The following is a 72,089-nucleotide window of genomic DNA, read 5'->3' on the forward strand; positions in this document are numbered from 1 at the left end:
ACGCTGAGACTAGAGGTGTCTGATTGACCCATCATCGCTGCTGGAAGCCTCTACTCTTCTGCTAGCCTTGACTCATATGACCTCAAAATAAAGTGCTGATATTTTACAATTCATGACACAAAAGAAAAGGAAAAATGAAAGTGGAATATATGATTAGGAATATAATTTTCAACCACTGCTGTCTCCTGAATGCCTTAACTCTGTGGCACCAGCGGTTTTAATGTATCCGCTATCAGCTATGGGCATTTTGCTAGGAAAAACTTGTTCCTTGTAAGAAAGATTAATGAGGACTTGGATAGCAGCCTTTCTCCCTTCAAATGGCATGGAAAATGGAATGCTAAAATGCCTTTTAAATGTCAACCCTGGGTGCTGGTCCTCATAACCTAATTATAATCTAATAATATATATATATCATATTGGACAGATCCCCAGAAGATGTAACTTGACATAGGTCCATAGACATCAATATAGGTACACCGGCTCACACCAGCAGAAGAATCCAGCCTAGAGTATATAAACACATGTACAAAACATAGGGAACCAATATGTGAATGTAGGAATTTAGATATGTTTTTTCATGAGTTATAAATAAATAAAAATGGTCTCTACAGGGCAGAATGGACTGGATTAATTAATTTGCTGTGGTTGTTTTCCCCTAATTCACAAAACTAATTTACTTCTCTGTTGTCTCTCTATGAATGATTTTATTTATAACATTTGTGTGCATTTTGTTTTGGTCTGTGAGGATGCTCTATTTCTAGAGGAGTAAGAACAAAGCTCTGTAAGAGTAAATGAGTAAGTGGATTTTCCCAAACAACTGACAGCATGAAAGGGTTATGGCATGTGTGTGTGTATATGTGTGTGTGAAGTTACTTTGCACTTTGACATATTCATCTCTAATATATTTTCTTTTTTTTTTTCCTGGATGTTGACTCCTGCTTAGGTACTTTAAATGCTTCCACTGATGCTTTTTCTTTTATTTAGCCTTAGCTCATTCTGTTCTTCCTTTCTGGATATTTTCCACATTACTTTCTCCTCAATTTAAGATGATGAACCTTCCCTTTTTTGATATTGTCCTATTATTCTTGATATCCTGCTCCTTCAAATGATGCATTAAACTATATTGGTTTAAATCCTGAGCTGTCATGGCTCAGGATTGGCTTAAGGCTCTAGTGGCATAAATGCAACAATAAACTAAGTATATGGTCATCCATCTAGAGAGTCCCCATGTGAGTCAGCTATTCCATGAACATTCAGACTTCCTGTTTCCTCTTATCTTTCCATATATATGCACCACACATTGGGAGCAGGTTTCAGTGCCACCAGATTGAACTCCAGATTCTTATTTTATCCATTTGCTATTTAGAAGATTGTTAACTGGCACAAAGCAGCACTGACTTATATACAGCTACACCAATCTGTATGAGCTGAGTATTTCTCCCAGTCTTTAGATATTTGTGTATAAAATAGCTGACTTCAGATGGTTTATGAAATGACTTTATGCTTATCTCTGTTCCCCTTGAAGCCTCTGGTGATCTCCAGAGGATATTTATTAAGACTACCTGAACTGTCAACAAGGCTTCAGTTCTTTGTTGTTGGATGCGCATCTCTTCACTGAGGTAAAGCTCTGGCATCAGTCTGTCTTAAACCTTCTGGCCCCCCCATCTTGACAGGGAAATAGAGGCATGTAACATTATTACAACAAATCCATAGTCTGTTACAGTCTGTCACAACAGTGTTTAGTACAAGGGCCCCTAACGCAGTACTGTAGGTTTTGGATTTGATAACACTAGAAGCTATTAATCACAGCAGTAAGGATCACCAGGACATTCAACACTTGCCAACACTTGCCATCTAATAGTATCTTTGATGCATATTTTCCTTTTGTAATACATACTACTTAATTCCTATTTCACATGACCTAGTAAAGACAAGCTGTATGTCTCTAATGGAAAGTATTTCCTATATCCTGTGTTTATAAGTGTCTGGCTTTATAAATGATCTATCAAGTGCAGTATCCTGTCTCCTACAATGGGAAGTACCAAATGTCTTACAGGCAAGCATAAGAATATGGAATAATTTCTCCATAGAAAAAGTTTCTCCAATTTTCATAAATTTGTGCCTATTATACTTCATAATGCCTCAGGCTAAGTCCCTTATACATTTTTTCTAAGCAATGTAGCCATAAGTTTCTCATTATCTTTTGCAACCTTTCTTTGAATCCTACTCTATTTTGCCTGAAAGACATGACAGTTTTCCCACCATTATCAGGGCCGATTACCAAAGGAATCTGATCTTAAAATGATGTATACAGTATACGCTGTAAGAGTTTAGGTTATTAATTATGATGTTTCAGCAGTGTCATGCAGCTGATCAAAACTGCAAGCCTTTAGTTCTGTGAAGCATAGTTCTGTGAAGTAAATATTCCAAATGTGTTTTTTAAAAAAGCATAGTGTTTGATCACCTTTAAGTAAAAATGGAATTTTGTTTCATTGCTCATTTAACTTTTGGTTGAGGCAGACTTGATTTTGGATTTTGTAGTTAGAACAGACCCTCTATATTTTGATTGTATTTTTTCCCTTATAGTTTAATCCTTTTTTTCTCTACTTTGCAATTTTTTTTTAAAGCTATCTATTTCTCCTATTCTTCACTAGCTGACATCTCTGTTCATATCACTCTGAGGTATTTCTTTCAATAGAGATAACTTTCTAAACCACACACTTCAGTTCCTATAGTGCACACTTGCATTTAAAATGAATCTTGTTTCCTTCATATTTGTTTTGCTATGGGATAATTCACAATATCCTGATGTCTGTTTTCTCTCCTAAATAAGATGTATTTGCCATTTGAGCTCACTTACATGAATATTATATGTCAAGATGTTATAACTTTTGCTTCTTACTTAGAATCATAGAGAAGTAGGGCTGGAAGGGAGCTGGAGAGGTCATCTAGCCCAATTCTCTACCTAAGGCAAGACCATCCCTATCCAAACCATCCTGTGCAAATCCATTGCCTAACCTCTTAGTAAAACTACACAGTCAATCCTGATACAAAACCCAAGACATAAAAACCTAACCTTGCCACAGAAGACCACAGCAGCTAACATCCTGCTGCTGCAAAGTTTGTTAATCACGAGATTCCAGGAAGGCGGCCATACACCCAAAGTTTGTTAATCACGAGATTCCAGGAAGAACTACTCCCCCAACTATAAAGGAAGGCAAAGCCCCCTGTGGTGCATACCATAGGGCCAAATTCCTTCCTGAGCCCAGATATGGTAATCAGTCTGACTTTGAGCAGACCCTGCGGCCAGGAACCTCTGGATTTAAGACCCAGCAGGAGCACTGGCACAGTCAAAATCCCCAGCCTTGGCTGCAGCCAACACCCAGTGTCTGTGAAAAAGGCTTTAAAAAACACCATATATGTTTAGAAACCGGGGAAGGAGGGGAAAAGGGAGCGAGCAAAGCCCAGAAGCCTGGGAAATAGCCATAGAAGAACATAAAAATAATTACATCTACATCATCCCTGACCAGTGGCTTCTTTGACTCTACCTTTATTTTAATCTCATTATTATTATTATTATTATTTGTTTCAGTACTTTTTGCCAGTCCAGTTTTCTGCCAGGGCTGATGTTAGAATAGTGACTTATTCAGTATCTCACCTGAAAAGTTGTGAACATTTGTTAACTTTGATTATTGTTGTTTCTACTAGTGAGGACTGCCTGCTGAACTCAGGATCCATATTTTAACTTGTCTCTTTTCAAAAGAGGAAAGAGAAAATCTATTATTTTATTTTGTGTTCAACTCCTTCCAGATATTCAAATGATGCCACAAGTCTCAATCTACATTACTGTTGTAAATCTTCTGGCCTAGTGGAAAAGGTTCTTTAACCAGTTTTGTCCTGCAGCTAGTTTGCTATCTCTGAATTTCACTGATCCTTTCCAAAGTTATAGTTCTTCCCAATTAGTATGAGTGCATTCTTCCTTTTGAATTCTGCTACCACAAACACTTCAATATAATCCTTATAACTGTAGGATTAAAGATAAAACTGTGACCATTTGCCATATCCATGTGCAACAAAAAGTGCCAAAAGTGCTGTGACAAAACTGTCTCTTCAAGCCACACTGTAGAATCTAAATATTTTATATACCCTGTGCAGACAACACAAAGCAATGTAAAGTACTTTCACTTGATGGCTGTGAATTATGAAGCAGCTTCCAGTTTTCCTGAGACCCTAGGTGAGATCTAAGAATGCTTGTCAAGATGTGTCTTGTAAATAAATCAGCTCTATCTACAACACTAGCACTTTAAACAGATGGCCATTTAGAATTTGGTGTTTCACTGGGGAGGAAAAAGACGAGTAATGGGAAAGTGAAGAAAACAAACACCATATTAGAGTAAATCTTATGGTGAAAGATATTAATTGTTAAATACATTTTCTGTTTTTTTAAAACACCACTGAATTATAAGTGCCAACTAATTAAGATAAGGAAAATAGATATTCATAGTTACAGGATTTACAATTACAATAGCACTTTTTTAAGGTGACATTTGATGTATTCATAGTAAAAGAATGATTAATAGACAGTGTCAGATTCTTTATAATAAAGCATGCACATATGCAGATGCTTACCAGATGATACTATAAAATGCTTTTATATTCTGACAAACCACTAGATACTCTTACAGAAACTGCTTGCATATCCATTTGTGGGTCAGGCTTTATGTGCTACAGGATTCCTAGAATTTGAGAACTAAGCTATTTAAAATCTAAATAACTCTTTTCCATTAGGGGACCTGAGAAAAATTGTATTTTCATTTTCTTAGCATATTATATTTATTTATATGGTAATTCTCATTCAATCCCAGATTTGCACCCCACTTGTCCCATCATAATACCAATATATATAAGTGTGTGTGTGTTGTCCCATCATAGCACAAATATGTGTGTGTATGTGTGAGTATATATAGATATGTATCTATGTATGTGTGTAGATAGATAGATATGACCATTATAACTCTCAAATAATTTCACACCACTAGTGTGAAAGAATAGTGAAACACATTTTCATTAGGGTATTTTAAAGAAAAATTCTTGATATTTTGGCCCATTCTCCAGTAAACGAAAGATGCCTATTCTTAAAAGGAACTGTGTGAAGTGCTGTGAATACCCTTTCTTAAAAAGTAATCACAGTGACATTCTGTTAACTCTACCTGGCTTGATTCATCCATTTGAATTAATGGGATTATGGAGTACTCCATCGCATGCCAAGGTGCCTACACATGTACTTACTTTCTGACAGTTAAGACAACTTAATTTTTTAAAGTTGACTTAACTGTCAAACTGTATACATGTATGTGGAGCAGAGTCTACTTAAATGCAACACAACATAATATAGCACCTAGGTGTATTATCTTGAGTCACATTAGTTAAGTCAACTTAACTCACAAGATGGTTGCCACTATGTTAAGGAGCTGTATGTGTGTATGCTCTAACATGGCTGAATTTTAATTGAATTAGTATGTGTGTATGTACCACCAGTTGCTAGCCTATCTGAAAGTTAGTATCCAGTTTGTAGCCATATTGGTCTAGAGGCAAAAGGAATTTTTATTTCTTCCTAGCAGGACTTCTAAAATCTTTGCTCTCTCTTATGCCTGAAGAAGGCTGCCTGTGCCTGAAAGCTTGCAAATAAAGATTTTTTTTGCATATATGTAGTTGGTGTAATAAATAATAATAGGTATCTAACTGTAATTGAATGCTATGGGGCTAGGGGATAGCATTCAATTACAGTTAGACACCTATTATGTAGAGAGGATATTGCCTTTCATAGATTTCATAGATTTCATAGACATTAGGGCTGGAAGAGACCTCAGAAGATCATCGAGTCCATCCCCCTGCCCCAGGGAAAGGAAGTCAGCTGGGGTCATAGGATCCCAGCAAGAAAAACATCCAGGTTTCTCTTAAAGGTGTTCAAAGTAGATGCTTGAATCATCTCTGGTGGCAGGCCATTCCAGACCTTGGGGGCTCGGACAGTAAAGAAGTTCTTTTTTATGTCCAGCCTGAAACGGTCTTGCAGGATTTTATAACCATTTGACCTTGTAATCCCTTGGGGCGCTCTGGTGAGCAAATATTCCCCCAGATCCTGGTGAGCACCCCTTATAAACTTATAGGTGGCCATCAGGTCACCCCAAGCCTGCATTTTTCCAGGCTGAAGAGTCCCATAGATCTCAGCCTCTCGTCATAAGGTCTGTTTTCCTGACCTCTGATCATGCACGTGGCTCTCCTCTGGACTCTCTCAAGCTTCTCCACATCCTTTTTGAATTGTGGAGCCCAAAACTGGATGCAGTACTCCAGCTGCGGCCTCACTAAGGCCAAGTAAAATGGAAGAATGACGTCCTGGGATTTTCTTGAGAAGCATCTATGGATGCAAGCCAGTGTTTTGCTCACTTTACTGGCTGCAGCATCACATTGCAGGCTCTTGTTCATCTTGTGGTCAATCCTGACCCCCAAGTCCCTGTCGTCCATAGAGCTAGTCAGCGTAGCACTGCAGAGCCTATAGACATACTGCAGGTTTTTCCTCCCAAGGTGGAGAACCTTGCATTTTTCCGTGTTAGACACCATTAGGATATCATCTGCCCATTTACTGAGCCTGTCAAGGTCAGCCTGGATTACCCCACTGTCCTCTGGTGTGGATGCTTTACTCCAAAGTTTGGTATCATTGGCAAAATTAGCCAGTCTACTTCTGACTCCAATGTCCACATCATTATTGAAGAGGTTGAACAAAATAGGTCCAAGGGCAGAGCCTTGGGGGACCCCACTGGTCACAGGGCAGCATGACGATTGACTTCCATCAACCACCACCCTCTGGGTCCAACCACGGAGCCAATTCCCCAGCCAGCGGATCATGGTGGACCTGAGGCCGCAGTTGGCCAGTTTTGCCAAAAGGTGATCATAGGATACCAGATCAAAGGCTCTGTTAAAGTCGAAATATATGACATCAATCTCTTCCCCCTTGTCCAGGTGATAGGTTACCTGGTCGTAAAAGGAAATGAGATTGGTCAAGAAGCATGACCTACCTGCAACAAACCTGTCCTGGCTATCCCTCAGGGTGTTGCCATCAGCCAGTCCATTAAGAATGTTCTCCTTGATGATTTTTTCTAAGACCTTCCCCAGGATAGGGGTCAGGTTGGTGGGCCTGTAGTTTGCCAGATCCACTTGCCTCCCTTTCTTGAAGATAGGCACCACATTGGCCTTCTTCCAATCATCAGGCACTTCACCAGAGCACCAGGAGCTCTTGAAGATCCATGCCAGGGGCTGAGCTATGATGCTAGCCATCTCCTTGAGTACCCTGGGGTGTAGATTGTCAGGGTCGGCTGACTTGAAGGTGTCCAACCTCTCAAGCTGTTCCTTCACAAGGTCAGCATTGATGGAAAGCAAGGAACCACCCACACTTAGGTGTACCTGTCCTGTAATGGGCAGGGGAGTCCCATGGGACTTGTGAAAGACTGACACAAAGTACCCATTTAGCAAGTTGACTTTTTCCTGGGCATCAGTCATCAGTTCTCTCTTTTGGTTTAGCAGGGGTCCAATGTTGCCCTTGCTTTTCCTCTGGCTCCCCACATATCTAAACAAGGACTTTTTATTGTCCTTGATACTAGTAGCCAGTTGGAATTCCATGGCAGCTTTGACTTTCCTGGTTTGCTCCCTGCAGGTCTGGACCAGTTCAGAGTATTCCTCCTTGGAGTTGGATCCTGTCCCCCGTCCTTTGTAGGTCTGTCTTTTTAGATGTAGGAGGACCGCTAGTTCCCTGGAGAGTCAAGGGTCTGCTGTGCCCTTTTGCTGCCTTTCCTCTGAGATGGAATAGCCTCAGCTTGTGCATCTAGGATCACTCTCTTGAGCAGCAACCACTCTTCCTGGACTCCCCTCCCTTTGGGGTCATGGTCCCTTAGGGCCTCACTGACAAGTCTCCTGAACTTGTCAAAGTCAGCCCTCCTGAAGTCAAGAACCTCTGTACTGCTGACTGACTTGACAGCTTTTTGGCAGATGATGAACGTGATCAGCTCATGATTGCTGTCACCCAACTTTCCTTCAATCGTTAAGTCACTGATTAGATAATCCCCAGTTGCCAGTACCAGGTCAAGCAGCACTTTGCCTCTTGTAGGCCCATAGACTCTTTGAGTCAGATACAGCTCATCCACAAATGTGAGGAAGCTTTGCAACCGTTCAGATTTGGCCGAGCACTCTTCCCATGAGATGTCCATGTAGTTGAAGTCCCCCATGACAACCGTGGACTGGAAGCGTGCAGCCTCAGCCAATTCACTGGCAAACTCCTGGTCAATCTCTTGATTCTGGGAGAGATGTCTGTAGTAAACTCCCACCATTGTATCTCTTGTGCCATGTTCCTCACAGATTTTTAACCCAGAGGGTCTTCAGTCATCCACCCTGGGTGCCAATGTTGGCTTGTAGGGACATATAGCTCTCCTTGACATAGAGAGCTACACCTCTGCCCCTTTTGTCCACTCCATCCTTCCTGTACAGGGTCAGCCAAAATCGTCATCTATACCCGTGCTCCAGTCATGGGTGGAGTCCCACCAGGTCTCTGTTATCCCTATGACATCGTAATTAATTGTGTTGAGCAGGAGGACAAGGTCCTCCTGTTTATTCCCCAAGCTCCTGGCATTGGTGTACAGGCATGCAAGTGTCCCCTTGGAGGCCTTTGCCTTGCCCGCAGCTTGATCTAGGGCTGAGGCAGGGCTAGGCTCCCTTAAGTGCCTTGGCCTGCTGGCTTTGCAACGGTTGCTCAGTGGGCCAGCAGTGGCGGTAGTCCCCCTGTCCCCCGGCGGGCTTAGTTTAAAGCCTAGTGGAGCAGGTCAGTCAGTCTGGCTGAGAAGATCCTTCTCCCCAGCTGAGAGAGGTGGCAGCCGTCCCTTCCCAGCAGCTCACTGCCTCTCTCACCAAAGAGCGTACTGTGGTCATGGAAGCTGAAGTCTTCCTGATGACACCAGTGCCGCAGCCTTTGGTTCACTACCTGGATCCTCCTCTCCCTCCTCAGCCCGCAACCTGAAACCAGAAGGAAAACAACACCTGTGCCCCCAACCCCTTAAGTCCCGCTCCCAAATCTCTTAATGCAGAATAAGTGTGTTCACACTGGGAATGTAGAAAAGCTCTCCCACTTTTGCCCTTAGGATGTTTTTGATTTTGTTACTTTGTGCTTGTCACAGAGACTTAGTAATATTAACAGTAAATATAGGTATTATTATATCTAAGTCCCTTGGGTATTTAATTATTCTAAGAGAATCCTTTATGTAAACAGGTTAATAATGATAGCCCTCCTTTGGGGCCCACCATTGCAAGCTTTGCAAATAGTCTAGCTCTTGAATAACAAATCTGAATTAGAAATGCATGTGATAACTCTTCCTTGTTTTTTGTATTTGATATCAATGAGATAGCACCCATTGAAAGGATGCTTCTTAAAGGAAACACTGGCACCACTTAATGTAGTTTGCTCATTTTTTAAGGGACAAATTAACATTATGTATCTTTATGCCATTTTGAAACTGAAGCTGACTACAAACTGTTAATTCCATAAGGCACTTTTATCCAACAGGCTGATGCATACAATTCAGGTTTCTAAGAAATGCTGGCTCTGCTTCAAAACACAGCATAAAACATAGCTGGATACATCGGTCAAACTGTGTATATCCTGAGGCAACTGACTATTTATTTATACTATTTCTATCTGAAAACTTTCTCTTACGATAAAAGTATGAGTAACCATATACTAGAACAAACAACAACAACAAAACTTCATCTTCCCCTGAAAGAACCCAAACCCTGTTTTTTCTGAAGGTCACCAATGATATGTTTTCAGCCCCTGGTCATGAATTACTTCTTGCGTGTAAGACAAGACTTCAAGTTGGTCTGTTATCCTGTTTATCACAATGTATGTTGTGCTTTCTTATTTCAACATTTAGAGAGTGAGCATGAGAATAAGAAGGACTTAAAAAAAAAAAAAAGAATGTGTCCATTTCTTAATGTAAACTTCAGTCTTTTTGTAATGCTTAGCTATTTTATACAGTAAAATTCTCTTAATTAAGTGCCCTGGTGAGTATCAGTAGCTTTCCAAATTAAGAGAAGAGGGTGTCATAAAAATAGCTTGAAAAGATGTCAAATGAAATAAAACACTACAAGGAAAAGTGTTTTCACCATTTCTCATTTTTATTCTTTTCACTTTTAAGTTTTCATCATCTTCTATATTAAAAATACAGTTTCTTCAAACTGTCTTCTGTCTTCTGTTCACTAGCTCATCTGTTAAGACTTTGGTCACACCCATACTAGCTTTAATTAATCTAACATAGGTAATGGTAGCTGTAAAGACATGGTGGTGCACTGATGTCAGCACCCATTAACCACCTAAATGTATACTGAGGGCCCTGTGCCGTATGGTGTCACAACTTCACTAATACTGTTATTTACACTAACTAGATACTGCAATTGTACCCTACCCTTCATATGAAGATGTACATACATAGAGTTTAATTCTTTTGATTCATGCGTAGGTGGAGATACTTAAGGAAAATGTAATTAATGTAATGCATTTTATATATATATATATATATATATATATATATATATATACATGTATGTGTGTGTGTGTGTGTGTGTGTGTGTGTGTATTACACAGCATATATGTAATGGGGTGCTCGATCAGCTGCATGTGTGTAGGGTAGCTAGGATCTGAATTCCGTCTTTCAGGACCTTGTCTAGTAGCCGGTGTTTGATTTGATCTCTATGCCTCCATGCTAACCCTCTGTTCTCACCTGCCACAACTTGAATCTTATTTATTTAAATCGGGAGGCTTCTCCCAGGTGGATATCCACAGGCACAATCAATACCTGCTTTCTTGGGGCTCCTACCTCCCCTTTCACCCCGTCCATTCATCTACCATTTGTTACTCTATAAGAAGTTTGAATTCCTTTGTACAGGTTCAATGTCAATCATCAGCTTTGTCAAGTCAACTCAATAAAGTCTTATCAATATTGGAAAGGGAATTGTCTCATTGACAGACTCACACTTTGATGCTCTCAAATACCGGATCTCCACTCCCAATTGTAGATTCTTCATCAGAAGTCTCAGGCAAGATCTTACTCCAGTGTTCCCTTTTAGAGCCAGTTACCTATCCAGGTGACTGCACTTAACTGGTTGGCATCTGTCTCCCCTCTGAGGCAGACTGCCTGTGCCCGACCACTCTCTTTCTCCCGGCCAGCCACTTCCTTCTTTGTGGCTCCTGGGATCCCGCTGGTCTTCCCCAGTGTGCAGGAATGACTGCTGATGCCAGGCTTCTCTGGCAGGCTAATGTACAGGACTGTGTCAGTTCTTCCTGGCTTGCCTGCACTCAAGCCGTTGTTGTCTGGTGTGCAGGCTCTGCTGCCCATACTGGTCTTCCCCAGCCCCCTCTCCTTGATTTTCAGTTTTCTTTTAAAACCGGCGTGCTGCTTCCAGCCAAACCAGAAGCAGCTGACTGCCCCCTCCCCCCCCCCCATGCATCCAGCACACACTCTTAAAGCATGCTGGTGCCAGTGCATGATTTGCCAGCTGCTCTTCTGAAGTCACGAGGCATCCTCTGGCCAGTGAGCAGCTCCAATGGCTCTTCCTGGGTTCTGCGATTTCATTTCGGGATCCTCCCAAAGCATTGGGAGCACACATCCACAATATATAATAGTAAATAATAGTGTACTATATATGTACTATAATAGGTGTACAGGTTTCCCTCGATTTATGCTGTACGTGTGTTCCTGGAGAATGGTGCATAAATCAAATTTCCATAAATTTAACCCACTTGACAATGTAACAAATAGGTATAGGTTCCCATGGTGGTGAGGGAGGGAGGGAGGGAGGGAGGGAGTGAGGCTTGGACTAGGGAATGGGTGGGGACAGGGGTGCCGCTCCCAGGGCTGCACAAGGCAGCGAAGAGGGAACAGAGTGGCACTCACCCCAGCCCCGGCTGCAGTGACTCTCAGGCCACTCCCGGCTGCAGCACGGGAGTGGCCCGTGCTAGCTGCCTGCAGCCTCTGGGCTATACCATGCTCCACCTGTCCCCACCACCTCTGCTCCTGGGCTGTGCCATGCCATGGTGCTGGCAGCTAGTGTTGGGGTGAGTACTGTGCCCCACACCACCTGGGGCTCTGCTTGTCTGCAGTCACCCCAAGCAGTGCTGCAGCAGCCCTGGCAGCAGCCGACACCAGCTGCCTGCACCATAGCACAGTGCAGCCCAGAAGCTGGGATGAGCCCAGGTGCAGGGGGACAGGCAGAGAACAGTACAGCCCAGTGGCTGCAGGCAGCTGGCACTGGCTGCTCCTGGGGTGGCTGCAGCCAGGGCTGGGGTGAGTGGGGCCATGGCCCTTTCCTCTCCCCCCACAGACTTACCTGCTTGGGTGGCGGGGGGGCTTATCACATAAGATCTGATCACATAAGAGTGAATTTACCTTGCATGTAACAAATTATGGGTCTAAATATGCTCATCGGATAACAGCAAATTTGCATATAAAGAATCCGCATAAATTGAGGGAAACCTGTATCACTACTGCTACCTACTAATAGTAGTATATGCAGAGTAGCAATTTAATGATACATATTTTAAGTTTAGCATTGTATATTCATGATACAACTATATTATGAACAAGTGCACTAACACTGAAGGGAAATGTCACTGACCTTCAAACTTTCACTATGCTCTCCAAGTTTTACATTTCATATTCAGTTCTTTTTAGAAAGTTAACCCATGTCATTTATAGCAGTTCTATCTTTGTGGTTCATCTTTGTGCAGTCATAATGGGTTTTACTGACTTGTATAGAAAGAATTATAATGGAACTGCCTAAATCATTTTGGGGGTATGGGAGAAAGGAGGAACTTAACTTATTGCTGTTGAAAGTAACAGTATCTACTACTCAGAAACTAAGCCATGCAAAAACACTTTCAAAATAAAATAGTCAAATGTACTTTGGTAATTCAGGTGAAGTCAATTAAGAATTAAGAAATTAAGATAAAATGTAAAGGTATAAATTTAAACACATGTAATGACAAAAATTGTTTGTTTATTTCTGCTTTAAATAAAATGCAAACAAGTAGAAATTTAAAACTTAGAAAAACAAAGTTTTCTGTTAGAAAAAATACTGTAATTAAAGAGCCAGGGAGTTAATATGTATTGTAGAATCTTCTGACTTGCCATTTTTATTTTTCAACTTTTATTTAGTAATGTTTTTTCCCCACCAGAAAATGAGATGAATATGAGCCAGCAGTGTGCATTTGTTTCCAAGAAAGCTAACACCATACTGGGCTGCACTGGTAGGTGTGTTGCCACTAGGTCAAGGGAAGTGATTATTCCCCTCTATTCAGCACTGGTGAGGCTACATCTGGAGTACTGTGTTCAGTTTTGGGCCCCCACTACAGAAAGTATGTGGACAAATTGGAGAGAGTCCAGCAGAGAACAACAAAAATGGTGAGAGGGCTGGCGCACATGACTTTTGAGGAAAGACTGAGGGAACTGGGTTATTTAGATTAGAGAAGAGAAGACTGGGGGGGGGGGGTAGGGGGCGGTTAATAGCAAACTTTCAACTACCTGAAGTGAAATTCAAAAGAGGATGGAGCTAGACCGTTCTCAGTGGTGGCAGAACAAAGAGCGATGGTCTCAAGTTGCAACAAGGGAAGTTTAGGTTAGATATTAGGAAGAATTTTCTCACTAAGAGGGTAGTAAAATGCTGGAAAAGATTACCCAGAGAGGCGGTAGAAGCTCCATCCTTAGATGCTTTCAAAACCTGGCCAGACAAAGCTTTGGCTGGGATAATTTGTTGGGGATGGTCCTGCTTGGACTAGATGTCCTCCTGAGGTCCCTTCCAATCCTAGCTTTCTATGATTCTATGACTGAGCAGTACCAACTGCACAGTGGGGCACATGTGTAGACACGCTCACAGATAACATTATCACAGTTTAAGATGGTGAAATATGTACAGTTTATTGAAACATATTTAATATACATCTATTAAACTATTAATTAAGGGGATATGAAGAAATATTCTGTACATATGCATTGTACTATTTATTTCCTGAATGAGATTATATTCTATTTATTGCAAATTAAATCTAGTCTACCAGGGCAGCTATCCTTTATCCATAATCTTTATGTGTAATCCCTAGTGGGCACTCTGTTTATTTACAATTAATACTGGTAAAGATTACCTGGAAATATAATGGCTAGGGACAGAAATTACACAAAAACCGGTACAAGTGATTGAAAACCAGTTCAAATCTGTAAAACAACAGAAGTTCATTGCATATAAACCATTTTCAAAATGGCCAATGCCACTTTAAAATAATCCTGGATGGATGTAGTATCAGACTTAACTGTTTTAGATTAAATTGGGTTATTGAACTTCTGTCTCAGATCCCCTCCAGATTCAAGTCAAGTTACAGTCCCTCAGTGTCCCAGGATGCTTTGCACCTTGCCCGCAGACCCTCCTTCGCAGGGTGGGCAAGATCACCTTGATCCAAGTTGTCTGCTCCAGCTGAGCAGGGAAGCAGTGGTTCAGGGAAGTATGTGCACCCCATGAGAGTGCTGGTGTACCCCCTGACAGCAGCATTCCTGGGCAGGGGGGGCAGGTGAGAGGGTTGGTGCCCCCACTGAGAGCGCCAGCCAGGGAGTGCACCAGGAGAAGTGGTCCCCCTGTGACTGATCCCGCTGGCCCGGAGTGCTGGTGGCGCCCGCTAGCGGCATGCCGCTGCCAGTTGCAGGTTGGCAGGATTGGCTGTGGAGTACCCCACCCCCTGCAGTCACTGACTGTCCACTGGGGAGACAAGTGCCCCCCTGACTGAGGAGGCACCAAGTGCCTGTGCAGGGAAGCATGCTCTAGCAGCCCCCCTGCTTCTGGGCTGAGCCACTAAAGGCACATGGGTGCATTTCTGGCATCAAAAATTAATGTCTGTTCACCTGCTTATCAGTTTAATATACGCAGTTTAGACGAAAATGTGAAGATTTAACTGATTCAGCCTTGGGCTTTTTGACTGTGTGTACTTAGTGAATAGGACAGAAAATTAGCTAAAACCTGGATCAACTTCAATTTCAAAGAATGTCAGCTGATATGAAAGAGGAAAAATAATAATAATAACATTAGCATACCTAATCTGTAGCCATGCATTAATTATTTTTTAAGATACAGGTTTACTTTGTCTTTCATTCTCTTTTGTCCATCATCAGTAAATCAGTCTGCCTAACTGCAATGGACTTCTGTATGGTAGATAAGGAAAAGCCAAAGTAATAGGAATGTATTAATATGATTTTGGTAGTCATTTTGTAAGTAATTGTCAGGTAATTGCTCATGCTTTGGTCCTTAGCTCAAAATATGAAGGAAAAATGAAAGGGTTGTCTAGCTGGGTCAGGTTTTAATGCAACAACAGTGTGCTAAATTGTTAAACATACAAGCTTTCCTCTTTGCTTTGCAGATTTTATGGTCATAGAGACTTTATGTTATTCTCTTATTATGGTCATAGAGAAGCAGGGCTGGAAGGGACCTCCAGAGTCATCTAGTCCAACCCCCTGCCTGAGACAGGATCATCCCTAGCCAAACCATCCCATATAACCATAATCTAAACTCTACATAAGTCTACCCTCAACCCTAACACAACATAGATCTAACACCCTAACCTGCCACAGGTAAAGCAGTGGAACCATGGAACCAATGTTCTGCTTCTATAAAATGTTGTCAGTATATGCTTAAGAGGTGCCAGGTAGAGGGTAATAGATAAGATGTTATAACATTGAAAGAATTGTTGGGGGTCACTAAACATACAATTGATATAATTGTATCAGGGACATATCAGTCTTCACATTCCAAAAAAGAAGAATATCACTCTCTGTGATCTTTGGTGTACTGGATATATTTTAATTAGATCTAGTTCTATTTTGCTGTCTATGGTACAGTGCAACTAAATGTACATGGAATGTCTTCTAGCAGAGATGAAAAATCATACCCATTTCTTGTTCTTTCTCAGGAAAAAAAAAACACTTTGGTGAATGTTATTTGGACATAAGGCTTTTGAGACAACATTGGTTTTACCATTGGTTAGGAAGAGGTCAGGTCTTTTGACAGGTAGCTGATGAAGTAGATGCACATAAGCTGATATTTTTTCTAGTCACAAATCCAATTTCTTTGCAAACAGTTATGCCATATAAATTCAATGAGTTTAAGAAATGTAATAAGTGAACTTTCAGTTGGATACAAGTATTTGACAGGTTTAAGTATGAAAGGCAATTCTTACTAGATACAAATTCATCCACCTATCATATTTAGCTTGTTTTATAGTTTATATGCTTACAGTGAAAAATAATTGAGTACTAAAGATTAAACATATATATCCTAGGCAATTTGGTGTTGTAGGTATAAAGTAAATTTAGGGCTTGTAAAATTTGCCGTGTTGGTAGCACTTGAAAAAATACATTCCTAGAACAAAATACTTTATATAAATAAAAAGAACAAGGCAGAGCATGAACCCAAGAAATACAAACTTTACTAGCCTATTCTATATGTCCTAACCTTGACCTGTAGGAAACCTTTGTATAATTGAAAGAGTAGCACAGTCATAACAAAAAATTCAGTTTGTGGCTTCTCTGCTAAGACTGTTGCTATGGTTCCTATTACTTTAAGGAAAAAACAGCAGCAGAGAGATCTCCAGGTGGGGAAGGCTACCCATTATAGGATGCAGGACATGTCCACGGGGAATACCTGTGGCCAAGGGAGCAACACTGCAGCAGTATACTAAAGCCAAGCCTGATGGACAGCAGTGCCTATTGCAGTGCTAGCTGCTCAGTAATAGTAGTGCAAGGCAGAACCCAGTTTAGGAGACAAGGCAATGCTACAGCAGCTAGGCCAGCAGCAGCAGCCTACCCTTGAGATCAGTAAGCAAGCCTAATCAGGGAACACCTGCAATCTCTCCAGGGTAGTCACCTGACTGGAAAGGGGCAGGGCCTGGGAGATGCATAAACCCAGGGCTTGAGCCAGGTCAGGCAGTTTAGTCTCAGAGGCTAAAAGAGAAGGAGCTTTGCTGTGAGATGACTGGCTGAGACCTCACTAAGCTTGAGAACAGCAAGTAAGGAGCTGAGGGCTGGTAGGGGACTGAGACCCAGAAGGAAGAAAAGGTTTAGGAGACAGCCAGGAGGCTGGGAGTTTGTGTTACAGCTACAGTGCCTGTATTTTTCTACTTGAGTTTTAACTGGTGTCTTGGGTTTTGTGCTACTGGGGAGGGAGGTCCCAGCTATGCCTGCAAGGCATGAAACTGCCTTGAGGCTAGCCAGGGGATGAGGCTCAAACAGCAAGAGTAACAGAGACAAGGCCAGGGGCTTAGTGCCCAAGCAGGGCTCAAACCAGGGTCAGGGATCCATAGCCCAAGGAGGGTGAAACAAATGCTACAGAGGAGCAAGAACCAGGGTCAGGGACCTGTAGCCCAGGGGGGTGAGATCAGCCCAGAAGGGCAGAGACCAGGGGTCAGGGGCCCAGCTGCCCAGAAGGGCAAAGTCTGGGCCCAGGAAGACAAATCAAGAGAGAAAAGAGCTAGGTGTCCAGAGACATTGTCAACTGACAGGGATGAAGCTGAGAAAGCCAGACCCAAATCGATGAGCCAGCGCTAGAGGAAAGGGAGGATGACACCAGGAGAGCTGAAATCTCTGCTAGGGACGAATTGGTATAGGACCACCAATGAGACAGACACAAATTATAGGGGAGGTCAGAGGACATGGATAGCCCATAAGGCAACAGGTGGCCTCAGGGCACATACAGGCCAGGAGGGCCAACTTAGAGTGAGGATGGCATTGGGGATCAGCAAATTCTGAGAAGGATTCATTGGTAGAAAGGTGCAATGGAGCTCCTTCTAAATCTTCTGGCAGCTTCCCTTTCAACAATCAATGAAGAACACCAAGGAATGGTAGATGGGAGAGAAGGGAAGGTACTTTAGAACTAGAGCTAAACAGGAGCTGTGTTGCTGTTGGGGGGGCATCGTGGCCATGCCTGAAGCACCATATTTCTTAGCCTGTCAACATGTGGGACTAGCAACACCGCTTATCATTTTAAAACAGCAGATATATGCCTAGTAGCGAGTGGAATGAGACCATAGATTTATTATGAATAGCAGACCCTAAATAGTCATTACAAAAAACATTCAGTGTCTAGTTGTTTGAAATAAATTCCTCTCAGTGACACTTGAGACAGCGAGGATGTTGTGTGCTATACCAATAACATATCCAGTCTTATTCCCACTGTGTAGAAAGTATATGGTATACACACTTGCGTTATTTTTATGCTACATTCAGAATGTAAATTGTGCCCTAATGTGTTTTAACCAAGTTAAATAATGTGATCTAAAAGTTAGTGTAACAGAGGTAGTTTGGATTGTGTGGGAGTTTGGCACTGAGATTAAGCTGATCAGTCAATAGTGGTTTTAAGTAAAATCTCTAAAATTAAATAAGCTTTAGCTTTCATTTTAAATGTAAAACCTAGGATGACAAAAACCTAGTCATAGAATAACTATTTTTAACAGTAGAGGGAGAGAGCCTACAAATGATCAAACTAGGTAGGTACTATCCAGTTTATTTCTTGAAAAACTTAATGAATAACTACTATAACTATCTTAAGCCTGGTGGCATATTGTGCATCCAGTTTAGTAGATCCTGGCTCTTTGAGCCCAAATACAGAAACCTGAGGCCAGATTTGCTGACTAGTGCATAAGAGCAGTTAAGAGTAGACCTCCTTCAAAACTGATTGTCCAGGAGTCCTACTGAGGAAGTTATGTATTGGCTGAAACAGATGGAAAATGGACTAGAACAATTTAAAGTAGCTGCGATCCACCCTCTAATGGACATAAAGGAGGCTGATCACTTTCAGGTGCTGAAAACATTAGAAATAGTTGGAAAAAATCTTCTTTGTAAGCTTTTGGGTACAATTACCCTTGGTCAGGCAGAGGAAGCATCTGCAGATGGTCTGTTCTCTTGCTGGATGGAGTAGCAAAGCAGTCAGAGGCCAGTATGTATGCAAGAAAGCCAGTCAGAATGTAAAAATGAAAGGTGTTTTGTAAATTCCCTTTGAGGATTAGAACTGAGAGAGTGGAGAGAGAGTGGTTGTCTTGTGAGAAATGTGTCCCCACAGGTAAATGGGTATTCTTGTCTTTGTTAGATTTTTGGTGTGCATTCATTCTGGTATGCAACTGTTGTCTAGTTTACATCATGGATTACATCATGGCATAAAGAGTTTATTAGGCACTGGTAGGCCTGCAGGAAGGTAAATTAAAGTGGTTGTATTATGCAGAAACAACAAAATTAATGGGAAGCTCTAAAATCCTTTCCTTTAACATAATGAACGATGTGGTCTATTTTCCTGAATTTTAAAATGGTTCAGTATCTAAACACACAGTAGAGAAAGTTCACCAATAACTTCACACAGGAGCATGGTTTACTTGCTACGGCTAGAGCAAAATCCAGACAGGAAATGGCAAAAGAACTGCTGCGTGGGAGATGGCTGAATGATCTAAAGAGAACTGTTTTCTCAAGTACTTGAGAGAGAGAGAAAAGGTTAGGAAGAGGGCAACAGAGCATGAGGCTCAAGCTATATATATATATATATATATATATATATATATATATATATTAAATCATAGATTTTAGAGAACTAGGGAAAGAGTGTAGAAAAGAATATACAAAAATATCACTTATACAATAAAATTGCCTAAGAAAATGAATAAATAGAAATATCACATCCTCATTGACTGCTTCTTGATAAACCCTTACCAATATGGTTTTATAAGAATATTTATAATTTTAATGTAATTAGTTTAATTTACCTAAAAATAAAAAAAATCGCTGTTTTTTTTTTAAATACAATATTCTTATATGATTCCATAGTACAAATTATATAATAAAAAAGAAGGCTATAAAAAACTAAGACCAGTCTGCTTACGAAGTTATATTTAAAGGGGGGAAGTGATTTTTAGTTTTTGGACCTGGTGACAGAAAATTTCACTGGCTGTACCATACAAGCATTTAACTGGGGGCCAAGGGGATATTTTGTACCATAAGGCTTGATGTTGGCTTGAGCAAGATGTTATGCAGATTAAATTACATGGGTGTTTGTAGAAATTCCCACTGTGATGGATAAGTGGGATATTCTGCTGTTTCCCCTGTTTTCAACAAGAAATTAAGCTTTAGTTTTGGAGTGTTACTCTGAGCAGGTTTGCTAGCTGAAGTTTTGTCTTTTGAAGAAGTAAATGTTGCTACGGAATAGGCAAGGACTTTTTTTGGTGATACATTTTATTGGACCAATTGCATAACTTTCAAATGATAAGTAATTATTCAACACATCTGTAACTTCAAGTTTCATGCAGCTGCTTGTATGACATATCCAAAACATTCAATGAGCTACTTTGCATTTTTGAGTTGTATGCATAAAATGTGAGCTTAAAATATGGTGTCCATTCAGATCTTGTACAGCCTTGATTTTAAATTAATCTCTCTCTCTCTCTCTACTGTAGGTCAGGCTTCCTGCATAAAGTGCCTTTCCAGCACATCTCAGACCTGATCAAAGGTAAATCTCTTGGGTATTGGGAGTAGTTCAGCCTTTGTGATCTTTGCCTTTCAGTTGAGTCTGCCAATTAGTGTGAAGTGCAGCAGTGAGTCTATAATATTGGAATTGAAACTGAGATCCAATAAACTAATGTCATGTAGGAGCCACCAAATACCCATTAAATAGGTGCCAGTTTTAAGCCCAGCTGAACTGAACTGGATTCACACTAGTGACCTACAAGCAAAAGTCTTGAAGCTCATTAGTAATGCCCTGAGGTATCAAGTCCCTTAGGAAGCATGGAGTGTCTTCAAGAATGGTGATTTTTTTTTTTTTTTTTTCTGGGACCATTAGTTTATTAAATCAAGTTGTAACCTTTTGTTTTTCCTGTTCTGTGTTCTTAAACAAACCTCATTATATAGTTGTAACTGTATAACATAGCAGTTACAAGCCACATCATAGCAGACTAACTTCTCCATGTTGAATGAAACCTTTTTTGTCTTTTAAGAATCTCCAGATCACTGTCTATACACATTTTATGCTAGAATAACTGTTTGGTCCAGGAATATATTTATTTTTTACTAAAATAGTAATTCTACTAGAAGTCAAAGTGTGTATGTAGTTAAACTGAATCAAAAGTATTTCACATTCTGTAACGGTATATAGCTGCTTTATACCAAAATAACATTGCCCAAAAAGAGAGTGGGTTGTTCATTCCACTTTAATTATAACAATAGAATTCACGCTATAGATTTTGTTATGTATAAATAAGGCCTAAGAGTAACCTGAATGCAATTAATTTTCCACCCTGTATTTTGTCATTCTTCTAGCTAGTTTATTGGAAAAGCATGAAATCCTTTTAAATTGTTAGCTGTAATTTAATATATTGAATGGCTAAAGTCCAGTGACTCCTTGCTACTTTGGGATAAGTATAACTTCTAAAAATGTATTAAAAGTTATTGTATCATGCCAGCAACATTCAGCAAGTGAAATCATCTGAGAGTGTGTGGGTGGGTGAGTGATGTGTCTCCACTAATGTCTATTTGACATTCTCTGCAAACGCAGAGAATGACTGTGTAATTTTTTCAGGCTTCTATATAAAATTGATTTAAAAGTTGCATTTGCATAAAGCCTGACAGTCTCCAAAATCAAAATATTTATTTAAACTTTTTCACACAGCTATAGCATATTAAGGATGCTTATTCAGTTCTTTTCTTACTTCAACTTCTCAGTGAGTGTTAATTTCTTATATTTAACTTGCATTTAATTCCTTTGAGCAATCATTTATTGTATCATTCAGTAAAATAAGGATTTATGTTTGCTTTCATCACTATAGAAAAGAGAGATCAATACAAGTAATAAATCTTTAAGTGCTTTTTAACCTTACATGCACTTTATAGGTTGAAAGATAATCAATAGTCATGACAGAAAAACTGCATATGATTCATCTTTCAAGTTGGCTCACTTCTTATGACATGATGCCAATAGCCGAGAATGTAAATGCCAGGATCAATTTTCCTAATAAAAATACCCTAACTTGAAGTGCTATATTATGAGGGTTGCCTTCCAAGATAAAATTAACACTTGATAGATCTTTCATGTTCACTAGGCTACACATGCTGTCAAATTGGCTCTTCCAATTATTTAGTTAGTCCTCACTATTTCATATCAAAATAGTTTTGACTGCAAATTTATCTGGCAATAGTATCCTTGTTCAAATGATTCATTAATGTAAGTGAGTGTCAATGAGGGTTATCACACCAACAGAAATTCAGTAATCTGTTGGGTCTTTTTTGTGGGGGGGGGGGGTGTTGTTTGTTTATCTTTAATATACACTTTTCAGGTTCTCATAATAATGTCTTAATTCATCAGGTTGAGCTCAGTGAATCAATATGCTAGGACTCAGGCATCTAATGAGAAGTATAGCTGCTGCTCTTGTCCCAGTAATTGTCTTTTTAATACCATTTCAAGTAGTCTGTATAATCAGAAGTTTATGCAGAAAATTGCATTTTCAGACTGGATTCTCAGAATTGTGGAGATTTTTATGTTTCCATTTTTTAATTGTTTTAATTCTGTGTTTTAAAATGTTTTAAAAATTGAGTTATTTCTCTGCTTATACATTTTCTTGGCCCATGTTTCAGTTTAACAGCTTTTTAACATGCTGTTGGTGGAAACATGAACATGCTGATATTGACTCAGACTTTTCACATAATACAAAATGCTACCTGAGGTTTTCCTGGGACTCTGAGAACAGAACAGGGGTTTGGTGAGATGTTTTAAAACTCAAATTGTCTGAAGTATGAAACTTTCAGCTTGATCCTGCAACTTTGGTGGCTAAATTGTGATACAGTTACTTAAATTGAGTAAGATCTTGGTTTCACTGAAGTTAGGCCATTGACTCTAATGAGGATAGAATTTCATCAGATGAGAAGTTAGTAATCTGGTACAACAAAGCACTTAAAGTGCTGATTCCCAAAGGGTGTGCAGTGCAGTACATTAGTGTGCTGTGAAACCAATGGAAATGTGTTGCAGACTTCCTCTGTGCAAGGAGGCAACTACAAAGGTAAATGCAGGAGGGACTCTTTGGTGCTGGGCAGGGGGAATGGTCCCCACGATGCCCTGACTGGGATCAAGATGGGTGGGAGGCAGACTCCAGACAGGAGGAGTGGGGTAAGGGACCTGGTGACCCATGGTTTGTAGAAGCAGAAAGGTGGTGTTAGGTGAAGGGAGCAGGGCTGGGGTACCTGGGGCCTGAGGGTAGGGCTATCCATGACACCATCTTCCTCCCTGAACCAACCCATGCCCCTCCAGCTGTGGCAGTCATCCCATTGTAGGAAGGACCCCCAAGCAGTTCCAGGACAGTCCTAATGGGGTGCAGGATCACTGGGAACCAGGGAAAGAGTACAGCCTGCCATGCTAGGCTGTTTCTAGGACAGTGATTGACATCAGAGCCCACCTGCCTCCACTTGCCCACCTGGCAGGTGTGGGGCCTGGATGGAGTGTTTCTATCTCCTGTGACACCTTTCATGGACTACGTCCCACTGCAGGGGAGCGCTCCAGCCACTGTGGGGAAGGGCAGCCCACAGGCTTGGTCTTGCTGTGTGAGGTAGGCCCCACTCATGGCCAAGGTTTGAGGGGTTCAGTCCCTGCAAAGGAAGACTGAGCCTCTGGGGAAGAGATTGAGGGGGTGGGGATCCTGCAAGGGAGCACCGCAAGTCCATGGCCCCTTGAGTGACCATGCCTTCTTCACGGCCACTTCCCCACTCCTCACTGTCCTCTCAGGCAGACAGTGGGTCCAGAATCACCCATTTGTCCAGCTCCTACATGGAGAAGTGTCTGGTCTTCAGTCTCTAGTTTGGGAATTAGTTTTTCAGGTCTAAAATCCCCTTCCCTGTGCCTCCCTATGAGTTTCTGTGTTGAGTTTTGCCCCTGCAGCCTTCTCCCTGACCCCAACCCCCTTCCTGTTCCCTGTCCTTTCTGCCCCTCCAGGTTATTTTGCCCCTTTCACAAACTTCCCCTGCCCCTGCCCCACTCCAAAGTTTTTATTGTTTGCATGAACGGGAAGAGGGACCAAGTTTGGTAGCACTGCCCAGGATGCAGGGTCAGAGGACTGTGGGGCAGGAGATCCATTACCCAGTGCCAGGTTGTAGACATTCAGGGACTTGAAGCCTTGTGACTGTACTCATCCAGGGAGTGCTACCGGCCCCCATGAGCCAGGATGTGGGTGGCCAGGACTTCCTGGACTCCCTGCTGGTACACAGAGCTGGTGCTTCCAACATCAGTGGGTGGCTCTCTCTCAGGGTTCCCTGCACCAGGCGTGCTCAGCACACCAAGTCTGGTCTACACACTATGCCCCTTCTTCCCAGATTTCATGGAATACCTCCCCCCTGGTCTCACAGATGTTGTGGAGGATGTATGTAGTAGCAGTGAGGTGCAGTAGGTTCTCCTCCACCTCGAGGCATGTGCTTCATGGCTTGAGGTGGCCAAAGGCACACTGCATAGTCATGCAGCACCTGTTCAGGCAGTAGTTGAAGTGTTCCTTGCTGTGGTCCAGCTGCCCCATGTAGGACTTCATAAGCCCGGGCAGGAGGGAATAAGTTGGTCCCCTAATGAAGAGGGGAAGGAAGAGGACAGTGTCAATGACAAAACTGGAAATTCCTAGTGAAAAGTGAGGTGTGTTCTCAATTTTAATCCAGATACCAAAAATTTGGGAAACAGTTACTTAAACCCATACTTAATTTTAACTAAACAAGTAGTTATGTTGATATCCAAGGTTCCGTTTAATTAAAATGTACACACAAAAAAGAATACCACACCAACATGAGAGAGGGTGTCAGAATTTGGCTTTAAAAATGGTGGGTGGGATATGCAGTCAGATTCATTGAATGGTAGAGTAGAATAAAAAATATAAATACTTTTCAAGCAAAAACCTATCTGCCTTTGGAATGAAATGTTTTTTCTCGTGAAGTTTCCCATTCCTCTCTGAAAAACACAACATGCATTTTAACCTATTTATGAATATGTATTACTTTAATATTGATTAATTTTTTTCAGTGAAATATGCATTTAATATATTTCATCTATTTATTTCTCTGTGTGTATACATGTATGTATGTATAATACATACATGTGTGTGTATTTTTCTTTGTAGATGCACGTGTGTGTGTGTGTATTTCTATGTATATAATATACACCCATAGACAGAGAAAAAGATGGAATGAAATATTGGAAAATATATAATTTTAGCAGATGAAGCTAATTCAGTACTTTAATACATATTTATAAATTGTTTAAACATTCATGCTGTGTACTTCAGAGACTGGTTTGGCTCATGTATATAGATATATAATCCCAGGACTATATTTTGTTATATATGACTATAATATTAACATACAATATATCAAAAATTATGTTTAGAGGGAGAAGAGTTGAGGGGGAAAAGGAAGTGAAACAGTATAGGAAAAATTCAGTATTGACTATATGTATACCTGGGAGTCTGTAAACATCCCTTGTTGGATCATATCTTTTAGGGACAATACATAACATTGTGTTTGAAAAGTTCCAAATAAATACAGCTAAAAAAGGAGCCTAGTATAAATTGGGTTGTATCTCTAAAATATCTTATATACCTTAATATAAAATATCTTAAAAATATCTGTAATTAAGAGTGAAACACAAGTTTCTACCCAGAAGTACATTTTAGATCACCTAAGAATCCAAGCTCTCTGGGGAAATGGGTTTTGGCTGAGTATCATTTACAAAGCAGGTGACTGAATGAGAGGGACAAGAAACCATTTCACAGCCTGATGGGAACTTGCATGTGGCTATTAGAGAAGCCTAAAGAGTGAAGCTTTAGATAGGGGAATTTCATTGAAAGAGCTTTTGAGCTGTGAGCAGTTAAACAACCTTTGGGTTGTTATTCCTCCAGTGTTCAGGAAACCAGGACTTTGTATATTGTTGTAAGTATACAGAATTGTATCAAAGATATCTGAATCTGTCAGTTCCTCCTCCTAACTCATAAGCTACAAAACCATAAGTTTCTTTCAGCTTTCAGGTCAAAAGGGCTAATAAACCTAATGTTAAAGATAGGATTTTCAAAGGAGTCCTAAAGGAACATTTCCCAAGTACCACTGAAGTTCTGGAACATTTGGGTACGGAATGGCATATCTATACTTCTACAAACCCTACCATGTCACATGTAGCAGAAACTTGGGGGGGGGGGGGGGGCGGAGATGCAGAAATCTCTCATATACTCAGTTCCATGATAAAACATTCATTGTCCTTACATATATGTTAGAACTAATAGTAATAAAATACTTGGCATATATGGGACTAGCCTCTGTGCTTCATTGAGGCCGCTATATATACTGCACTAGCAGAGAATTGTCTTAGACCTAAGATTTCTGCAGGATTTCCCTTGCAGAGAGGAATCATTTAAGTGCTATAGGGTGGTGTAACAGGTGCCTCTTTGGGGTCAGTCTACTGGTGGCCCCGCCCACCTGTTATGGGCCAACCGCCCATGTTCTCATCTGCCATGCTTTGTTGTTAATTGATTAATAGATGTAATTAAATGGGAGGCTGCTCATTTCCTGCCCCGATGCCAGGGGGTGCTATCTGCAGCTCCTTTCCTTTCCTACACCATAGCCCAAGCCTTGCAGATGGAACTGACATTGTTCGGTCTGGGCCTTGTTTTAATGTGGCTCCTGGTCCTCCCTGGGCTCTCCGCGGCCCCGTCTCGCACCGCGCCTTCATTGGCGCTCGGGCTCTCCGCAGTCCCTGTCTCGCACTGCGCCTCACTGGTGCTCGGGCTCTCCGCAGCCCCTGTCTTCCACTCGGCCTCCACTGGTGCAGTGCTGTACCCTCTCTGGTGCTGGGGTTGGTGCACCCCAAAATGCTGCGTCCTCTCTGGCACCAGGGTCCCCATGCTGCTGTGGGTCCCCTATGAGGCCTCCTCCATCCCCTAATAGCCTCACCCAAGTCACCGGTGTTATATAGCAAACAAAGCACAAGCCCCTGGGCTATAACATAAATTCTAGCCGCCCAGCTATAACTTCATTCAAGCTGCACCAGGGGTGCTCTGTCCCTCACTAATCTCAGAAGCTGTACCTGCAATCAGATTTTTCCCCTTGTGGTTGCTCTGGGGGAGCTCCTTCCCCCTTGGCTGCTGGCAGGGAACTGCCATCCTAGCCTCAGCCCTGGGGTTTATGTGGGCCAGGCCCTGCCCCTTCTGGTCAGTTGACCGCTGGCAGGTGTGGACCAGTAGCTCACTCTGGTTGCCCCGGTAACCAGCAGCTGGGGCTCCCCGCTCACTGCTAGGGCTCTTTCCATAGCAGTTTCCACTCTAAGGAGCAGGGCACTTAAGTGCTCTGTGACACCCCTCCCCGCTTAAGACCCTAACTCACCCGAGTGGGTCTTCACATTTTCGGGTACTTCTCTCGGCCTTTCTTCAGTCATCTGGCAACTCAGGAACAGGAGGCGGAGGTTTTCAGGTGCCCCCTACTCGCCTTTTCCCCAAGGGTGCACTGTGTGGGATTTTCTGGGAGTTACCCCACCACAGGTAGTCCCCCAACATTAGCCAGCCTTGGTAGGGTGTAACTTAGGCCTGTCTTTTCTCCTCTTCTACAGCCCCTTCAACACAAAGAGAGAACCTTCTCCTGGGAGAGCTACCTCCTACTACTTGGGGTACCTTTTCCCCTTTTCTCCTCAAGTACCTCAGACCTCCTCTTCTTTCTTGTCCAGGGTCCTTCTGTTTCTCCTAGCCCCTCCTCTTCCTCGTATTGTCTCAAAGAAATCGGCCCTCATATTCTGGGTTCCAGGGCGATGCTTTACCTCAAAACAATATGGTTGCAAACTAAGGGCCCATCTCATCAGTCTAGCATTGTCCATCTTCATGCTCTGTAACCAGTGTAGGGGCGCATGATCAGTGATCAGCGTGAACCGTTGCCCTAACAGATGTCAAACCAGCCCTTGTCAAGTCTTGCATTACTGCTTTCAGCATGGTGAGGTGTTCAGCCCAGTCTTCAGTGTATATAATAATATTGTCTATGTAAGCCGCGGCGTAACCCCCATGGGGAGCCAAAACTCTGTCCATTGGATGCTGAAATTTAGCTACGGTTCCATGTAATCCAAACGGCATGTGCTGGAACTGGAAGAGACCCCAAGGGGTGGCGAATGCTGTTTTTTCTTGATCTTTGGGTGCTACTGGGACCTGCCAGTAACCTTTTGTCATGTCTAAAGTGGAAATGTAGTGAGCTTGCCCAATGTTTTCCACCAATTCATCCACTCTCGGCATCGGATAGGCATCAAATTTAGCTACTGCGTTTACCTTCCAGAAATTGATACGGAGACAAATTTTTCTATCAGGCTCAGGTACTACTACAATGGGGCTCTGCCAGTCGCTGTGGGACTTGCATATGATGCCTTTCTCCAGCATCATTTCAATCTCTGATTTTTTTCTGTCTCTGCAGTCACTGTGGAATCCGTCTCCAGTTCTCATGGATCACCTAGGCAGGGGACTTTTATCCAGTGTACCACACCCTGAGCTTCCCCAGGAGTTTCCTAGAACACATCTCCATACTCCCTGACTAGCTTGGTAGCCTGTCTTCTCTGCTCTTCAGATATTCGCGGGGCCAGTTCTATGTCACCCGGTCCACTTCCCTCTGTCAAGGAGGGTCCCAATTCTAATTCCTCAGGATGAAGGGCTAGGTACATACACTCACAGTCTTCCCACTTCTTCAACATATTGACATGGTATACTTGCTTCTTTTTTTGTTTATCTGTCTGATACACCTCATAGTCTAAAGACTCCACTTGACGTGTAATTTCATAGGGTCCCTGCCACTGGGCAAGTAACTTACTCTCATGGTCAGGCAATAGAACCAACAGGCAGTCCCCCAAGTCAAACTTCCTTTCCCGTGTGCCTCGGTTATAATGCCTCACTTGTCATTGCTGGGCCTCTCAGATTTCCTAAAACTTTGCTCCGAGCTGCTTCAAGGTGTTCCTGCAGTTGTATTACATATTAGATCAAGTTCTGATCTTTACTATTCTGTTCTTCCCAAATTTCTTTAATCAGATCCAGGATTCCCCTTGGTTGCCGGCTGTACAATTGTTCAAAGGGTGAAAACCCAGTTGAGGCCTGGGGTGCCTCTTACAGCAAACAACAAAGGTGGCTTTATCCCAATTCTGAGGACTCTTGACCACAAATTTCTTTAACATCTTTTTCAATGTCTGGTTAAAACGCTCCACGAGCCTATCCATTTGGGGATGATACACTGCTGTCTTCAGGTGTTTAATCCGCAAAGCTTTACTCACTCCCTTGAACATGCGTGATGTAAAATTCATTCTCTGGTCTGTCAGCAGTTCTCTACGGAGCCATACTCTTGAGAATATCTTCAATAGCTCATTCGCCACCTTTGGAGCAGACACTGTCTGCATAGGCACAACTTCTGGGTACCCTGTTGCATAATTCAGTAAAACTAAAATATACTGGTTTCCAGTGCTACTTCTGGGAAGTGACCCCATGATGTCCACCACCACCCAGTCAAAGGGAACCTCTACACCAAGGGCATCGGAATTAAAGGAGCTTTTGGACGGTGCCTTGGGTTCACTTTTTGGCACATGGGACGTGAAGCACAATACCTTGCTACTTCCTGCAACAGTCTTGGCCAAAAAAATCTTGCCTGAATGTGGGCTTCTGTTTTATCTCTGCCGAAACGTCCACCCATAAGGAGCTCATGAGCCACCTTCAATAAAGCCCGTTGATATCACCAAGGTATTAGCAATTGTATGACCTCCCCTCCTTCAGGCTCCCCTTGCTCATTTCAGTACAAGAATGCTGCTGTGGGTCCCCTATGAGGCCTCCTCCATCCCCTAATAGCCTCACCCAAGTCACCGGTGTTATATAGCAAACAAAACACAAGCCCCTGGGCTATAACATAAATTCTAGCTGCCCGGCTATAACTCCATTCAAGCTGCACCAGGGGTGCTCTGTCCTTCACCAATCTCAGAGGCTTTACCTGCAGTCAGGCCTCTCCCCTTTTGGTTGCTCTGGGACAGCTCCTTGGCTGCTGGCAGGGAACTGCCATTCTGGCCTCAGCCCTGGGGTTTATGTGGGCAAGGCCCTGCCCCTTCCGGTCAGCTGACCACTGGCAGGTTTGGGCCACTAGGTCACTCCAGTTGCCCTGGTAACCAGCAGCTGGGGTTCCCAGCTCAGTGCTGGGGCTCTTTCCCTAGCAGTTTCCACTCTAAGGAGCAGGGCACCTAAGTGCTCTGCAACAGGCGGGTGTACAAGAAAAGGGGGCCATGTCTATCAGTTCTGACCAAGACTGACCTTACACCCAAATTACCACAACTAAGAAATTGCAAGAGTGGCTTAAAGCCTACTCTGCACCCTTCCTTCTTCAGGTGCACCAGTGATACTCATCTGCAGCTAGGGATTAGGCCTGAAAAGCTTAATAATACCAAGACACTAGGCCTGTGCGAATAGGCAGCCGATCCAGCCAGTTCAGATGCCAGTGATCCAATTTGGAGCTCTGGATCGGTTTCCCGCTTTGATTTGGCCGAATCGGCTCCCAAGCTTTGGACCTGCTTCGGAGATAAGGCCACGGGGTATAATGGGGAATCAATGAAATATCTATAACTTTGTTGTTGTTTGTCTGATTTGCATTAAACTTGCAGGGGTGGTAGCCTCTGCTAGGAGCATGAAGGCTGACAAGGTTAAAGGAGATAGGTGCAGGGGTTTGGGAGAAACTGCCCCCCCAAAGTCTTGAAAGCAAAACTCATGTCACATGTATGTGTTATGCCAGAGTGGGGTGAAAACTGCAGGGGTGGTCACCCCTGCTGAGGTCACAAAGTATGACAAGTTTCAAGGTGATATGTACAGGAGGAGTCTGGCTTCTGGGGCCCTGCACCTCTGGCTGCTAACAGGCAGAACTCGTGACATGGGTGACACTGTGTGTTAAGGCGCAGCGGGGTGAAAACTGCACACCTGCTAGCCCCTGGTGAGGCCACAAAGCCTGCCGGCTGTCAAGGAGATAGGTGCAGGGGTTCTGAGGCCCTGCACCCCTAGCTGTTGACGGACAAAACTCATGACATGGGTTCTTGTGCAACTGACTGCCTTGGTCTTGGGGCAGTTGATTGTCTGAATTGATTTTTTCTTCTCCTTAGTCTGTGGTTTTGTAGGTGTGGTTTTGTAGGTGTTAAGCCTTTGCCCCACACCTAGGCAAATTCATAGGTTCATTGATTGTTAGGGCCTGGATGGGACCTTGTAGATTATTGGGTCCAGTCCCCCTGCACTAGGCAGGAAAAGACAACTGGGGTCAAGTGACCCCAGTGAAGTTACTGTCCAGTCTCCTTTTGAAGATTTCCAGGGTAGGTGACTGTACCACCACTGGAGGGAGTCTATTCCACAGTCTGGACACCTGGACTGTCAAGGATTTTTTCCTGGAATTAAGATTGAAGTGGCCTTCCATGAGTTTGTATCCATTGCTTCTGGTCTTACCCAGGGGTACCTTGATTCACAGAGTTCTTGATGTACTTCCCTGATGTAGCGGTAAGCCGCTACCAAGTCTCCTCTCAGCCTCTCCTCGTATGGCTTGTCTTGCAAGTCCCTGACCATATGGGTGGCTCTTCTCTAGACCCTCTCAAGTTTTTTCCACATCCTTGTGGAAGTGCAGTGCCCAGAACTGGACACAGTACTCCAGCTGCAATCTCTCCAGTGTGGAGTACAATGGGAATATCACTTCCTTAGTTTTGCATGAGATACAACGATTAAACTAAGGAAGATCTCCCCTAGCCAGGAGAATTTGGGGGCAGGAGAGAACATGACTTCCATCCCCAGCTTTCTACTTCCTGAGGGGGGAAGGAGGAAAAGGGCTCCTAGTGCTGTGCACGTTTCCCAGAAACCATGCTCTTGCTGTGCTCGGTGCCCAAGGCTCTGCTCCCAGAGGAGGGATAGAATCCTGGCTCCTGGCCATGTTCCTCTTCCTCAGATCCTCTGTTGGCAAGCCACAGGGTGCATCTACACATTCACTAATGTACCATAATTACAGCGTATTAAATGTAGTGCCTGTAATAACACGTGTTAATGCACCATAATAGCCACTACTCCGCAGTAACACTGGTGCATACTTTTTAAGTGATGCTAATGCACAATAGATTAATTCTGTTGTGCATAAGTGCATTAGCATGTTTTTTTCGTGCTGTGCTAAATCACAGTAGACTTAATCTGCTGTGCCATTAGTGTCCCATGTAGATGTGCCCACAGTTTTGCAGGTTGGAAACAGCATTTAGCTTTAACCTGCAACTGCTCTGAAACTATTCTGACTTTAACAGCACAGATTTAGAATGGTTTTAAGTGAATCCAGCAATAAGTGATTATAGCTTTTTTGTTTTGTTTTTCTTTTTTTAATGCCTTATTCAGTATATTCTAGAATTGACTACTTTTTAATTTCTTAAAGCATAATTGATGGTGATCAATGCCTATTTTGGCTCTATAGCTGTCTTGGACCATCCTGAGCTGAAGCTTCAGGTCTTCCTTACAGATAGCCCTGTTTCAAAGCATTCATTCTAGAGGAGTTAAAACATATTTTGAAGTTTAATCAATTTACTGCCTCCTCTGCTTTGATATTATGGGAAACTATTACAGCCTTCTTACAAGGGCATATACTATAATACATGTCTATAAAAAAAGAAAACAATGGGATGAAGAAATTAATATTTTAATAGGAAAACATTAAGTCTTTAGGTGAAGATTGTCACAAATCCTTTGCTGGATAAACTACCCATTATTACAAATATGAGATATGAATTGAATAAATTACAGTCCCAGAAGATAGAATATATTTTATACAGATTACACCAAAATGACTAGGAATTAGGAGAACATGCAGGAAGGTTACTACAGATTAAATCCAACCATAATAAAATATCAGCTATAAGAGACTCTCTTGGAAATAAGGTTGTTGGTTCTCTTGGGAATATGCAGATGACACAGAGATAAATCAATTAACAGTTCAGGCAATTCTGTTTGAATTTGCGCAACAAGAATCTGTGTGTCAGTAGTGAGGAAATGCATAGGTTTCAGGACTTTATTTCCATACAACAACTTCAGATACAGAAAAATAACATTTTAGAGACTCCTTTGTCATTAGATGTACTAACTTTGACCTTAAAAGACATGAACAATAATAAATCCCTAGGCAGTGATTGATTTACAGTGGAGTTTTATTTTTTTTTAAAATGTAAACTTATATTACTATGTCAATTATTGAATGTCAATTGAATAGTGATAGTCAAAACCCAGGTACACCACCATCCACTTTACATGAAGCAATTATTTCTGTAATTCATAGAATCATTGCCTAGTTTAGGAATTGTTTTAACTACAGAACAATTGCTTGAATTAATGTAGACACTAAAATCCTAGCCAAAACGTTATTACACAGATCTAAACAGATCCTCCCGAAGTAAATTTGCAAAAATCAAGTTGGATTTATCGAAAAAGCCATGTTTCAGATAATGTATGTCAGGTTATTGATATAGTAGGAGCAGTACAAAATTCCAAAGCCATTATGGCTCTTTTAGGACCTAATGCAGAGAAGACCTTTGATTGTGTTTCTTGGAAATACCTTTTTGTGTGTTACCAAAGATGGGATTTGAATTCACAAGATGGGAATGAATTCACAAGGTGGATGCAGCTGTTATATACAAATCCCACTTCAAGAATTGTGACCAATAATATGTTATCTGATCTATTTCCCTTGCAAAGGGGGACTCAGCAAGGTTGGCCATTATTCTCCCTTCTATTTGATTAAGCATTGGAACCATTGGCTACAGCTATAAGGAATAAGGATGACATAAAAGGCATTAAGTTAGGTGATAGTGTATTGTCTGCATTCAACAGGTTCACTAATACTTATGTCAGAGCCTGACAGAACAAATCCTACCCTCTTATTATAATCAACATTTTTAGCAATCTGGCTGGTTATAAAATTCAGTGAAGTAAATCTAAATTACTTGGATTAAATAAGTACATATAGCAAATGACATTTTCATTGCCAATCAGAACACTTAATTTATTTGGGTAATAAAATATCCAAGAATGTTAATGTTGTTGTCTGCCAAAACTCTCAAAAGCTTATTGATGTTATATCACAGGATCTGAACAAATGGAGCAGTTTGGCAATACCCTTGTGGGAGTATGTTAATATTTAAAAAATGAATGTCTTACCTCACCAAATTTACTTATTTTAGAGCCTACCCATTGTAATTCCCTAATCCTATTTTGTTAAAATCAATTAAATGTTCAACAGGTGTTTGAGGGGAGAAGATAAATGTGATACTTTGCATCATCAGAAGAGATGCAACTATCAGTTGAAATGGGTGTCATTCATCTTCCAAACTTTCAAAAATATCACAACACCTCCTGAGCAAGTCAAGCTATGTACCTGATAACCAGTGTAACTGATAACTCTCTCGTATTGGTGGAAATTAAACAGGTATTTATGTTTCCCCTTCTAATTGTTATTTATCACCATCTCTCTAACTCTCTGATCCCTACAATTTTTGCAGCCTACTAAGCTTGGGAAAATGTGGCAGACTTACTGAAGTTTGATATCTCTGTTCAGACCTCTTTGGTCATGTCCACATGAGCAGGGGCGTGAGTTTGCAGCAGCACAAATAGAAGCAGCCCATGTTTGTACTGCTACTTTATGCTACAGTGCATGCACCTGCTCATGCAGTTTGCAGCAGGACACTGTCCCGCTGCTCCATGTGCTATAGGGAGGGATGGCTGGGGCACAGGGTGCCTCAGTGCAGGGCCAGAAAGCAACCCCCACCCTGTGCCCCAGCCAGCCGGAGAGTGGCACGTGGAGATGGGGGAGCAGGCAGCCTTGGGACACATTGTAAAGCCCTAGCATTGAGGCATCCTGTGCCCCAGCCAACCAGGGAGCAGCTGGCTGGGGCGCAGTATGCCTCAAGATGGGGGAGCATCTGGCTAGTACACAGGGTGCCTCAGCATGGGACTCCATAGCGCATGGAGACAGGAGCACGCAGCCCTAGGCTGCCTGCTCCCGCATCTCTGCATTTGTCCCAGCACATGGCATTTTGGTGTGCTTTGTGCTGCTTTATTCTGGAGTGGGGGGCGGGGGGGAGGAGGGGGGAGGGGCGTTGCTACCAGGAAATCACAGTAGCAAATATTGCCCCAGCACACTGATCATTAGCAATGCTGTGCATGGGTGCAACATGTGCGGTTTGTGGTGCCACAAAGAGGGATGCAGTACCGCAAACCGCACATACCCACACATCTGGATCCAGCCTTTAGGGGCAATCCCTTTTTGAATGTGTGTCCCACAAAGGGATATGGAGAAAGTGGATGAACAAGGATATTGTGCATATAGAATGGCTTCTAGTAGGAAAGTATATAAAATCCATTTCTGAATTATGTGAAAAGCAGTTAAACAGTTGAGAGGCAATATATGGAGTTGCATCAAGTATTAGAAAATCAGTTGGGAACTAATAGTCCTAGTATATTATTTTTTTGCCTTGAAATCTGCTTCTCTTCCCTATTCTGTGACATCACCCTATGAATTTATAATGTCACATTACAAATCTAATACAGGCTGTTTAAGACTGGAATGAAATGGAGACCTGAATATCCAGATGACAGAATCCCAGTGGAAATTAACATTTCGCAATATTTGAACATCAACAATTGTTCTTAAACTTTGACTTATACAACATAAGATAACTTTCTGGCTGTACTGTACTCCCTCTAAACATAACATTTTAAATGTATTGCTAGTAAATGCATGTTGGAGATGTGATACATTGCAAGTAATGCTTGGTCACATGTTTTGGTCATGCCCTATTATGAGGTTTTTTGAGGACAGAAATTATAACTAGAGTTAACATAGTTTTGAACACAGCACTGAAACCTTTGGCAAACATCTATGTTCTTGGGTATATCCCTGAAGAATATACTTGGGGATTTAAACAGTCCTTCCCAAATTGCGTTCTTATAGCAGGTTTTATAATCCTTGAATGCAGGATTATATTGCTGTATTTGAAAAGTAGGACATCTCCAGTGATTGATATCTGATACAGTGAAATGCCACATCTGATCTCTGTTGAGATAGTTATGTTTAGCAGGCTTCACTGCTGGGCTGCACCTGTGGTTTTCTGAAATTCCAATGCATGGAGACACTGAGATCATGGAGATGCTGCCTCATTCCAGGGTACTGGCATGATAAGGCACTTAAAGTTCCACATGCAGCCCAGCAGCACACTACCATCCTGGGTCATGGGCAGCCAGGTCTGGAGTCACTGCGGGATCAAGGTGCTGACCAGGGTTGGGAGGAAGGAGCAGATTCTAGGGACACGTGGGGTCAAGAAGGCAGGAGGTCAATCCAAGAACAGTGTCTAAGAACAAGCCAAGTCAGGGAGCTGGAGGATCAGGCAAAGAGAGGCGGCAGAGCACAAGCTGGAGGGCACAGCAAGGCAGTCTGGGATCAGGTTGTGCCCTGTTTCCCAAACACTTCCTGTTGCAAGTCAGGGGCTTATACCAGGGAACTGGAAGGTCAGCTAAACCTGACTGGCCACTCTGGTGACAGTGAGTGGGCAGAAGGCTAGGCCCTGCTGGAGGTTGCAGGACGGCTTTGATCAGCCTTGGTGGCCATCTGTAGGGTGGCAGGCTGGGATGGAGTGGTCACTATGGTCAGGCTGAGGCCCCAGATTTGATGCTGTGTATTGACACACACATAGTTTTCTGACATCCCAGGAACCTGGAGACCCTAGAATCAATGAGCCTCTGCTTGAGCCCAAGTTCCCCATGCACCAGGGATGTCATAAAACTGTGTGTAGACCTGGTTATGCAGGTGTTTTTTAAACGTCCCATCCTGCTGGGACCTGTGAAAATTGCTGTGTAGCCCACCAGTATTGCACATGTTGTAGCGCATGGAGATCCTGTTATCAGGAACCAACTTCCTAGTCTTAAGGTCTCCATGTGCTAGAACCTATAAAAATCAACATGCAGCCCTGTTGGACCACAGACATGGTTTTTATTCATTGCAGTGCATGGGTACCCTGGGATTCAGGAGAGGCTCCCAGATTCTGGAGTCTTCATGTGCTGTAATGTATAAAAACCCTATAGATGTACTACCCCAGTGGGGTAAGTCCTTCCACTCCCCCCACTTAAGAGCCTCAGATCCTCCACACCAGGGAGCCCAGTCAGAACTGCCAAACATGGAGTTTTGACAATCAAGCTGATTGTCCATGTGGTAGAGATCATATAGCCCGAGCAGACAATCAACTGTTTGTTGGAATCCAGCTTTCAATGTGCTGGTGCAGAGGGAGCCCAGGAGCATGGTTCCAGGGTCCCTCCTTCACTAGCAAGTAAGGTGGGATCTAATCCTCAGTCTCAAAATCAGAATCCTGCCATGCATAAATGGTAGGGTGGGAGACACAATTGTTGGGATCATGGATCAGAACTCATCATGCTTTAAATGGATGTCTGCCAGTGGCCTGAGACCAAAGGAAGAGAGGAAGTTCAAGTGCTTTATTAGAATGTTGTTGTTGTTTTCATTCATTTCGTTAACACATTAAGTACATTTTGGCAAAGCAAATGAAATGTTCATTTTTTTCATGGAAAAATTTTGGCCAGCCTTAGAAATTATCTTTAAAACTGTAAGCATGAGTACATTTAATTTCTTTGCTGAGTATTGTAAGGCCTTTTTTTATTTTTGTATTTTTTGTATTCTCTTCCTCCAATTTCTTTTACATTGTTTAATTTTCTCTTTTCTTTTTTACAATCATTTTCCCCGCCCATATAATTTTTTACATTTTTTGTGCAGTTCCGATATGACATCAAGCTTTAACCTGTGACTGCTCTGAAACTGCTTTAACTTTGTCAGCATAACTCCCTATACCATGGTAGCAGCAACAGCCTTGTGCCCCTGTTGTAGCAGGAGCAGTAACAATCAGAGGTGGGCAGTCTGGGCCATGGCAACAGTAGCAGCCAGGGATAGGGCAGGTTAGACGAACACTGGGCGTGTCTACACAAGATGCTTAGTGCCCATTGAACTAATTCATCTGTACCTTATTGCGGCTGGCAAAATCCATGGTAATGGTTCATCTGTGCTAATGCACAGTAGCTTTATTCCAAGGGTCATTTAGTGTCACTTAAAATCATTCATCTGTGCTAATGTGCAGTAGCGTTGATTACAGCGCATTAAGTTAGTACCTGTTAGTACTAACTTAATGTGCTAACTTGGTACTAACTTAATGTGCTGTAATTATGGCATATAAATGAACTTGTGGATGTGCGCTCTCTGTGTCTGGCACTCAGCATCTCCTCCTCCCCCCCACCTTTGGTCTCCAGCAGGTTTCTTTCCCAGGGCACAAAACTAGTTAGGTCCTCCTCTGCTACAGAGGCATACCATCCTCAAAGGGAGGAACAAATACTACTTGACAAGGACAAAGTTCACGAAAACTTGACTTCAGAGATGGAAGTGAAATTAAACATCTATTAAGAGGAAGAACATCTGATTAGCTGTGTTCTTGCTTTGGTTGCACAACTGAGGATAGATTAATAATGGTACAGATGGTCAGTAGCACTCTTTCATTTTATATTGCAGTGTGCATGGCACACGCAATGTAGCAATTATACAGCCTTACAATAAAGTGATCCACTTAGACATTAAAGAGTAAAATTGTGACACCAGTAAACTTCTGAATTACTTTTTTTATATATATCAAGACAAGAAACCTGGTAATGCTGTTTCATTCAGTATCCCTGCTCTGTTATTTCTCATAGGTAGTCATTGTGAAATTTTAGAAGGCAACTGTCTTCACCCTCGTATGGCACTTAATAAAACTTTATGTAACACTAACTATTTTAATCCAAATGTACTTTTCAAATTGTAGGAACTGTCTTATTCTCCACTGAGATGGGATGTAGCAGCTGCCTAGTGAAAGAGTTCTCTTATACAGCAGTTTAGGGTAGGTAGTAAAATAGTGTTTTATCCAATTCGGTTTTCATTAGGAGTTTAAGAATACAAAATGTAATGCTCCATCAAGGAATTTTGTAAGGGTGCCAATGCTAATCCTATAAAATGGCAATGGGATTTTAATAACCTTATTTATATTCCTCATCCAAAAAATATCATCTGAGATTCCAAGGCAAGGTCCCAGCCCTGAAAACTCTTTTCACCTGCTTAACTGCACACAGATGTCTAGTCGCACTGAGGTGAATTCAGAAATTTGGTGGTCTTACAACTTTAACACTGCAATAGATCAGTGTTTTTGTAGGTACTAGTTATTGGAAAACCGCCTGTCTTATGTCACATTATAACATAAAATATAAATATACAGGCATTCATACATATTATAATAATAATACATAGTAATATATAATAATATATATTATTGGCCATCCATATTCCTATTAATCTCCCTTCAGCTGTGTGACCAGAACAAAAACTCAGAAAATCATATTTTCCTCCTCCAGTGACTGACTTCAGTTCTTTCTTAAATAGTAACTTGATGGCATAATTCAGCTGGGGAAAGTTGATTATGTGTATAAGTGCTTCAGGAGCAAGGTTAAGAAAAGAGGAATATTATCTGTCAATTTTTAGTATTATCTTTAGTAGGATAGTAGGATCATTTTTATGGGAGGAGGGATTAAAATAGTGATCCATCACTTCCTGGTTAGCAGAGACAGACTTTTAAATGGAATGATTCTAAAGTCAAATTATATATTTAAAAATAGTAGTTCTAGAAAAATGAAAAGTAGAAAGTGGAGCATTAGGAATCATCACGAGAAATTTCTCCACAGTGGAAAGCTAGAAAAGTAGTTTGATAACACTGAATAAAACATGGCTTAGTGGTATAAAGTTTAATTGTCTGGTTCCCTCAATTTCCTTCCTTCCTTTCAACAGAAGCCACTGGGGGGAACAGTCCACTCTTCTGTTTTGATGAAGGCTCAGGCCAAGTATTTTCTGAGCTCTTTTAATTACTGAACCTAAGCTGCAGATGCCAAAGGACCTATTGAGGAACAATATGGAATAATGGATTATGCATGAAAAATTGAAAGGTGACCACCCAAATAGAACACAGTACAATAAAACAGAACAAAAACAGTTGAAAACAATGAAAAGCAGGTAGATTATATCAACTTCAAAAGCAATCTGTACTTGCAGTTAAGGATTTATGAGTAAAACATTTTTGCATTCCTTTCCAGTTATCCAGGCATAAAGTAGTAGTCCAGCATAATGTACCAATTTAATAGATTATTGATTTTAACAGAAAAAAAATTATAGGAAATCTTTCATGCGAGACTGAAAGATGTATCACGTTCACACTGAATGTGTATCAAATTCCCATTTCTGGAACCTTTTGATTCTTTTCTTTTCCCTTTTTTTCCCCTTAATCATCCATCTGTTGCAGAATTTCTGTCTAATATAAAAGCACTTTAAAACAGATGCCTGGCTGCCTTTGAGAATGCTGAGTCACACAGCATGCATTCCTCAAATGGTGAATGCAACTCCATATAAGATATTGGGAATCTTGGAAAAAAGTTTTGAAGATTAATAGGGATCACTCAATGGTCAGGGCACTAGTATGGGGTTTGGGAAACCTTGCTCTGCCACTGACTTCTCTGGTGAGTCTCACTGTGCCCTTGTTGTCCATGTGTTAAATGGATTTGAATGAATCTGTTAAATAATGTAATTTCTCAGAAGTGTTTTGAGGATGATTGGACTGCAAAAGTGTGAGGCATACCGGGGTGGGGGGGGGGGGCATATAAATACTTTAGATATATCAAAGCTAGTTTTTGTTGGGATTTTAAATGCACTGGAGGGTACCTGAAAAAATACGGATTTTTTTAAACCCTACTCAGAGTTCTGAGTCTGTAAAGGAAGGAGCACCAAAGGCAGAAAATCTAAAAGAGATTTTGCTATTGATTTTACATGGAAGGCACTTAGATACTACGGAACAGCAGCATACTCTTGGAAGATAGATGGATAAAGATGTACGCCACATATGGCTGATATTTATCGTATTGAACATGTTTGTATTGAATAGTAAGAACGGTTACTGCTTATATTGTTAAAGAAAAGCTGTTTAATACTTAAAGAAAAAAATTGAGACGCATACGTCTTGATTACTAGTATTAAAAAAAAATATATTCTGCCGAACCAATCATCTGTATACTATGTATGTATTTTATTTTACCTTTATTATGTAGCTTAACTTTAGCTTTAAGGAGTGGTCACTTTTTTTAGAAAAGTCTAATGTGTGTATTTAACATTCAGTTTCATAAGCAGTTAACCCATACAAAGAGCATGCATTATCTTATTGTTTCCCTTCTCTCTTGGGATGTACATCCTCTGCACTTACTACTATCATGTTTGGAAGCAAAGAACTTTTTTTTTCTTAAGTCTTATATTAGTTAAATCATGACTAGTACGTGACATGATGTCCCAAGCTAGCCCTGTGAAAGCAATGGCCTTTCTTTGAAATCCTGTTTTACTCAAACACTCCTAGGAAGCAGAAGCATAACTAGCCAGGACAACCTTGGGCAGTCCTCCCTATCCCTTCCTGGCCTTGTACCTTTGGGCTCTGGGCAGGAGCATCAGCTGAAGTTCGCTGCTTCCGAGGGGAAGCGTCATGTCTTTTTTTTTTTTTCTTCTGCTGTAAACGCCCATGTTGTGGGAGCAACCCCCCCCCCCCCCCCCTATTTTTCAGCAGCAAAAAATTGGAGTGAAATTACTGCCTCACTTCAAAACTATATTTCCAGAGTACTATGCACTTATTGATGTATAGTTCTGCAGGGCTACTGCCTTCTGTGTGGATAGTGCCAGAAAGTGCAAGAGGAGGCAAACTGGGGACAGGAGGGTAAAATGGCACACCCTACCTCCTCCCCACTTAGGCAGTGCCCAGGGTTCATGCCCTACTCCCCCATCCATCCTTGCACACCTGCTGGAAAGTGCAGCATAGTAGATGGACTTTTGCTACACTCTATTGTAATTTGATTTTTAATAGCATTATTGTACATAATTTTTAAAGGTCATTCCAGGTCATAGTTTTAAGATTAGAAGTATTACCCTCATGTAATCTGACATCCTGTATATTCCTGATATTAGAATTTCATCCTTTTGTCCCTGTATTGAACCATTTTCATTTGATTAAACCATATATTACAGAATAGTATCCAGTCATGATTTGAAGACTTCGAGAGATTTCATTCCTTTGGTCAATGTTGTTTTTATTTCTCTTATGGGGAACAACTGAAACATGGAAATACAAGTTATAGCCTCTATTCTACTTTCTCTGTGGATCTTTAGTCAAAATACAATACATCAAAAAACAATGAGGAAACATCAAAAATCTGAATAGCTCTGTTAATCACCCTCATAGTTAAAAAGGTGCAACAGTTCTCATTTGAATTTGTCTAGCTTTTAACTTTTAAGTTTTTGGTTTTTGTTTGAGCTTTTTCTGGTACGTGTTATCCTTCTGTATCAGGTGTTTTATCCCTCTGGTAGTACTTATATACTATAATTTCAGGCAATAATTTGAATATTTATTATATAAAAGCATACATACTACAAACAGAATATGAACAGTCTGTAACTCAAACTACATATTGATTTATGGTACGCTGCACTGAACTCATTACATCCAAAATAATGTCTCTTCCAGACCACAAATATGTTTTGTTACTGTTTTTCACATTGGTCTCTCTAAGCCTAATTACCTATATTTCCATGTAAACTTTCAGAAAGCTGCACATGCAGCCCAAATAAAGGTGAGTATCTTGGATGTCTTGCTGCTCAGTTTTCATTTCTGACTACCTTTTTACACAAGTTTAGGCACATACATTTGTAGATCTAACCTGAATTTATTTCAAAATGTGGTTGGAAATCAGGTCTTGTCCCTTATACTAAATAATAATAAAAATAGTGAAACTTTTTTTTTTTTTTTTTTACAGAACATCTATGTATTAGAAACATTTGCTATTTTTAATTCTCCAGGACTGTGTACCACACACAGATTGTGACATCAGTATGTCAATGTACAAAAGAAGCATTAAAATAAAATTAATTTAGCCATTTTAATGTCAAAGTAATTTTTAACCGTTAACCTTTTTTATTTAATACAAATTTCATCTCTACTCAAATTATGGTTATGAGTATTAACTTCTTTACTGATTCTCTACTAATTCCATGTCACATCTCAAGAAGAATACACTTGTGAGTAATCTTCAGTTTTACTCTGTTAATATTAATTGTCTTTGGTTTCATGTAAGTGTGTTAAATGGAAAAGATGTTAACAAATGCATTTTATTCAATATTACAAATACATCATCCATTTTAAGTTAATCTTTTAGGGAGATTGTTACCTGCCTTGTTAAAAGTTTGTCTTTGGGTTATAATTTCTTCTGTATTCCATGTTATGTTTGATATAACAAGCTAAAGTCTACATTTTAAATGAGTGGAAACCATATAGGTGACTACTTTAGTCATATCCTGTAAAAGCATTATGATGACTAATGTTCTGCATTGGATATGGTGGTAGGTAATTGATAGTCTGGAAAAGAGTTTAACTAGTAAAGGACTTTTGTGCATGATATTTTTTTATTTGGCCAGCTCTGGTTGGGATAGATTTAGACAAGCCTTTAAGAGAAATTCTCTGGGACAGCAGACAATTGACAGAGGGAAAGATACCTTAATTAGTGGAAAAATAAAGATCTTTAAAAAGGAAAGAGGGCCTTCTTCCCTTACACTAAGGGAAGCCTGCTTACACTAATTTTAGGAGGCTTATGGAGCTATTGACCCCTGGACTGGCAGCTTAAAGTTTACATCACTCCAGGGCAGGTTTATCTCTGATCTGTTTCCCAGCTCATGTTCCATAAGTGTGTGGCTGCTCCCCACAGACGAGTCACCCTAGTTTTCCAGCATCCTAGGATGTTAAATCTCCTCCCTAACCCTCCTGTTCAACAAACTATCCACCCCAAATTATAATGCCCAGGATGCAGTTCTGGCACCTAGCCGACTCCCCCTCCTGCCCCTGGGGGTGCCATTTTTCCAGCCCCAGGGGTGCAAGCCCATGCAAACAGTCTGCAGAACATATGCCAGCTAGCCAGGGCACAGATGGGTCCAGGAGTGGGGTCTATGGAGGGTGGGGGGGAACAAGGTAGGAGGCCAGGTCAGGTCACTATGAGCTGGGGTTTCCTTCCCAGGGCAGGGGCAGTCACTCCCCCAAAAGCACCTTCTCTCACCAGTCCCCCATCCCAGACAGCCCAGGAAGTATGTCCAGCACCTCCCATACCTTAATCCCAATTTATTAAAACAGAAGGCTTTCTTTCATTTACTACTATTTTTTCTAACTTCTTTTTATTTTATCCTTCAGTGGATGACTTCCTTCATTTCACCACCCTTCCCCCGCACCCCCATCCCCTCCATTTCCTTTCCACCTTCCATTTCATTACACATCCCCATACCATTAACTGTCAGTCTTCCAACTTCATGCTCCTGCACAACTTCTTCCCCACTCAACCCATCTCTCACACACCCTCACCTAGAGCAGGGACAGAAGCCTGTCCTGGTTCACCAGTCTCATAGTGGCAAGTCACATCTGTGCAGGTAAGGAACAGCCAGAGAAGGTGTTTAGCCTTAAGGTGTGACTGCACCAAACTTGAGCTAGCACTAACATTGATCAATGTTTGAGAAGCTTAAAGTGCAACACATAACAATGCCCATAATCATGCATTTCATGAGCTGGTTTGGACCTAAATGTTATAATTAATCTAGCCTTTTTGTTGAAACTTGCATTATTTTGGGAGAAGTTGTTTTAGGTTAATTACCTGCTACTTGTACATAACAATTTACTGTCTATACCTGCTTGTTCAAAACATTATTTCAGTGCTGTGAGATTATTAAACAGTTTTTCAACCAGTCATTTCCATATGGGCCATCTTGTCTTTCTGTTTTCATCATACCCTCATGTCTTCTAATTTTTTAATGATTGTCTATATTAATATTATGTTTACCAGAAACTAAGATAATTTTGAATTTAAGACCCAGTAATTAGATACTATACATTAAAATTGTAAATGTGTAGGGAAAGCAGGAAGTGAGGGGCAAGATCCCTACCCCTTGCCCTCCCTGCCTGCCCTCCTGCTCCTTGTCCCCCATGCCTTTGCCCCCCTCTTTCTTCCTGAAGCCTTCTCCCAACTCCTGATTTCCATCCCCTCCATTGCCTCTTATGTGTCTGAGCCTGACCACTTCTGCCAGTCCTCTCAAGTCCCATATCCCACCCATCTTCTGCTACAGCTTTGTTCCAACTCCAGGGCAGTCAGCAGCAGCAGTGGCTACAGCCTGGCTCTAGCTCCCTTCCAGGCCACATCAAGGGCTGGAATGACCAGAGAAGCAGAAGGTAAGGGGGAGAGGGCTGCTGAGGAGGGGGCAGGCTGTGCAGTCTTCCCCTTGCTCCCCAGCTCCAAATTCCCTCCCCTGCCATAGATATCATTCTGGCCCAGGGTAGGTGACAGTTTAGCTCTGGCTTCAGCCCAGGGCCTGGAGCTGAGTCAGCACTTTTCCCAGATCTGTACTCAAATCCAAGATGAGCCTTTCTTTTTTCCGTACTGATTTAGGGGTGATGGGAGTGGGTGAATCACCTTGGATTTGAGTAGATGTGCTAGCATCCTTCAAGGCTAGGCTCAGGAATGTTAATCCCCTTTTTAATAAGTATCCCTGTCACCTCCAACTATGATTTTGTAAGAACTTGCAAGAGAAGTGGAGTTGAGTGACTTTGGTATGCTGCAGAGAGTAGTGCCAATTCCTCAAGGACTGTTCCTTCAGCTTGACTATATATGTATAACCATATATATACATATAAACATACACATAGGGCATCTCTAAATGTGCACTTTATCCTACTCTACTGTGCACTAAATCAGCACATCAAAAACTATGCTAATATGCTAATGCACAGTAAAATAGGCTACCACGCTTTAAGTATCACGTAAAAAGCAGACAAGGTTCCTTGGGTGAATTTGATATCTTTTATTAGACCAACCAAAATAGTTGGAGAATAGTTATTAAGCAAGCTTTCGGGTTCAAAAACCCTTCGTCAGACTAAGGAAGTTTCAGCAGTTGGTGCGTGCTCTTCCTGGATGGAATGAAAAGTAAAGAAGCCAGGGGCTGGGCTGGGGAGTCAGTTGCCAGGCAGATTATAATGTATCAAAAATCCAATGTCTATGTTTAGTCCCTGTTCTCTAGTATCCAGGAGGTTGATGAAATGGAGCTCATAGGCTTGTCTCTGGGAAGTGTTGTGTAAATTTCCCTTGAGGATCAGGACTGAGAGATTGGAGAGAGAGTGGCCCTCCTGTGAGAAATGTGCCCCCACCGGTAATTGGGTGTTTCTGTCTTTGATAGACTTCTGGTGTGCGTTCATTCTGGTGCGTAGTTGTTGTTTGGTCTCTCCTACATATCTTCCATCAGGGCATTTGGTGAATTGGATGAGGTCTATTACATTTCTGGAGGTGCAGCTGTAAGATCCTGGGATGCTGATGGCTCTGTTGTGGGGTGTAGTAATAGTGGGGGTGGTGGAGATATGTTGGCAGGTTTTGCATTTCTTGTCCTGGCACGGTCTGGATCCTTTTGGTGTGTTCTGGGGTTGAGGAAGTTTGCTTCTGGTGATGAGGTTGGCGAGGTTCGGTGCTTGTTTGAAGGCTAGGATGGGTGGCTCTGGGAAGATCTTTAAGAAAAGGGTCTCTGTCTAGTATGGGTTGCAATTTTTTGAGGATTTTCTGTACAGGTTCAAGGGATGGGTGATACGTCATAACCAGCGGTGTGCGGTTTGTGGGGGTTTTTCTTCTGTACTGCAGCAGTTCTTCACGTGGTATCCTGGTGGCTCTTTCAAATGTGCAATCTAACCTAAAAAGCATGCACTTGTACTACTGAGCATTAGTGCAGCATTTTATTTAGTACCTCAGGGTGCCTATACATGAACAAGAAGACTGTTCTGATGTGGCTGTAATTCCAGAGTGTTGGAGCAGAGTCGATTTGAATCTTACAACGTGATTAATTCATATAATGTAATTAGTTGAGTCTGCTGGAACATGCATTTCAGCATCCTCCCATATCTCGCGTATTGGTGTCCCTGTGCTTCAAAATGGTGGTGGTGATGCTTTATCTAAAGGTCATCAAACACTGATACACAAGATACTCCTGGCAATTTTAATTAAAGCAGCTCTCAAAGACTCTCTAATTAAAGTGCTTCTGCCTTTCTCCCAGAGTACGTGTATGGATGTCTTTATATTGGGTACTAAATGTAATGTGTAATATGTGTACATACATATACACACACATTATATGTGTGTGTGTGTGTATATATTAACCATAAATTAGAAACCAGTGTTCACATTTGAATGATCAAAGCTTTGTTCATAGGAATATTAAAACACGGATTTTAAGCAGAAGCTTCTTTACTCAAGGAAAGAAGTTAATTTAATTCATAATTACACTTTTAAGGGAAGTATTGGTGTAAAAAATAGGGACCAGAAAGAGTACAATATGCCTAATATGACCAGGTACAACTATCAAACAATAATTTGAATATTTATTAATTATTTCATACTGATGACAAACAGAACATGAACAGTACATAAAACAACTACACAACAAGATATTCCTTTAATATTAGTTTAAATACTTGTTCAGCTACAATTCATTACCAGAAAGTGACCTAAATTTTTAAGATATACTGTTTGCAATGAAGAGTGTGATAAGATCTAATAATGAAAGTTGCGTTATCATTTTCTTCAAGAAATAGCACATCTTGTGGAATAAAATTAGGTCTTCACAGCTTTAAAGGAAGATCCCACATTTCCACTTGGTATTTAGGGTACTAGATTGATATATCAGTAGTAATACAGAACCTCCCTTACTCCCCCAACTTCCCAAATCAAGTGTATTGCTCAGCAATTACAAGGAACTGAGGGTAGTGAAAGGAGAACCTTTACAAATGTTGCTTTCATTGGCCTTGCTGCTTCACCAATTATTTTGGCCATTTCATAGTTACCATGGAGTACTTGCTTGCACTGTTACATATATGCTTAAGTGATTTTCTTGACTGGAGTCATTCCTCTGGAAAAGGCTGAATTTAAACATGCAGATTTCAGTTGTCTGAATTTAAAGAAATCACAACCAATGATATATGTGTATTAACTAAATGACGATGTCTGGCTACATGTATAATTATTTCAGCATAAACTTAGTCTTCAAATTAGCTTCATATAGTGCTTAGACCAGCCTATTTACTTTTTTTCCCATTTAGGATCTTTAATTTAGCTTTCATTTTGTATTTCGTCCAAGATGAAGGAAGTTAATAGGGGTGTTTCTATTGGCTCCTGTGGCCCTTGGATCAACCCCTAACTGTGCATGAATGTTTATATTCATTTAACAAATCTGTGCATGTGCTAATATTTAACCCTTACAGGCTATAAACAAGATTATCTAACTGTAGAAATAACTTCATTCTGTCCCTACCATGGATGAATCCTGAAAACTAGTCTTAAGCCATATTTCTTTAGACTTGCAGGTGATTGAGTGATTATTGCAAAGTGCTGCAAGGCTCCCTGCCTGCAGAAAGCTATAGAAGTTAAATGAATAGATAAATAAATAAATAAATAACGTAGATTTAAAAATGCCCTGGTAGTAATAATCTGACATTTATAGGGTACACTAATACCAAGAAAACTGCATTCAAACAGATTGTGTGAAGAGGCATCTACCCTTTTGGAAAATGTTTCAGGGCAAATTCATTTATTTATTTTGCTAGTATTGAGAAATATAGAAATATGTTATAGATAATTAATTAGACAGGATGTGTTCACATACAGAGCTCTGGTTTGGGATTTTTTTATGGTAATTCTGTATAATTTAGTATTAATTGTGCAATAGACCTTAATGTATGCTAGTACTCCCTTTTGTACTGTCCCCCAGGATACTTGCTGTAGATCCATTGACAGTGGATAACATATTTTAATTAATTACATAAATAACTGAACGTGAGTGCCAATAGGTTAGGAATACTGTAACTAGGAAAATATTGATTACTGTATAGTCATTGCCAAATGTCATAAAGAAATAGATTAATATAAATGCAATTAAGCTAGCTGGGAAAAACAGGAATCTGTCTCAGTTTTATTTTTCTAAGATTAAGACTACTAGGAATGCTGTTGTCAAATGTATTTATAAGTATAACTAAAAATATACGGTAAAAATTCTTATATAAGTATTCAAATACTAATGTTGATAGGAATATCAGCCATACTGAGATTTCTACAATAGCTATATATAAGCACTCCTTACCATAATATTGTCTTACAAACTTTAATATATTTAGCTATTAAGTATATTGTCTATATATTATATATTGCGGTCTCAAATTTTAATACAATTCACAACATGTATTTCAGGTAGAGAAGTAGCCCATTATTTCTACTGATGGAAAACTAAGGCATACAGAGACACTAAGTAGCTTGCTTTTATACAGGCTGCCTGTGGTAGAGAGTGAATTGAAATTTGGTCTCCAGAGTCGGTCTACAACCATAAAAATACCAGATTTTTCCTCCAATAAAACTTAAAATGTTAAGATAGCTCACACACACAAAAATCAAAGCATATATAAGATAACATGGGCTATGGTTTTAAAAAATGTAACAATCCTTTGTTTGTTAAAAAAATATGATTGACACTTGGCAAAGAGTTATATAAAGTGCTCATCAAGCTCAACTCTGACTGAGGACTATTTTGGTAACTGTTAAGAACTTAAAATTATGCCTTTGTAAGTTGTTATACTCATGTTATAATACATACAAGAGCAATGCAGCACAGAAATTGGCTGTAAGCTTCTATCAACCCAGCTGTTGCTATCATTAACTTACCTTTAGTATACATTTGTTTGAGAAAATGTCAAGTGCTTACTTCATTACCCAGCCAGCAACCCCATAGTAATTCTTTTCTTCAGGCCATAATACTGTGTAATTGAGATCTTCTTGTCTGAATGGTTTTGATGTCTATGTATTTTAATTCTTCCACACATTGTAGTCATAAATAGTTTCTCAATTTATATTTTATATACATGATACTTCATGTAAAAAAAAAAAAAAAAGCTTCATCCTGATGTAACAGCTTGATTGCACTTTCTACTTCTCAGTTAAGAAAATATGGATTTGATCATTTGCATTTTTTTGTTTTACTTTTTGCATCTTCATGTTTAATTCTCAGATGATTTTCTCAAATGTGAAATTCCCAAATGTAAAGTAATGCATAGTATGAGAGGAACTAATTAGAGCTCTTATTCAATTTTTGAAGGCTTAAGAGTGTTGCATATATCCAATATTAAGTGATCATGCTCAAAATATCCTACAAAGGGATTTTAAGCCAATCCATCAATTATATGACTTTACCCTTGAAAACAAATGTAACTCCAATACAGTTCATGAAATTATACACAGAAGTTGGCGTATTGGGGAGCCATCTTTGTGCTCAGAGCTGTGGCCATAATTTGGAGGAAACATTTTATAGGTATTTTGGGCAGGCAACTGTGCCTTCATGGTATGGGATATTAGTGTACAGGCTGGTACTATCCATGGTTGCAACTGTAACTTCCTTAGGGAAGTGCTTGGTGTAATGGATTTTGCTAAAGAATTCTGTTGCATCTTGTAGGGAACTTGCTCTTTAAGTGATAAATAGTTTAAGTATATTTTCTATGAATCCTGATTTGTTCAACATTTAGGATACCACAATTATATATAATAGGTCTGCTAGGGTTATCTTGTTTGTATACATCTTGTTTGAGAACATCTAAAAAGTTCCTTAGGTGGGAGAGTGTAGGATGTGTGCACAGTTTTCTTGAAGCTAGTGTGAAAAGACTTTGATTAATATTTTTCTATTCAGAGTGAATATTGGGGTAGGATCTTTCAGAAGTTCTTTATAGTAGCTGGTGTCTGAGACTTGTGTGTTGGCCTCATTGATGGCAAAGGATGATTGTGGGTCTTTTTTTGTCCACTGCGGGGGAGGGGGGGGTGTAAATTTGCACCATCAGCCCTGCACTATATCGGTTATTTAAAAACTTTCATCATCTGAACTTCATACCTGGATACACTTATTGACTTCTATCTCAGAAGCATCAACAAACAACCTTCTATCAAATTCTCTCTAGATACTCCTATACCAGTATCAGCTTTCTGGAAACCACAATACGCATCCAAGATGGCACCCTACAAACCACTATATACAGAAAACCCATGAACCATCACACTTATATCCAAAAGACTAGCAACCATCCCAGATACACCAAGGGAACTTTAATCTATAGTCTGGCCTTCAGATAGAGGCATCTGCTTCAAGGAGCATGCCTATGACACCTAATTCAGCAACTTGAAAATTGCCCTTAGCCAGTAAAAAATGTTCCAACAGTTAAATAGATTGCATCTTTAAAGGGCCACCCAAATAATCAACTACTACATAAAAAGAACCCCCACTGACCTCAACCCCCTGGTTGTTGCATACTATCTCACACTGAATCCTATAAAGAGGATTATTAAGTAACTACAGCCTATAACTAAAAAAGATCAGCATTTAAAAGTAATATTCCCACACTCCCATGGCTTTCAAACATCCACTAAACCTAGCCCAATTTATCATTAGAAGCAAACTCCTAACTGAACAACAGAAACTCAATGAGACACAACCCTGCCTTAACAATAAACGCAGTCTGTCAACACATCTCCACTGCCACCAGTCAACCCCGTCTACAATAAAACCATCAAAATCCACAGCTCCAAAACATTCATATCACAGAACATAACTTATTTCATCCAATGCACCAAGTATATTCACAGTAACTACATAAGGGAAACTAGACAGGAACTATGCAACAGAATTAACTCTCAGAAAATAAAATGTAAAGAACACATAGACAAAAAAATAATAGAAGCACACTTTTCATAGAACAACCACTCCCTTTCTAACTTCACAATCCTCATGCTCAAGGGAATCTACAAAACACATACAGAAAATGGAATCTGGGAAGAAAAATTCATAACGTTCCTGGGCACTAAAAATTCTGGACTTCATACAGACAGTGGCTTTCTGGCTCATTACTATGTAACAGCTACTTCTACTAATCTCCCTGCACTCCACAGGTAATTACACCTCTCTTCCCTCTTGAATGCTCTTGCTCCTCCAAAAATGAGATTGCCTAGTCTACTGCACTTCTTTTGTCTCTCTTCACTCTGAGTTTTCAGCCCTCCTTCAAGCAGACTAATGCATTTACATGGACTTTGTAAGGCTTCTGCCTAATTCTGTGTAATTAGGTCAGCTGCTTTTAACACACTAAGGAGAGGTAGCTGAGTCCCAGTCCCTTCCCTCTGATTGATTTTTGAGACTGCTTTTAAGGAGCTCCTCTAATAACTGAACTTTGCTGCACAACTTTCTGGTCTGCAGTCTTTGAGCAGCTCTTATTCCAGCAACTGCTCTGGCTTTCTGACCCCTGGTTCTGGTTAACACTTTGGCTGGCTGTTTGGACTTTGGCTTGGCCTCAGCTTACTACCTGACCCCCTGATTCTGGTTTGTCCTTCAGCTCAGTTTTGACTCTTGCTTTTGGACTCATCCACTCTCTTTGGAACTTGGGGTTGTCTTTTGCTCCTTCCAACCTGTGGTTCATCCTAGCAACCCTACCAGTTCTCAATTCTGGCTCCACCCAGTAGACTTTATACCTCTGTGAAGCCTGACAGAATTAAACACATATCTCTGTTTTGTATGTTACTTAACTTAGCCCGTGTTCACTTTGAACAAACCTAAATAAGGGCACTTATTTAGAAGAAGAAGAAAAAATAATTAAATAATAACAGGGATATTTGCAATTAAGGGCATATGCCATAATGAATATATTTGGTATATTCACAGTACAGAAATGTTCACATTCAAATGATCACACTGACATTCACTGTGAGCCAGAAGAACAGATTGGTAAATTATGTGTATTTAATACACCTTTATAAAGCAACATTGTTTTTTTTTTTTAATTAGGCAACCATTTATTTTTCTTTAAAAAAAAAATCAGAAATAATCCATTACAAATGACTGCTAATCCCTTAAATAACCAACTGTTCCTCTGTATTTGTCAGTGTTTCTCATATCTGGGAATCCCCTGATGAGGACATTCCTTATTGTATTGATCTGCCCATTTCTCCACAATGCAGGTGGCGGCTAGTTTGCCTTCCTGAAGCTCCTCCCTCAGTGTGCAGTAGCATACTAACCAGTTTCACTTCATGAGAGAGAGCAGCTTTGGTTTCATTTTTTTTTTTTTTTTTTTTTAAATCTCCCTCTCTGTGTGAAACTCTTTCACTATGTGATGGGAACTCTGAAAATCCTGAAGTGACTATATTTTTCTTTTTGGGGCAGTCTGGAAATCCTGAATGATAAACTGCAATGTTCTGGTTTCCTCAGTCTATCAATATCATCAACTATTAAGAGTGAACCAAGAACTAAGGTGCATATGACTTCAACCAACAATATTAGTGTATAGACAGAAATGACAATCCTTGCCTGATCTGTACACAGAAAGCAGTTTTTAGCTATGACCGAACACAAATGCATGGCTGCAAACAGCTGCAAAAATGGCTGATTGGGTGAAAATTTGACCCCTCATTGCATGAGGTATCAGATAAAGACTTTTCAAAATGTAGTGTTTTCTGTAATGTATCTGCAGAGCTCCCACCCTGTCACTGTTTTCAGAATGGGAGGGGGGGAAGGGAGCAGAGGGAGTTCAATCTTGTGGTTTTTTTTAACTCCCGCCCCCCAAAGTGTGGGGTGGGTATAGTGGAGCACCCCCTCCAAGATGTGGGGGCTCTGATTCACCCACCCTACCCTTTAGCACTGGCTAGGGAGCCACAAAATGAACTCCCTCTGCTACTGTCCCCCCCTCCCATTCTGAAAACAGTGAGTATTGGCAGAGATCCTGGCCCTTGCTATGGGAATCTGGCTGCAGGCTCTGAGTGGGCAGCTAGATTCTCCCCCTTCCTGAAACCCATAGTAAACTTTTGTTTGATCTGGGGTAATGTTATAACTCATAATGCCTTGCAGAAATCCTTCTGAGTTAGAGTTGGGAGCTGCACTCCTGTCTGCACGTCTTTTTTTGGCCTTTCAGCACAAGAGTTACATACCACCAGCCTGCTTGTGCCTAACAAACTTCAGTAGGCCTTTCTACAATGTGAGGAAGTGTAGTTTAACCCAGATGTCCATGTTCTGAAGATTTCCTCTTCAGCATGTCAAAGCAGTTTAGAGAGACAAACCACATTTACTTAGTTTCAGACAGGCACCAGAGCTGAAGATGGAAACAGTAAACAAGTGCTAGAGGAGAGGCTGCATAGTCATAGTGGTTTGAGAGGCCAAGTTGCTTGAAGAGGCCCTACAACCATATGAGAAAAACATGGCTAATTAATACCATGTAAAATTTGGATATAGACAAGACTTGGTAATAAAATGTTTAATGTGTCTCCTGTTTAAAAAAATTAGTCCAAGGAATGTATTTTTTCCTCACCTGATATTTGTGTTAGTGGTAAACTCGTACCTTTTCCCATCCCATTTTACAAGCATCTGCTTGATAAATTCACTTTGATTTATAATACTGTAAGTATAATATATATATTTTTAAACTTTGAATTATGGGGTTAGGGGTATTTGCTGTTGGATACCAGAGAAAACTAATTGGTTTTGTACCATAAAGAAGAAAAGGGAGAAGTGTCATTGTCTAAACACTTAGTCAAAGCAAGAGAACTGAAGGTCCCCTCCTAAACAGGTTTTTCAAAGTCATTGACTGGTCAGTAAGGACATGAAGGGAAACCTCTTGGCCTGGAAGAGCTTAAGGTCTTTTGTACAGTGTAGTTGCAAGAACGTCACTTGAATCTCATGTCTGCCATCCTTTCCCAATCCCATAGTGATCTCTTACATGAAATTGATGCCTGTATAATATGCAACTTTTCCATGATCTTATAAAGCAAAGGCTTAATGAACAGAGCGGCACTGATGGCTTACTCATAGAAAAGTGCTACATATTAAAAATATATTCAGCTCTATACAGTGCAGTCTATTTCCAAAATGGCAACAAGATTCACTTGGAGAAATCAATGAACTATCCTCCTTATAATGTGGCAAGTATTTATTGATTTCAGTCATTTTTACTTTTCCCTGCAGTTCCCCATTTTCTAAAGCCTTCATTTCTTCATTACATTTACCTGAGGTTCCAGACTGTTGAACTTTCAGAATGAACTAGGATTGCATATACTATTGTGCTCTTTCCTCCAAATAAGGCCTAGCTATAGTCTTTTGTTGTTACTGCTTTGGTTTTAGAGTGTTTGCTTTGTTCCAGCTTTTTTGTTAAATAGACAGATCTTAGATATTCTGCTTTGCAAATCAAAATATCCAGGTTATTATAAAACTTGGTCACCAATATACCTAGCTGAAAGTATAAGATTTGAAAGTTACTAAACAGCAGTATTTGGTTTCTAATGAAGTTATACTTTCCCAATTTCCTTTTTAACACAGTATTTATTAATTATGTTCACCTAGTGTTAATTGACACACTCCTTGCCAGTCTTGGCACAGAGACAGAATTGATCTGAGGCATGTTCCTCTCCACACAAGATTAAAGCACAATCGTGCAAGAGTGAAAATATGATCACACTATCACTGTCTGTCATGCGTCTGCTCTATAAACCAAAGCAGAACATTCCAAAATGTCAACCCTGATAACTTAATTAAGAAATGCTATCAAGAATGAAAATGCAAATGGCATATTTTGGAATGAAGAGAATAAATATTTTTCAATTATTCCTTTTGTACTGTAGTTGCACCTATGAGCTCCAGTCATGAAGTAGGCTTTTAATGCAGCAGTCACTGCAAAAATACAAAACAAAAGATGGTTCCTGCCCCAGGGTACTTCCTGTTTAGGTCCCATTTCAACAAGGTATGTAACGTTAAGTATTAGACATATTAACTTAAAATAACTCTCAGAGTTATTGTCTCTTTAGAAAAAAAGGGTCATTATGGATAAATTGATACTGAGTTATTACGTTTGTCCATATTTATATTATGGTACCTGAGTACCTTAAGATAGCTGACAAAAAGTTTTGTGTTGTCATTAATCATTTAAACATGGCATCTTCCATTTATTTAAGATCAAACCTTCTAAATTGACTAAAGACTTTACTTTGACCATGGTGTTCCTTTACAAATATTTCATCATTTGATGTTTATTTTGTGTTTAATTATGGAAAGTATCAAAATGTGGTCAGGGTATCATTATATTTTAATGAAAACAAATACAGCATTCTTTTTTTTTAATCCAAATTTTCTTCCTTAGATCTTTTAAATCTCAAAGGAAAAGTTTACTTGTGCATAGATTTCTTAAATATACATTATATTTTTCCTTCTCCCCCTTGGGAAGGACAAAACAAAACAAAACTAATTATTTAAAATTGTACTCGTCTTAAAGGATTAACAGTTCAGACCAAAAGCAGATATACTTCCCTGTGCAGAAGCCTGTACAGCCTAAGTAATATTTAGCATTGCCAATTTTATCTAGTAAATTGAAATCTCCATACAGTAAATTTCACCTTAATAAATTTTTTTAGCTTGGAGATTGTAACAGGGAGCTAAAGACTCCTGTTACTAGAAAGAGGAAGGTGCAGCAGGCTGTGTAGGTAGACAGGCAACTGAGACAAGGCTAGCTGCATAACAGCAGGCTGGAAGAACAGGGAGGACTCCCAGGCAGGCAGAGGACAAAGACTGCAAGCAGTACACTAGGCTGCAACAGGGAGGAGCAGGCTGCCCAATAGACCTAAGAAGGAGTACCTGTGTAGGACTAGGGAGTCACCTGTCTCCAGGGGCAGGGCTCCAGGGCATATAAGCCCAGTGCCTGGAGGGAAGCAGTCAGGCAGGTGTAGTGCATTACAGGTAATGGAGCTCCCAGGAGAGATGGGTTGCAAGAGATACTTTGGCAGGCACCAGAACACCCTGAGGGTGGACAGGTGAGAGCCCAAGGGAAGGAGGGCTGCCCAAACATTTGTTTTCCTCAGAGTGGGGGAGGTATTTGTTTTCAAGTGGTTGCTTGTCTATTTGTTCTGGTTTATACCAGAAGACTGGATGTTACTGTAATGGGTGAAGAGGAAACCATGGGGGGGCGGGAGGGGCAGAGGAGCATGCCAAGGTTTTGAGGCCTGCCAGGGGAAGGGGCAGAACACATCATAGACATTAGGGGCTGGAAGGTCCATGGTCTAGTACAGAGCCATCACTGCCCCAGAGTCTGTAGTTCAGAGGCAATTGTACCACCTCTATGCCTTGCTCTGCCCTCCTGCCTCCAGAAAAAAAAAAACCTACTGGAAGCCTGGCAACCCTGCTAGATGCAGCTAAGTCAAGAGACAGAACTTGAAATCTGGGGACCTTGTGAGTTCATCAAGTTCAGCCCCTCTGCCATAGGTAGCAAGTCTGCAGGGGGCAAATGATCACAGCAAGATAAACATTTTTTTTTTTTTGAATGAGTATAGAGTAGGTGCTTGCATCACCTCAGTGGGGAGTCTGTTCCAGACCCTGGGCACTTGAACTGTAAAGAAGCTTTTTCTTATGTCCAGTCTGAATCTGCCTTCCAGAAGTTTGTGGCTGTTAGACATTGTTATCCCTTCAGGATCCCTGGTGAACAACTGGGATATGGCACACCCCTTATACTTATAGGCTGCCACCAAGTCCCCTCTGAGCCTTCTCTTCACTGGGCTGAAGAGTTCCATGTCCCTCAGCCTCTTCTCATAAGGCTTGCTCTCTTGGCCTTTGATCATGTGGGTGGCTCTCCTTTGGACTCTCTCAAGCTTATCCACGTCCCTCCTGAAGTTGGGGGGGGAGGCAACACTGGATGCACTACTCCAGCTGCAGCCTCATTAATGCTGAGTAAAGTGGGAGTTTGACATCCCTGATTTTGCATGAGATGCATCAGTGGATGCATGCAAGCATTTGGTTTGCTTTGCCAGCTATGGCATCACATTGGTGGCTCATGTTCATCTTGTGGTCAGTCAAGACCCCCAAGTCTCTTCTGGTCATGGTACTAGCAAGCATAGTACTGACAACCCTATAAGTATAATGCTGGTTTTTCCTCCCAAGGTGGAGCACTCTGCACTTGTCTATGTTGAATGCCATCAAGTTTTGGTCTGCTCACCTTGCGAACCTGTCCAAGTTGGCCAGTATCCCCAGCCTGTCCTCCAGTGTGACTGCCTTTCCCCATAGTTTAGTGTCATCCACAAACTTTGACAGCCTGCATCTGTCATGAATCCAGATCATTAATGAAGATTTTGAAGAGTACTGGCCTGAGTATTGAGTCCTAAGGGATATCACTGGTCATCTTTCACCACGTTTATTTGCTCCTGTCAATTATTATTCTTTGGGTCTGACCCCAGAACCAGTTCTTGCATTGTACCATTAGATGGTTGAGGCTGCAGTTCCCCAGCTTAACCATGAGGACATCATGGTAGACCAAGTCAAAAGCTTTCTTGAAATCCAGATAAATGACATCAATTTTATCTTCCTTGTCCAAGCAATGCATCACCTGGTCATAGGAGGAGACAAAGTTGGTCAGGCAAAACCTTCCAGCAATGAAGCCATGTTGGCTGGCACTCAGAAAGTTACCTTCCATTAGCCTATTGCTGATGAAACATTTGATTTTCTCTGGGATCTTTCCAGGGAGGAGGTCAGACTGATTGATTGACCTGCAGTTTCCTGGATCTTCCTTCCTACCTTTCTTGAAGATTCGGACCATGTTGCTCTTTTCCAGTCTTCTGGTACCTCTCCTAAGCACCACAAGTTCTCAGATATCTGCATCATAGTGTGTGCTATGATGTCTGCCAGCTCCTTCAGGACTCTTGGGTGCATTCCATCTGGGCCCATGGATTTATGGATGTCAAGCCTCTCAGTGTTCACTCACTTGATCTACGCCAATTGTGGGCCCATCTCCTGCACCCTGGACGTTTTGCATTCTGTCCAACAGTGACCCTCTTGGGCGGGTGGAAGACTGACACAAAGTAATAATTTAGGAGATTGGCCTTTTTCTGATCGTCAGACATCAGCTGCCCCACTTGATTTACCAGGGGACTTTTTGTTATCCTTGTTTCCCATGGCTAGCCTCAGTTTGGTTTGTGCCTTGGCTCTTCTGATCAGCTCTCTACAGGTGCGGGCTAGTGCTGTTTAGTCCTCCCTGGTGATGATTCCCATTTCCCATCTGGTATAGGCTTCTCTCTTTTTAGTTTCAGGAGGTCCAAAAATTCCCTATTGAGCCAAGGGGGTTTCCCAGCCTGCTGACTGCCTTTCATGTGGGAAGAAGGCTGACTACCTTTCATGTGGGATGGAATTTCCTTGTGCTTCAAGGATTGAGTCCTTAAGGAACAATCATTCCTCGTGGACCCTTCTTTCTGAGAGGCCATGGTTTCTTAGTGCCTGACTGACCAGTCTCTTGAGTTTGTGAAAGTCAGCCTTCTCAAAGTTGAGGATTTCTGTTTTACTGAGAGATTTGCCGGCCCTGCATTGGACAGAGAAAGTGATCATTTCATGGTTGCTGTCACCAAGCTTCCCCTCGATCCTTGGATCACTCACCAGATCATCTCCTTTGGCCAGAACTAGATCCAGTGCCTCTCCCCTAGTTAGCCTACAGACCTCTTGTGTTACGTAGAGCTCATCAATGCAAACGAGGAATCTATGTAACCAGTCAGATTTGACCGTGTGCTCTTCCCACAAGATGTCAGGGAGGTTGAAGTCACCCATGATGACCATGCATCAGGAGTGTGCAGCCTCAGTCAGTTCCCTATTGAATTCAAGACCCAGCTTCCTCTTGGTTGGGAGTGTTGACACTGAATTGGGACCCAGCACCTATACCTTTTTTCCAGGCGGGCACAACCCTCAGACTAACCACAACACCTGCCATTTGATAATAGATGAGTTTATTGTTACAGAGTAAGAACAGAAAAGCAACAATATAAACAATCAAACAATTCTATATCTACCAATCCTAGGGCTGTCATCAGAGTCAAAGTACATTTGGTCAGGATGCGGGCTCCATTCTGAGGCACTCTCAGGTGTCAGCAGTCTGGATGTGGGATGTCAAGGCCCAGAGCCCCCCTCTAGTGGGGTGCATGAGACAGACTACTGGTATGACCTTGGTCAATGGTGGCCATGGGGACCCTTCCCAGGGAACAGGGATGGGGACCCCTCTCAGGGAGCAAAACAGGGAGGGATGGGACAAAGGGAGGGACCCTTTTTTACTCTCAAGTCTTTGCTTTTACATTCTCCTTCCTCCTTGATGACTTCTGATAACTCTTCATCCATGGCTATCTCTGGTTGGTGGTCTCTCTGTGGTCACACAACCATGGAGCCTTCTGTGCTTTCTCCTACTTTGGTCTGTTCCTGGGGGGGGAACTCTGGTCTCAGGCCTTGTTGCTGGTGTCACTTATCTTGTCTTATGGAACAGTATGGTACATACTACATTTGGTTCCCAGGCTGTTTCCTTGACTGTGTGTCCTTGTTGGCCTTGTGTCAGACAGCCCATCTGCCTTGAAGGCTGTGATCTTGTGTTATGGGATGTCCCCCTTCAATTCTCAGGCTGTGTCCATCTGTTGGCCTTGTTGTGCTAGACAGCCTGTCTACTTTCAGGGCTGGGAGAAGCTGTGTGTGTTTCTCCCAAGCTCTTTGGAAATCCATTTAACCCCTGATGCCCAGATTGACCCTTTATAATTCACATATAATGTCATAGTTGGTAGGGTCAGAAGGGACCTGAGCAGAGCACCAAGTCCAACCCCCTGCCATGGCAGGAAAGAGTACTGGGGTCAAATGACCCCGGCCAGGTGTTCATCCAGCCTCCTTTTATATCTATACCTATAAGCCAATTCCCCCAAAACAGGTCTTTAAATACTGTTTCTAAGCCAACAGGGAGGTCTGTAATAGACTCCTATAATTATATCCCCGTCCCCATGTTCTCCCCGTATTTTAACCCAGAGGGTCTCAAGACACCCTGCTTGGTTGCTAATTTGAAGGGAAGTGTAGAGAGCAACACCCCCACCCCTTTTCCCAACACAGTCTTTCCTGTACAAGATACAGCTGCCTTCTATACCTGTGGACCTGTCATAGGTAGAGTCCCACCAGGTCTCCATTATCCCTATGAGATTGTAATTTTTGTTGCTCAGGAGAAGGGCTAGTTTCTCTTGCTTGTTTCCCAAACTCCTGGCATTTGTGTACAGGCAGCTGAGCCTGTCATGGGAAGCCCTGGGCTTCCCTGTGCACAGGGACGTGACCTGTCCTTGGGCTGTCATTGGAGTAGATTCCTTTGGGCTACCTAACCTGTTAATACTATGGTTGACGTGACCTGGGCTTGAACTGTTAGTTGACCGCCCATCCCCCAGCGACCCCCAGTTAAAGTCTTGTCAAGTAGGTCAGCCTTTCTGGCCGAGAAGAGCTTCTTCATTTTCAGGGTGAGGTAGAGGCTGTTCCTTCCCAACAAGCCTCTGCCTCCCTCCCTGAAGTGCAGACTGTGGTCAAAGAAGCCTAACCCCTTGCCATGTCACCATTGCCAGAGTCTTGTCAACATTGATGTACTTTTCCCTCCGATGCCTGTGGCCCGTGACTGGGAGGATTGAGGGGGGGAAAAAGATGCAGGTAACTGAGGCTGAGGGTCAAAGCCTGAGCCAGAAAGGGGCAAGAGCATCAGTTGGAGGCTGAGAGGTCCAGGGGGCCCCAGTCTGAGAAGTGAGGAGACCAGGGCTGGACCTGAGAAGCTGAGGTCTGGCACAGTGTGCCTAGGCTTAGAGGGGTACAACCAGAGAAAAGAGGCCAACGCCAGGAAGGCTGAAGCCCCAATAATGATCTAGAGACCTGAGAAGGCCAAGCATTGTAATGGGGATGGGCAGCCCCACTGAAGTGATATCATATACAATCTGTGAAGCATAGACATGGCTATGGGATGCCCAGATGGAGGCCATGAACGCAAACCTTATGGTGCCTGGTGTCCTAGGGCACTAATAGGGCTGCAAGGGCTATGACAACTTGGCTGAAGGCAAATTGGCAGTAGATTGGACTCACTCTGGGCCTTTGGCTGCCTCCCAAAACTTTGTTTGAAGAACATCAAGGCATTGCAGATGAGAAATAGGGCAGGACACTCTGAGGGATCAGAATGAAAAGGAGTCATGTCCATGAGAGGGCACCACAGCACCACTGGGCATGGGTCCTGTCACAGAGATACCATGCACTTTATTGTAACCGCTAAGTGTACACAAGGGACTCGGGTGCAATAGACTTCAACAGATAATAGTCTTATGAACTTTAGACTTAGAAATTTGTTTTAGTGAGGAGCCTTGGGGCAGGGATCACCTTTCTCCTATGCCCATGTACAGTATTTAGCACAAAGGGGCTCAGATTTTTGGTATCAAGAAACGACAGTGATACAAATATACTGCTAGGGTTCAAATGGTTTATAGCAGGAGTGTTGAACTTACTTGGTCTTGTGAGCCATATTCAAATCATGGGGCTGCACACAGGCCAGGCTGACTGCCTCATCACAATCTCTGAGACCTGTCCAATCTCTAGATGGAACTTGAAAAAAGCACCCTGGCCAGACTTCCTTAGTAATTCATAAAAGTTAGTGGCCAAATTACCAGATCTAACCAATGAGGAAGACTTTAGTGCCTATGAGGCCTTCATCACAAGTTTGACAAAAATAACCAGCAACTATCTATAAACAATCACTACCTCAGACAACAGCAGCATCCTTGCTGAGGCAATGGAAAGACTCCAAGACTATATTAACACTATGAAAAGAGAGAGTGTTGGATGGAAACAGTAGAAAATATTGACTTCACACACTCCAGCAGGAATGTCTGGAATACAATCAAAAGGCTCACTGGAGAAGGCAAACCCAAATAGCAATGCCCTGTGAAAGCAGACTCAGTAGTAGCACAACTTATCCAGAACAGTGGGTTCACAAATCCTAATAAGAACCTCTCCAAGGAGATCAGGTACCAAACAACTACAATGAAACACCAGCCTGCTGTGGACCTGCATCTCACTGGTTCATTCACAGAACTTGAAATGAAAACTGCCATAGCCTCTATCAAACCCCACAAAGCTGCAGAATTGCATAATATCTATCCAGAATTCCTGATGAATATGGGGTCCTGCCTCAGACTGTCTGTCATTGTGTATGTGAAGAAACAAGATACCCAAATTCTGGACACACTTACATAATTGCACTACCCAAACCAGGCAAGAATGTTGACAATCCTGATAGCTAATCCACTGAGTCCATGGAATTAGCATGCTCTAGGTAGCCTCTGTGTCTCATGTATTAGCATCCCCATACTTCAAAATGGCAGATGGGGGCATTTTAACTAAAGCTTGTTCAATGAACTAAAGCTTGATGCCATTTTGAAGCATAGGGATGTTGATATATGAGACAGTGTGTGCACTTTACTTAAAGCGGCTCTCTGAGCCAGTCTAATTAAAGAGGGACTCTCAGAGCTGTTCTAATTAAAGCACCCCTCCCTCATCCCTGGAGCATGTGTAAAAATTCCCATTGATCCAAAGTTACCACCAGAATAAGCAGGGTTCTGCCAAGATAGATTCACCACTAGCCAGGTACTAAGGCTTACTTAAGATATGGAAGATGCTTTTCAGAGGAGGGAAAAAGCAGGTGCTGTGCTGTTAGATTTAACAGCTGCATATGATACTGTCTTGCTGAAAGGACTAGAGTAAAACTACTCAGGATGACCCCAGATAGGAGAATGGTGGCCTTTGTCACTAATATAATATCAAACAGATCTTTTATCCTCTCCACTGGTGGAGGAGATAGAAGCAGATACAAGCATTTGCATAATGGGGTACTACAAGGATCAGTGTTAACACCCACCCTTCTTAACACCTATATATCTGACACTACACCCACCACAGATAAAATTATACCTACATAGATGACTTGGCCCTGTCCACCTTTCACAAGTCCATCCTGAAAAAAGAAATTGCCTTGTCTCAGGATATGAATACAGTAGCCTCTTACCTGCACCAACGGAGACTCAAGCTCAGTCAAATAAAAACTTCCTGGATCACTGTTCCACTTCTGTTATTTTCTGGAACACAAGAGGATCAAGATTTGACCTGAATGGTAATGAACTTCCCTTCACAGATAATCCAGTGTACCTGGGAGTAACTCTGGATAGGAGCCATACCTAACCGAGAACATCTACTGAAAACATCCGAGAAGGCCAACTCTCACATTGGTCCTACAAGACAATGGGCAGGAACAATCTGGGCAGCCAGTTTCACCACTCTAAGGACATCAACACTTGCGCTAGTATACATACATGCTGAATACTGCTGTCAAGCATGGAAATGCAGTAGCCACACCAGCAAAGTTAATGTTGCCCTGAAGTCGGCAATAAGAATAGTAACAGGGTGTGTAACATATACTCCTGTTGACATTTTGCCAATACTATCAGGAACATTACCTCCCCAACTAAGAAGATGGAAGGTAACTCTTGCCTTGCTCGGCGTGCCCAATAAAAACAGGAGCACCTGCTTCATGAAGTTTTAAAGCAACAAGTACATCAGTGACTAAAGTCGAGAAACTTGTTTAGATGGTAGGTATGGGTACTGTTGCAACAATATGGAGGTGGGAGCAGCACCTTATGAGCACCTTATGGGAACATCACCACAGAAAGTGAGATGAGACTAATTCTCATTTCAAATGCTTCATAAACAACCCATAAACACCCTATCCACACAACGTACAAGCTCTTCTTCGATGTGTGGATTAAACTAAACATGATTAGCTCTGGAGTTGGACGCTTTAATGCCACGCTCTATAAGATTGGCTTAAAGAACAGGCTAATACGCGAGTGTGATGGTGTACCACAGACTTCTGACCACCTCCTTGTGTGCAGCACACCTATGCATCCAAGATGAGGACCTGGCAGACATCAATGATAAAGCAATGTGTGGCTCTACCACATGAATGGTGCATAGGGGAAAAATGAAGTATATGAGAGAAGCAGCAGCACCCAGGGGGAAAATAATATCTTAATCCCCACCTAGTTGCTGCGGCTGTTGTAGCAATGCTGAAACAGCTCAGTGCCTGACCTGCTGGCATTGACACAGAGGCTTCTTCACTACTGCAGCCACAGTGAGAAGCGCAATGGGCTGCATGGCCTACCTCCATGGTCCAGATCTGGCATGTGGGGCAATAGGCTTAACACCCTTAACTTATACTATTAGTTTCAATTTTTTTGTAGCAGTTCAAAAATGAGATTAGGACTGCAATGAGAATGAAAAGAAAGACAGACAGTAATCTGAATTATAAGGTTTTCAAGGTTATATAGGGAAATAACTTTCTATGTAATATTGCAATGCCATATAACATTATTTTCTAGTGAAAATAGTCTTTGAGATATCGCACCTTAATGCAATACTTGTTGACTAGGCAAAAGCATACCATAAATAATGTATTTACCCACATCCAAGAATACTTTGAATACAGGACAACCCCCTTTTAATTAATTCTATACATGGAACATTATAAATGTGTTAGAATTTTCCATGTATAGAATCTAATTATTGGAGGATCATCTTCTATTACTTCCCCTATCACTGTGATAGGGAAAGAAGCAACTGAGTGGCAAGTAGCAAGAAAAACAGGAGAAGTTGGGCAGGTGGTGAGGAGGCAACTGGTGCTGGGCTGGTGACCCTTTATGGCTGGCTCGTACCATTTGCCTGCCCCCCGGTATTTATGCCTCCACATTCCACTGCTATCCTCAGCTAATTTGGGCACAGTGGGAGCTCCAGAGCCTTTCCTAATCTGCTGCTGCCCTGTACCACAGAGAGCAGCAGTGTGGGGACCCTGACTTGATTAGGGACAGGGGCTATGGCACACAGGTTTTTTTTCCCAGCACCCACTCCATGCCTGTCCCTTCCCTGCTTCTCCCCCTCCCGCCCCCCCCCCCCCCATCTCCCCTGTTGCCCATGAGCAAGTGCTGGAAGGAGGAACCTGCATGCCACTGCTGCTGTCTCTGGCTGAGTCGGGGTCCCAGCACAACTCTTGCCCACAGGATCACGTCAGACTTGACCCTGGGGCTCCCTCCATCCCTACTTCATCAGGTAGGGACCTATGAGCTTCTGGTGCTATCCCTGGCCAAGCCAGACTCTCTGTACAGATGCTCCCTTTAGTAAGGGCAGGAGAAGATCAGAAGCAGCTCTGGGGCTCCCCTTGCACTCAGATCAGCTAGGGACACTGCTGTTCCTCATAGATTTCAACTGGACCAATCCCATACTTAATTCTAAAATGAGGCTTTGTTTTCTTCATGTTGAGTGGGGGGAATAAAACCTCAAATTGCAGTTGAGTAAATATTGTATATATATTTTTAATATAATGCTTAGGGGATAATCTAGTACCAAGCTGGTCTGCTTTATTGGTCATGATTTATTCCAGCCTTTGTTCAAGAGTGTTGGTACCTTAGCCAAATTACTGTCTAACTCACCTTTTGCCTCAAAATGTTGTTGTGCAGGACAGGACTGCTGTATGTTGTTTTTAAAGCTGCCATTTTGCAGCCATGCAGAAATGACTGCTTTTCAGTGATGGCACTGTTTATTCTACATAAATGCATTTTCTTGAAAAATCACTTTGGGATGATTTGACATGAAAGGTGCTATATGCATATTCTTGAGCAAGCTCAAGAATAAAATATATTGTACTACTTTAGCAGCTTTTGAAACCCGATGAAACCTCTTGGAAAATGTTTAAAAACATTGTATTTTAAAACATTTGCCCAATATGTCATTTTTTTCTGTCTGATCTTTCTCCTGTTCTTTTTTTATTGCAAGGCATATTTACATAACAATGGGATTGTTGCTGCTTATGAGTTCATCTGCTCTTTTTGGTTATTCCCAGCCTACAGACATAAACTTTTCTTTGTGACATCATAAACATGTCCATGGCAACTAATTGTGATGTTTCAAGCAGAGGATTATGTCTTTAGGTGAGGAATAAGCAAAAGGAACAGATGAACAGGGATTTTGTTTACATGCAAATGGTCCTTGTAATAAACAAGGGAAGAGAATTACAGAAAATGTAAAATACAGGCTTTCAAGTGACTCTAAACAGAATGGATTTAAAAATTTTTCATGAGTAATCGGTCGGTCTTTAAAATGCCCGTTACTGACAATTAACTCTACTTGCAATACTCACTGGAAAAAAGCCTTGTAGAATAAATTTCAGATTGAAAATAGTTTCACGAGAACAAGAAATGAGGATGAGCCAAATGAAATGAGACCCTTTAAAATAATTATGAATGCATTTTAAAGCTTCAGTAATATTCTGAAGAGGTACACATTCAACCAAGAGGTTTAAAAAAACCAATAGTGCAGTGTTTCAAGGGCCAGCTCCTGCTTCACCTGCTTATGTGAGTAATCCCGCTACAGCCCCCTTAGGCTAAGAGTGAAGTGTAATTTTAAGTTTCAATAGTATTGCAAACTGAACTTGTAGTAGCTGACAAGATAGCATCAATAGGACTACCTAAATTCAGCCCTGGACTTACCTCTTCCAGGAAACAAGTTTTATTGATAGAACAGGCTACAGTCTGCCTTTCATGATGGATCCTGTAGGGAATTAGAGTTGCTTTCAAGCTGGGTGGGGCTGTGTAGTGTCTTTAGAAAGGTAGTATGAAGACTTACTGGTATAGACTTGTGACCCTCAGTATCCTTCACTGGCAGTATTACTGCAGAGTACTTAGTAGATCTTAAAGCTGAAATGCCAAGGGAGGGAAGGCAACAACAAAACAGTTTCTCTTCCTTCAGGATGAATAAAGCCTCAAGATGGAAGGACTGAGGCTTATTCAAGGAAGCAGGGTATAATTTACTCCTCAGGCTGCTAGCATTAGTAAATTTGGTGCAATATGTGAAAGTGACAATCAGTATCTCTCTCACAGAGAACAAGTGAATCTTAGATAAATTTTAATCAGGATAGGATAACCAACTCCGAAACTGTAATATAATTTTTAAGAACACCACTCTTATAAAACCTCTGCTGTTCAGGGACTTGCTTTTAATATTTTCCTACACTTCTTGTGATGTGCACAGAATACTTGAGTAGATTTTATCCTTCATGTATTACTCTTTAATTCATACAAAGGACAATTTAAAAACTTATAAATGGGAGTGCATTTAGAGAAACTTAACTGTGTTTTAAAAAGAATGAAAGAGTCTCAGGTGGAGATCCATGTAAGAGCCCTTGGGAGAGTTCAAACAAAAATCTTTTAGGCTTTGCATGGGTACAACAAAAGAAGAAACAAAGAACCTTATTCCTTCTCTGTGGTATAGAAGTGTATCCCCCCCAAATCCTGGTAAATGGATCACACAGCTTTTAAAGTCTGTGTGGTCACAAAGAATTCATAAGAAAGAAAACTCCATCCTGATAGAAAAGTAAATATTCTCCAAGAATATGCCTAGGCTGTGTAGACATCTCTCAGCCCTTTCATTGACAAGGAGGTATGGGGGAATTGTTTATGGTTAAACTCTGCCACTGAATTGTTCCTATATATCATTATCAGGCTGGAGGTACACACAGCGATAGTATGACTGAGCTATTTTAAGACATGTGGTAGCATAGTATGCTCTGTTTGTGTAACAAGCCTGGTGGTAGAAGCAGATGAGAAAGAAAGTGGCACCGCTGTTTGCCAATTGTTCCATGTATGTTTTTGGAATACAATATTACTGATTCTAGAACAATCATTTGAGTATTCGCATTGTAAATATACTCCTTTTGTCTTTGCAAAGATTTACCTTCTGTGCCTCTCTCTCTTAGTGAGCTTAGCATCTTCAGTTTATCTTTTAGCATGTTAATGGACACACAAAGCATTTCTCGGCATTTTCATCTTTTAAGACAAAGCAGGATTTCTACGTTTTTCATTTTCTCTTAGGGTAGTCACTTTTACCGATTTTCAAAAACTTGTTTCCTTTTTCTCCATTAAATTGTACAGAGAACAGACCAAAATTTGCACCTCTACATAAAACACTGATTATTTCTAAATGTTATAGGTTACAATTTTGTAGCCATATATGACCAGATTCTATTGGACATTACAGAGACAGGGCCCACTGGCCAGCCCAGCTCCTTGAACAAACTTAATGGCAAAAAGGGATGTTAAATAAAATGGCTGCCTGCCCCAGGTGCAGGTGGTGATTGGCAGGCTGAGGGCAGAAGTAGATGGTCAGGTGACCCAGGGAGAGGCTTATAAGTCCAGGACTTGGCCCAGAAGAAACAGTCTGGCTATAGGAGCTGCAGGAGGCAGCGCTCTGAGGTAGAGCCAGTCTGGATCACCCAGGGAGAAATGACTCTGTGCCACAGAGGGGTGGAAAAAACCCTGCACCTTGAGCAGCAAGAGATGAAATGCCTCAAAACATTGCGTGGGTGCTACTATAAGGTGAGATTAACCCCAACAGGTGTGCTTGTATTTTGGGAGCAGATGCTTGTGCTTTTTGACTTATGCTTGGACCACAGGACCAAGTGTGGCTGTAAGGGAAGGGATGGAGGCCACCAGGTGCTGCAGAGGCACCCAGAACAGAGCACCCTGGGAACTGGAAGCTCAAGGGTCAGTGTGGAGTAGAAACCCATGCATTTTGGAGGGAAGACCATCACATGCCAGAGGACTGAATACCTGTCAGGAAAGGCTGAGAGGGTGCAAACCCAGAGCCCATGAGGCATGTAAGCAGAAGGCTGAGGCCCATAGCTTGAGGAGCAAGCTGGGGACTGCAAGCCTGGGGTTCTGATGCGGTGAACCCCAGACAGAAGGGACCCAGCAAGATTAATGTGGGCTAAGGCCAGAAGGGGCCTCAGTCCCAACCAAGGGTCTACCCCACTTTCTAACACACTTACCCCTAAGGCTCAGTTACAGAGATAGAGGAGCATTAATGAATTTGTTTCATTAACTCTTTTTCAGGTACTTGAACAGGATGGACTAGAATCTTACTTAGGAGCCTAAGTCCACTTACATACCTAATAGATAGAGTAGAATCTAGCCCACATTGCCTTTAATGAGTACACCCTATGCATACTGACATCAATAACAGATCTGTCATAGAATAAGATTCTTTTTAAAAGTAATGAGTGATATATGGGCATAGAGATATATATTTATAGCTATTAAAAATAGTATATTGATATATATCTATCCCCATATTAAAATTCTTAAACAGACCTGATGGAATTTATAGAGAGTGCTGGGGACCACTCTAAAAATCATAGATGTTTAATATAGTGATTGTTTATATTATATGATTATTTATCATAAATAGTTTTTCTGAAAATATGATGGAGCACATACCACTTACTTTCTAGTGTCTTAGTCTAAAGAGCTGGCATACCAGGTAAAATGGCTTTGTCCTTTCTGGAAAATATTAGGACTGGTACTGCAGTATAACAAAGCCTAAGAAAAGTGAACACATATACAGATACCATAATTTATTATATGCAACATGCACCTTTTCTTCCCCCCAGAAAACAGCTGCTGAATATTGGAGTGTACTGTATTTCTTTGCATATACTTCAAGAGCAGTTTCTGCTGCTTACTGGATGGAAGCAAAAGTAAAGTCTACACATGATTCAGAGGAAGCAGAATACTGCTCAGGCTCAGCTCCCTCAATGCTGCTCCTCAGTTATTTATTACAAGGAAAGATCTTTTTTTTTTTTTATGTCATACTGCCTTTCAAAAGCAAAATGCATATCTTATTCAGGGGTGTGTGGTATCTGAGAACACACAGTATTCATATGGAAGACATAAAGACAATTGCTTACAAGTGATATGCTGTTATTAAACTCAACTTACAGAATTGTTATCTGTGCCAAGTGGAAAAAAAAGTTACCTATTTAGTTTTGTAAGAAATACTATCTTATATGAACAGTAAATAGGATACAGTCCCTGGGGTTACATTTGCTCAATTCCAAAAATAGTTTTAAATATTTTGGCACTTTTAATAGCAGGAAATATGGTTGATTAACAAATGTTTGGAGGGGTATAAAACATGGGTTGCTAATACATTATTTTCTGATATAAATGGAATAGCTATTAAAAACACTGTCAATGAGGGTAGGTTTAAAATACAATAAACGATGTGAAAGGATCGTTGTTAATATCCCAACATATCATCGTTCCCTCTAGCCTGAGAATCTGTAAGGTGAGAGGAATAGTCACACAACAAGTGTAAATACTGAAGGTGTCAACTCCCAATGCATGCACTGAGAATTTATACCAAGCATAATTAGATGAATAAATACCACAAGGCTAAATAATATGCATGCAAGAAATATTTTCAAAACTACTTAAAAAATGCTGATTATAATAAATTTACAGGCCTGACATAGCTGGCTATTTTCTACTGTATACATGTACCAAAAAACTGGTTATAATCTACCCTGTTTTCTATAGACAAGAGGCTAGCTGGAAACTTCTGGAACTCATAAATACCCACCCAATTTCATATATACCTTACATATGGCTTAGGTCCTAGGAAGCCATGAACAAGTTGCTTAGCATGTATAAATTTAAGCAGTTGGGCATCTGGATATGTGTTTTCAAGTTTTTTCTGTGACGAGTGTCTTCATAAGAGATGCACGCACGCACGCACTATCAATATATATTATTCATAGCTATGTACATTTTAAAGCGCTCATACCTAAAATTTCAAGGACATTAAATGCAGTGTTTTGATGATCATGTCAACATTTAGATATGTAATCATGTTGGCATTAAGTATAGTTTGGAAAGCAAACCTATTTGGAAATTGAGCACATATCAATAAAACTTTCACTATCCCATCCATCTTCATCATTGTTTCATCTAACTGTCTACCAGTAGTGGGTTAGGT

General features: G+C 41.4%; 1 long non-coding RNA gene across 1 annotated transcript; it reads left to right on the forward strand.

Moving 5' to 3' along the window:
- The first annotated feature begins 17,070 nt into the window (after nt 1-17,070).
- Nucleotides 17,071-34,584, forward strand: LOC109283851 (uncharacterized). Its single transcript, XR_002091135.2, has 3 exons — nt 17,071-17,137; nt 20,564-20,616; nt 34,404-34,584. It is a non-coding gene; the product is annotated as an uncharacterized LOC109283851 (long non-coding RNA).
- The last annotated feature ends 37,505 nt before the right edge of the window (nt 34,585-72,089 follow it).

Source organism: Alligator mississippiensis, chromosome 3, assembly GCF_030867095.1.
Source record: "Alligator mississippiensis isolate rAllMis1 chromosome 3, rAllMis1, whole genome shotgun sequence".
NCBI lineage: Eukaryota > Metazoa > Chordata > Crocodylia > Alligatoridae > Alligator > Alligator mississippiensis.